Source organism: Crocuta crocuta, unplaced genomic scaffold, assembly GCF_008692635.1.
Source record: "Crocuta crocuta isolate KB4526 unplaced genomic scaffold, BGI_CrCroc_1.0 scaffold236, whole genome shotgun sequence".
In the NCBI taxonomy this organism is placed as follows: Eukaryota; Metazoa; Chordata; class Mammalia; order Carnivora; family Hyaenidae; genus Crocuta; species Crocuta crocuta.
Genome location: NW_027530998.1, coordinates 1,823,937 through 1,896,025, shown reverse-complemented (window position 1 = coordinate 1,896,025; position 72,089 = coordinate 1,823,937). Strand labels below are relative to the sequence as shown.

General features: G+C 37.8%; 1 protein-coding gene across 1 annotated transcript; it reads left to right on the top strand.

Annotated features, from left to right (window-relative positions):
* Window positions 1-39,316: 39,316 nt before the first annotated feature.
* LOC144236885 (transforming acidic coiled-coil-containing protein 3-like) lies at window positions 39,317-71,582 on the top strand. The gene is given in 7 exon segments (XM_077770542.1): window positions 39,317-39,412; window positions 40,379-40,481; window positions 40,573-40,712; window positions 69,851-70,271; window positions 70,274-70,522; window positions 70,525-70,818; window positions 70,821-71,582. Coding segments are annotated over 7 exon segments (2,046 nt in total). The 3' UTR covers window positions 71,564-71,582.
* The last annotated feature ends 507 nt before the right edge of the window (window positions 71,583-72,089 follow it).

Below are 72,089 nucleotides of genomic sequence, written 5' to 3'. Positions count from 1 at the left end.
CATGTTGATGTTCTAACCTGTAGTTCCTTGCAATAGAACTATATTTAGACAAAGGGTCTTTAAGGAGGTCATTAAGCTAAAATGAGAGTTGGCCTAATCCATACAACTGAGCCCTAATTCTTATAAATAGAAGAAAAGATTAGGACATGAGTACACATAGCAGGAAGACAATATGAAGACACAGGAAGAAGTTGGCCATCCACAAGCAAAGAGGAGACCTTAGAAGAAACTAGCACTGCCAATACCTTGATCTCCTGTAGCCTCCAGAATGGTAAGAAAATAAATTTGTGTTGTGTAACCTACTCAGTCTGTGGTCCTTTTTATGGCAGTTCTAGCAAGCCATGAGAGTTCTCTTTCTCTTTTGTTTTTTTAATTTTTTTAAACGTTTATTTGTTTTTGAGAGACAGAGAGATAGAGCATGAGCAGGGAAGGGCGGAGAGAGGGAGACACAGAATCCAAAGCAGGACCCAGGCTCAGCCAGAGCCTGATGCAGGGCTCCAACTCATGAACTGTGAGCTCATGACCTGAGCCAAAGTTGGACGCTTAACCAACTGAGCCACCCAGGTGCCCCTCTTTCTCTTTTAAAGGCAAATAAGGAAATGAAATAGAAAAGGTCAAAGTTAAGTCTACTTTCTTAACTTTTCTACTCTTTCTACTTTGCTTGGGCAAAATTCTGACACTTGATGTAAACATCCAGGTTTTCAATGATTACTTATGGAAATCAGTGTTCCCTTAATTGCTTAAACTTTGGTTTCTGAATATTCTATCACTTCATCTCTGTTAAGAGTGAAATGTCACACAACTAGTTGGAAAGGGGCTTGCCAGAGCTGCATAAAGAAAGCATGAAAGCAAGATCCCCATAGAAACATGTTTTTACAACCTCTGAAGACATAAACATATAAGTAGTCTACTAATTGATTTCAAAGTGGGTGTAAAGAAGAAATGTTTGTAACTGACTAGGGGGAAAATAATGGAAAATAGCTGTTTGAGGATTATAGAGTTAGACTACTTCAGATTATTTAAAAAAAATTTTTTAATGTTTTATTTATTTCTAGGAGAGAGAGAGAGAGAGAGAGAGACAGCGTGAGCAGGGGAGGGTCAGAGAGAGAGGGAGTCACAGACTGAAACGGGCTCCAGGCTCTGAGCTGGCAGTCAGCACAGAGCCCGACGCGGGGCTCGAGCCCACGAACCGCAAGATCATGACCTAAGCGAAAGTCGGACGCTTAACCGACTAAGCCACCCAGGCGCCCCAAGATTATTTTAATAGTACCTACAAAATAAGGAAAAGAAGCTGAGCTTGAGGTCCCTTATTAAAGATGACATTTTTTTTCTTCCCCAAACATTCTATTCCTTTAAGGGTCTTTATAATGAATAAATAAATGATAGGATCACATCTCCTTGCTTACTTGTTTGTATTAAAATCTTACCCATTTTTATGCTTCCTATCAGAGTAGGGTGTGAAATTAAGCCTGTGGGGACCACAGCATCACTCACATGAAACAAATGCTTTGGCATCCTACTCGGATGCACACCTTAGGGCAAAGGCCCTGTTCTCTTTATCCATGCTGGCTTTTCTGGAGCACATGAATGATTTTCAAATTATTTTAGGTACAAACTCCACTGAATCTAAATCTCGGAACACTCAAAATGAATGAATTTTCATGTGGCTGTAGCAATGCTAATTTTTTACTTTGGGAAATACCTGGAATGTAAACAAAATTTTTTTTAATTTTTAAAATGTTTTTATTTATTTCAGAGAGAGAGAGATACAGCGTGAGCAGGGTAGGGTCAGAGAGAGAGAGAGATGCAGAATCTGAAGCAGGCTCCTGGCTCTGAGCTAGCTGTCAGCACAGAGCCCAATGCGGGGCTCAAACCCACAAACCGTGAGATCATGACCTGAGCTGAAGTCGGGCGCTAAACCTACTGAGCCACCCAGGTGCCCCTAAACAGAATTTTTTTTAAATTTTTTTTAATGTTTTATTTATTTCTAGGAGAGAGAGAGACAGCGTGAGCAGGGGAGGGTCAGAGAGAGAGGGAGTGACAGACTCTGAAACAGGCTCCAGGCTCTGAGCTGGCTGTCAGCACAGAGCCCGACGCGGGGCTCGAACCCACGAACTGCGAGATCATGACCTAAGCGAAAGTCGGACGCTTAACCAACTAAGCCACCCAGGCGCCCCCTAAACAGATTTTTTAAAGAGCAGTTTGACAATAAAGGCCTTGTTTTCCAAGATTTCTTATCAAATCTTTAAGATCCAGGTAAAGCATTTTCCCAGTTATTAAGCACCATGTCATTTTACCATTTCACTTCATACATGCTGGGGAAGGGGAATCCTATTTGAAGATAAAGCCCACAACTAGTAGCGCAGACCTATCTGGTCATGTGTTAGATGTGATCCAGAGAAGACATGGGTCAATCCGTGTAGTATTCTCTGGATGAAGAACCAAAGAATATCCTGAGAAAGAAAGAATTCAGCCCATGAATGGCTACTATTCAGCAGGAAAGGCTACTGCTGCTGTGACAGAGAGATGAGATGCCACCAGCAATGGGGTGGCAGTTTCTTAGTGCAGCATGTGGGAGATGAAAGCTAGTGGGAGGAGAAAGAAAAGTAGGTTCTTTATTCCTGGTTCTATAATATGTCTGTTTCTTGCCTGGGCCTGGGTCTCAATACTTACACCATTTTTTAACAGTGCTTTTAATTTGCACTCATGCAGGTACAGCACACTCATTATATTACAGTGAGGGGCCCAGAATGGGTTCTCAACATCATTGGATTTACCTGAAGCCAGCTTTCCTCTGTCACTCCCTAGGTTTGGGTGTTGTGTGGAGTTCAAGTCTCTCACACACAAACCTTCTAGGGAGAATGAGCATATAAGAATTCCAAACTAGGATATTTTTTAGAATGAAATAGGATACTAAAAGTATTTAAAATTATATAATTTCTTCAAAATAAGTACGTTGACTTATAATTTGGTTTTATTATATTGGCTGTCCAAATGAAGTATTTCTATTCAGTAGTTCATTTTTAAAAATCTTGCTAAAATTACAAAAATAACATATCTGCATTCATTTAACAAAAATAAAAATGTCTTTATATGAGTTATGTGAACATTCAAAAATAAATAATATATCCTGCCATTTGCAACAACACGGGTGGCTTTGAGTCAAAGACAGACAAATACTGTATGATTTCATTTACATGTGGAATCTAAAAAATCTGAACTTATAGAAACAGAGAACATGTTGGTGGCTGCTAGAAATAAATGTTGGGGGAAACGGGTGAAGGTGACTAAAACACACACACACACACACACACACACACACACATACACACAACCAAGATAATTATTCTTGGTTCATATACACATTCTTGATTGTATCTGTCCCTAACCCTATGTCATTTGAATAATTTTCCTGAAGAATATATTTTTTCAATATTGTATTATTTTAAATTTTTAAGTAAAGTTGCCTGAAATTTTATTTAAAATTACATTTTCTGATTAATAAGATTAAAATTGACTGTCTCCTGTAGACTATGATATTTTTAGTAGAGAAATACTATCTATACGTACTGAGGTTATTGATAAGAACAGAGAAATTCTGCTAAGTAGACGATATTCTCAATTCTAATTGTATTGACATATGTAAATATTTTGGTCCAAGTATTTTGCCAGTTAAAAGACAAAAGAGGTTCTAGAATGGGAAAAAACAAATGGCAGTTGAAGAAATCGAAGAAAAAGTTTCCATGGAGGAGAAAATTATGACTAGATACATCAACAGGAGTTTTTAAAAATTAATAAAACAATCATATCTTAAAAACAAAAATATAATTAAGGTAGATATTAAAAAGCTTGGGGAAGACCTGGAGATTTCTTTCTTAATCTGAGTCATCTAGGTTCATTGGACACATTCTAACCATTGTGATTTGGGGGCCAAATGTTACGGAATCTGGTCTGGATCACCCGGTGGAAGAACCAACCAGCACTCGGAGATCTTGGGAGGCAAGAGGTTTATTTTACACCCGTGGGCTCAGAGGAGATCATTCTCCAGAGGTCTGAGCATAGAGCATTAGCAGAAGGAACAATTGATAGCCCATTACTTCCTCATTCCTCATTAATTAGAGACAGGTGTTTTCTTATAGGATCCTTAATTTGCTGGGGGTCATCTTAATTCCATAGCCTCCTGAAAACCCCTTCTCAAAGTTCTCAATCATAGTTTCAAAAACTGTGGGTTTGCTCTGTCCCAGCCTCATAATGTTCCTGTGAGGTGGTGTTTCAAAGACAGAGCAAAGATCCCATCTTGTTGCACAGGAGTAGTGACAGTACTTCTCAGAGAATAAAACATCAGTACCTTTGGGGAGACTGATATAAGATTGGACGGATGGGTGGAAAGACAGGTATTTCAGTATTCCTTTAGGAGCCAAATGCCAACTTTTACCTGAAATTCCTTTTATGCTATATCTTTCCTTACACAGTTACAGATGAACTAGCATAAAATGAAAATTGGGACGAGTATAAAATACTTATACTAAATGACTTAGAAGATACTACACTGAACAAAAAAGAAATCATAGATAATTAAGCATGCTGCTTAAATCTTTTATGAAAAATACATAAAGTCATTACTAGCAGACATCTGCACTACAATTTTAAGATATTCTACTCTGTGGTATCAATCTATATTAAAGTGCACATTTCAAAGCAAAATTCCTCTGATGCCCTTGTAGCCCACATAACACATTCGTACTCTCAACATATTCCATATGTTGTTTTGTAAAATTACATATGTAGTTCTACTAATACGAGGCCAAATAAACCAACTCAGTGGATTGAGAGGAAATTAATTCAGCCAATCTTTAATTTTTCTCTAGTTTTGCTACAGAAGCATCTTAGCATCTGCCATTAAAAAAAAAAAAAAATAGAGAGATTCCTTGAGACTGCCTCATTCCAGACACATTAATTGTAAGCCTCCTTTAGAATAACAGTGAGTTGTGGAATGAAGATTAGCTACTCTTTAAAAGGGAATCTTTGCCCTAAAAAGTTAGAATCAAATTCAAATATTCATTGTGGGCTATGATAGAATGGTTCCTAGAATCAACAGCGTTCTGCTTTGTTCCTTAGCTAGCTGGAGCCCTTGTGCCAGCTAGGCCCCAGATTGGAGTTCTTCTGCTTTTCCGCCAGTTCCCAGGCTTTATCACCACTCTGTGCAGAAATATTTTTAGCTTAATTAATTGTCCTTTTCAACACCTGGAGCAGAGGATCTAGAACTGGGCTCTATAACCAAGGAACTGAGCCAAGGTGACATCGCTTTTTATGGTCAACCTGCATTACAATTTCCCTGGGTTCTGCTAAACAGGAATTGACATAGTTAGCAATACTAAGCAATTAACAAATTTTTATCATGATCAAATGTGCAAGCCGATGCAAGTGCAATGGAGAATACAAAGTAAAATAGCACCAACCCTTAAGGAAGTTAAACTTAATTGAAATAAGGAAGGGAGCAAAATATTTAGTAGTATACTGGGGCATATGGTATTTTAGGAATTCAGACACAGGAAAGATCACTGTGCACAAGTCCATTCAAGGAAGTCTTCATAGTGGAAATGCAATGGAGATGGGCAGGTTCTAATAAGGGAGAGAGGAAAATGGAAAGAAATTCTTTCTTAAAAAGTTGGGAGGAGGGTATTCTAATCAAATTCTTTAGCCATCTTCCTTAAATTCATCCACAATAATAATAATGTCAGTTAACATTTACTGAATGCTTACTCTGTGCGAGGTATTCTACAAGGATTATTTCACTTGAACACAAAACACTCTTCTATTCTGGATGCCAAGATAATTTTATTGATGAGGATACTGATACATAGATCAGTTTATTAATTCATTTAAGGTGACAGAGCTAATAAATTGCCCTTCCCATTGCTAATTCTGTTTCATATCAGATTCACTTATGTACTTGCTTATCTTTCCCACTAGATTTCCAACTACTTGAGGACAGAAGCAATGACTTCTCTTCCTTTTTTCTTTAGTTTCTAGTGAAATTCCAAGTATATAGTAGACACTGAATAAACGTTTATTTGAGTTTTGCTGAGTCAGCATGTTGTGAGCACAGCGAGCAGCCTGTGTTGACTGGAGCAGGTGGAATATGGAGGGAATAAGGGACGGAAGTGGCAAGGTAGGTAGGCCAGATTGTAGGGGCACCTTGAATACCAACGTGAGAAGTCTGGATATTAACCCGAAATGCTCTTTGTGCTGAAACATGTTCTGAGGTATACAGCAAGGTATAAAAACAGATTTCACTGTATTGCTCCCACTACACCAATTCTTTCTTTCATCATACAAACAGGGCAAGCATTTTGCACAACACCTGAGGAAAATCACCTGCCTGCACATTTCAGGAGAAGCAGTTCTCAATGTCATTCCATGTCATTACACAACTTCTCAAATTGTTCTACTCTTTCAGTGTCTGAGAGCGCTTGCTCCTATGGGTATCAATGCCTCATTTAAGAAGGTACAACAGATTGCCATTAGTAGCGTAACTGGACATGTTAAAGCATGACATCTCCATCACCTGAAAATGCATGGGGAAACCAAGCTGAACCAAGCCACGGCTCGTTGGCAGTGGTAGCTGGTTCTGGGGCATTGACTTCAGACTTATTAGCACCTGTCACCTGCAGCCTCCATTGCTAATAACATTACACCTAGGATATCACAGAGTCACATCAAGAGGTTACAGTTACCCTCTCTTGAGGAAGCAGGATGCCCTGGTATCTACCATCCGACATGAGGATCTCTCCTGCCAGAGTCCTGGCTAGGGTCACAATCCTCAGAGTGATGGAACTGCTTCTGTTGAGATTCTTTACCCATAAAATAAGAAACAATGCCTATCGAAGATATCTGACATAGGTTTTTGTTTTGTTTTTGTTTTAGGGCAGAGGGAGTGACTACTGATATAATAGAATAAGTATAAACCAAGATTCAACATAAGGAAGTGATTTTTTATAACCAATCTTATAAAAACTATTGTTCAAGAGTTTGATTGAAGATTCAAACCATAGTTAACAATATTAAGGTCTTAATACTCCTACCACTCTTTTCAGTCTCTTTCTGCTGGACAAATCATTGCAGGGTCTATGAAAGCATAGCCTGATGCCATCTGGAAGCTTCTAAAGTCCTTTAACTTATTGTTATAACATTTTTTATCTTTCAAAAAGGTAGTGAGGCAAAATTATATAGTGAATAGGGCACAGGATTGAGCATAAGCCATCATGAGGATTAGGCATTGTGTTCGGGAACACTCATAACTTCCCCAGGTCTCAGGTGTTTATTGGCAAATAAGGCAGGTACTGAATTCACTGCAAAAGTCTCTTTCTGCTATGAGGTATAATGATTTTGTGATAGCAGATTTCTCAAAATAGACCTCAAGAAAGAAAATTGACAGATATTTGGTGATAGTCTCATTGTTGCACACGTGGATTTTGTTTCACTGACAGTTCTTAAAGAATAAGATAAAACTCCCTGCTCTCAAAAGGTTTATAACTGAGTAAGAAGGAAAAAGTAAAAGCATTTAATAGAAAGCAGGATGTCGCGGCACCTGGGTGGCTTAGTCGGTTAAGCGTCCGACTTTCGCTTAGGTCATGATCTCTCGGTTCATGGGTTCGAGCCCCGCGTCGGGCTCTGTGCTGACTGCCAGCTCAGAGCCTGGAGCCTGTTTCAGAGTCTGTCACTCCCTCTCTCTCTGACCCTCCGCTGCTCATGCTGTCTCTCTCTCTCCTAGAAATAAATAAAACATTAAAAAAAAATAGAAAGCAGGATGTAGTAAAGCACTATTAGAGGTTCAAAAGAGGGAAGAAATATAGTCAAGTGAAATCAATGGATAACATGTTACTAAAGTGTTAACATATGATTTGAAGATTGAAAAATCAATAGTCTTAATCATTGATAGAGATTAGATGGAAGGGAGGGGTGTGAAAATCTCAGAAGCACACAACAGCAAAGGAAAAGCACTCAGTAGTCTATGGACAAGAATGTGAAATCATAGGGCATTCGATGACAAGCCTGAGTGGTACAATGAGGCATAGTCAATGTGTGCACAGGGATGTGGTAGCTTAGAATTAAGAGAGGCTAGAGATGCCTGCGTGGCTCAGTCGATTAAAGGTCCATTTCAGCTCAGGTCATGATCCCACAGTTCACGGGTTCGAGCCCTGTGTTGAGCTCTGCACTGACAGAATGAAGCCTGCTTGGGATTCTCTCTCTCCTTCTTTCTCTGCCCCTCCTCCGCTCACTCTCTCCCCATTCCCTTCTGCCCTTTCCCTGCTCTCTCGCTCTCTCTGAAAACAAACAAACATTAAAAACAAAAAAGAATTAAGATAGGCTAGGACAAAGAAGAGAGAGCCTTGAATGTCAGACACAACAGCCCGGAAGTAATAAGGATCCAGGATAGATTTCTAAACAAGGGAATGAAATGAAAAGTTCAAAACTGAACTTTAAACTGGTATCAACTGAACAGTGAATAAGAGACATTAATGAGGAGCTCTTACCCAGATAAGAAGGGACGAGATATAGATCAGGCTCCAGAGATAACTGAAAAGAAATGAAGGAGGGACATTTTAGAGCTCAAAAGTGTTCAGTTTTATAAATGTGCCTACCAAGTACTAGGTACCTGTGACCAAGGTGTGGAATACAAAAATGAACAAGACATCCTCTGTCTCAAAGAATGGAGTGTGGCTTATTCATTAAAAGGATGGCCTCTGGAAGTTGAAGCCTCATTTCATAGCTTTTAAGCTGTGTGACCTATGCAGGTTGCTTAACTTCTCTGTGCCTTAGTATCCTCATCTGTAAAATGGGGATAGTTAGTAACATTACTCATAGCATTATTATGAAGATTAAATGAGATAATATAAAGCACCCAAAACATTGTCTGTCATGTAAGTAAGGATTCAATCTATAGCTATTTCTACTTCCACATAGAATTACACAGAATGAATTGATTTCAGAAGGAGGAATTTTGGTTAAGTGAAGGAAACAAATTTCAAATAGCAAAAAAGAAAAGGTTCTCCTTTAGAAGTGTTTTTTAAGAATCTATCTATAAATATTAGCTCAAGACTGAATACAAGCAACTAGAGGCTTTATCTAATTCAACAATTTAAAGACATGTTATCTCTCAGAGGAACAGACCTCTCAGGGCAGAAGAACAAATTATATATTTTATATTAAATCAATAAGCAGAGTTCAGAGTTATAATAATTCAGTCTATTCTGCATTACTTGATCAATGATGGAAATAGAAAATATAAGAATAATAATACTTCATCCATGACTATCTAGTTTTTGTAAGCTGTCTTTTCTCATTGAACAAGAAAGATCTTTCACAACTAAAGAATGAATATGCTATTCATTGAATATGTAACATTTCAAACATTTTCTCTCTTGCTCCCCACTCTACGCTGACTGGGCTGCCTCTTGCCAATCCTTGAAAATTTCAAATTTACCCAGAGAACCTGGAAAGTTGGGAGTAATGAAGTTTCACAGCATTTAACATTAGGGCTCTTATGATTTTAAACAATAAACTAGCTAAGAGTTTACACTTACTCTTCCTTTGTGTCTGAAAGTACTGATAGTCTGTCATGAGCATCATTATCAAAGCTGTTTCACTGTGTCACCATTTATTTTAGCTTCTGTTGTCAAAGATCATCCAATTCAATCTGAACATTCCTTAGTCACCAATCTCTTCTGGAAATCTACAGTGCTGAAACAGATTTCCTAAGCAGGATGGAGTTAAATAAAACACTCGTTTTCTAGTATTTGGAACATTTGTCCTAATTTCACACCTTATGCTGCAGCTCAGTTAGTGCTTGAAAGGCAAAGGACGCAGCCAGAAAGCAAATTCCAACATCACCTCTTCTTTTTCATTACTCCTTTTGAGCTCCTTCAACAAGGGAAGATGTACTGATACACCTGTTTGCTTTACAGTCAAGCACTGTTTGGAGACAGTTAAAACCAGAGACCTGAAAACAGATGCTTGATTTACATTCAAACCATTTCAAACCTTGTCTACTATAATCTCTATAAGCCCTTTTATTATTTAAAAAATAATCCCCCAAATAGCTTCAGTGATGGGAAGCAATTTATTCACACAATACATATTTAATAAGCATCTACTATACTCACACCACTGAAATTGATACAGAATGGGGTAAGGGCATGGGGAAGGGCAGGTTGAATAGATTATACAAAGATAGTCAATAAGAAGATTTTGTTTTGAGGAGTTCAGAATCTAGTTGAAAATACAAACAGGAGTATATGGACTGTGCACCCTTAGAGAATTATGGATAACAAATTTTCACATCAGATTCATTTCTATTTAAGCATTACAATGCAATGCTTAAATTTAAAATCATCTTTCATTACAGATAGAGAGTAATACTTGATTTCTTTATTAGAAACTGGGTAAAAAGACCATAGAGAGTACTTTGAATGAAGGTACCAAATACAAGCAAAATAAAGGGATCTTTCCTAGTACAGGCATAGCTTATTGTAGGTTTGGTGCCAGACCACTGCAATAGGGCAAATATTTCAATAAAGTAAGTCAAATGAAGGTTTTGGTTTTCCAGTGCATAGAAAAGTTATATTTACACTATACTATAGTCTATTAAGTATGCAATAGCATTGTATGGAAAACAATGTCCATGCCTTAATTTCAAAACATTTCATAGCTGGGGCACCTGGGTGGCTTGTTGGTTGAGCGTCCAACTTCAGCTCAAGTCATAATCTCACAGGTCACGGTTTCAAGCCCCACATTGGTCTCTAAGCTGTCAGCTAGCTTCAAATTCTGTGTCTCCTTCTCTGCCCCTCCCCTGCTCATGCTCTGTCTCTCTCTTTCAAAAATAAATAAACATTAAAACAAATTTTAAAAATACTTCATTGCTAAAAAAAAAAAAAGCTGCTGATCATCATCTGAGCTTTCATCAAGTAATGAATCTTTTTACTGGTGGAAGGTCTTGCCTTCATGTTGATGTCTGCTCACTGATCAGGGTGATGGTTCCTGAAGGATGGGTGGCCACAGCAATTTTTTTGTTTTTTGTTTTTAATTTTAATTCCAATGTAGTTAACAGTGTTATATTAGTTTCAGGTGTACAATATAGTGATTCAACAGTTCCGTATATTACTCAGTGCTCATCAATATAAGTGTACTTCCAATCCCCCTCACCTATTTCTCCCACGCACCCACCTCCCCTAGTTAAGAGTCTGTTTATGGCTTGCCTCTTTTTTTCCCTGTGTTTGTTTTGTTTCTTAAATTCCACATATGAGTGTAATCATCTAGTATTTGCCTTTCTCTGACTGGCCTATTTTGCTTAGTATTATACTATCTAAATTCATCCAGGTTGTTACAAAAAGATGGATTTCATTCTTTTCATGGCTGAATAATATTCCAGTGTGTGTGTATGTAAGAATGTATGCAGACATACACACACACACATACACACACACACACACACACACACACAACTTGTTTATCCATTCATCTATCAATGGATATTTATGCAGTTTCCATAATTTGGCAATTGTAAATAACACTGCGATAAAATAGAGGTACATATAGACCTTCAAATTAGTGTTTTTGTATTCTTTGGGTAATACCTAGTGGTGTGATCACTGGGTTCTAGGGTAGTTCTATTTGTAATTTTTTGAGGAAACTCCATACTGTTTTCCACAGTGGCTGAACCAGTTTGCATTTCCACCAACAGTGCATAAGGTTTCCTTTTTTCTTTACATCCTTGCCAACACTTGTTGTTTCTCAAGTTTTTTTATTTCAGCCATTCTGATAATTGCAAGCTGATAGCTCATTGTGGTTTTGATTTGCACTTCTCTGATGATGAGTGATTTTGAGCATCTTTTCACGTTGTCTTCTTTGGAGACATGAAGTCTGTTCATGTCTTCTGCCTATTTTAATTGGATTATTTGTTGTTTGTTGTTTGTTTGCTTGTCTTGATGTTAAGTTGTATAAGTTCTTTATATATTTTGGATGCTATTCCTTTATCAGATATGTCATTTGCAAATATCTTCCCACCTTCAGTAGGTTTCCTTTTAGTTTTACTGTTTCCTTTGCTGTGGAAAAGCTTTTCATTTTGATGTAGTCCCAAGAGTTTATTTTTACTTTTGTTTTCTTTTCCTCAAAAGACATACCAAGAAAGATATTGCTATAGCCAATGTCAGAGACATTACGGCTTGTGCTATTTTCTAGTATTTTTGTTTTCAGGTCTCACATGTAGGTACTTAATCTATTTTGAGTTTATTTTTACGTGTGGCATAAGAAACTGGTCCAGTTTCATTCTTTTGCATGTAGCTGTCCAGTTTCCCAAACACTATTTGTTGCAAAGAGCTGTGGAAATTTCTTAAAATGAAACAATGAAGTTTGTGCATTGATGGACTCTTCATTTCATGAACAATTTCTCTGGAGCATGTGGTACTGTCTGATAGCACTGTGCCCACAGTAGAACTTCTTTCAAAACTGGAGTCAATCCTCTCAAACCCTGCTGCTGTTTTATCAACCAAATTTATGCAATGTTATATATCTTTTGTTGTCATTTCAACAATCTTCACAGCATCTTCACCAGGAGTAGAATCCATCTCAAGGAACCATTTTCTTTGCTCATCCATAAGAAGCAACTCCTCATCTGTTAAAAATTTTAATGATGGGGTGCCTGGGTGGTTCAGTTGGTTAAATGTCTGACTCTTGGTCTTGGCTCAGGACATTATCTCAGGTCATAAGATAAAGGCCTGCCACTTGGTGTGGAGCCTACTTAAAAAAAAAAAAAAGAGTTTTATCATGAAATTGCCACAGTTCAGTAACATCTTCAGATTCCATTCCTAATTCTAGCTTTCTTGTTATTTCTACCACAACTGCAGTTATTTCTTCCACTGAAATCTTGAACCCCTCAAAGTCATCCATGAAGGTTGAAATCAACTTCTACCAGATCCTGTTCTTGTTGATACTTTGACCTCTCCCCATGAACCACAAATGTTCTTAATAACATCTAGAATGGTAAATCCTTTCCAGAAGGTTTTCAATTTACTTTTCCCAGATTCAACAGAGAATCTTTGTCATCTTTAGCCATACAAAATATATCTCTTCTTAAAAATGTTTTATTTATTTTTTGAGACAGAGTGCAAGTGAGGGAGGGGCAGAGAGAGGTGGGACAGAGGATCCTAAGAGGGCTCTGTGCTGCCAGGCTGATAGGGAGCCCGATGTGGGGCTTGAACTCAGGAACTGCGAGATCATGACCCGAGCTAAAGTCAGATGCTTGACTGACTGATCCACCCAGGCACCCCACAAAATGTATTTCTTAAGTAATAAGACTTGAAAGTCAAATTATTCCTTGATCCATGGGCTGTAGAATGAATGTTACATTAGCAGGCATGAAAACAACATTAATCTCACTGTACATCTCCATCAGAGCTCTTGGGTGACCAGGTGCATTGTCAATGAGGAGTAAGACAAAAAGGAATCTTTTTGTCTCAGCAATAGGTATCAACAATGAGCTTAAAATATTCAGTAAACCATGGCTTTGTTGTTCTATTTAGAACAAAGCACAGAGTAGATTTAGAAGAATTCTTAAGGGTCCTAGGATTTTAAAAATGGGACACAAGCATTTTGTTGAACTTAAAGGCGCCAGTTGCATTAGGCTCTAACAAGAGTCAGCCTGTCCTTAGAAGCTTTGAAGCCAGGCATTGACTTCTCCCTCCAGCTGTAAAAGTCCTAGATGGCATCTTCCTCTGATATAAGGCTGTTTTTTTTTCTACATTGAAAATGTGTTTAATGTAGCTTCATGAATTATCTTAGCTAGATCTTCTGGATGACTTTCTGCAGCTTCCCCATCAGCACTTGCTGTTGCACCTTGCACTTTTATACTGTGGAGATGGCATCTTTTCTTTTTTTTTAAATTTTTAAATGTTTTATTTATTTGCGTGTGTGTGTGTGTGCGTGTGTGTGTGTGTGAGAGAGAGAGAGAGAGAGAGAAAGAGAGAGAGAGAGAGAGAGAGCAGGGAAGGGTCAGAGAGAGAGGGAGACACAGAATCTGAAACAGGCTCCAGGCTCAGAGCTAGCTGTCAGCACAGAGCCCAAGGTGGGGCTCAAACCCACAAACCATGAGATCATGACCTGAGCTGAAGTCGGGTGCTTAACCAACTGAGCCACGCAGGTGCCCGTGATGGCATCTTTTCTGAAACCTCATGAACCAACCTCTGCTAGCTTCAAACTTTTCTTCTACAGCTTTCTCACCTCTTCCAGCATTCACAGAATTGAAGAGTTAGGCCTTGCTCTGAATTAGGCTTTGGGTTAAGGGAATGTTATAGCTGGTTTGCCTAACCAGACCACAAAACCTTTCTCCACGTCAGAAACAAGGCTGTTTTGTTTCTTACCATTTATGTGTTCACTGGAGTAGCACATTTAACTTTCAAGAACTTTTCCTTCACATTCACAACTTAGCTGTTTGGCACAAGGCACCTAGCTTTTAGCCTGTCTCAGCTTTTGATGTACTTTCTTCACTAAGCTTAATCATTTCTGCTTTTTTTTTTTAATTTAAAGTGAGAAACGTGCAACACCTCTTTTCACTCAATACTTAAACGCCATTGTAAGGTTTTTAAATGGCCTAATGTCATTGTATCTCAAGGAACAGTGAAGCCCATGGAAAGGGAGAGAAACTGAGGAATAGCAGGTCAGGGAGCAATCAAAACACACACATGTATTGACTAAGTTCGCTGCCTTACTCTGACTCAGTTCATAGTGCCCCCAATACAATTACAATAGTAACATCAATGATAACTAATTACTGATCATCATAACAAATATAATAATAATGGAGAAGTTTGAAGTATTGCAAGAATTAACAAAATGTGACACAGAGACATGAAGGAAGCAAACATTGTTGGAAAAAAATGGTACTAACAGGCTTGCTGGATGCAAGGTTGCCACAAACCTTCAATTTACAAAAAATTCAATATCTGCAGAGAACAATACAATGAGGCTAGCCTGTAAATATCAGAAATCTCAAAGATTAAATAAAATTTATTTGAATAAACAATGGTCATGTTACTTGCTAGTTTGCATTTAGACACGTTTGTACACATTCTTTTTTTCAACTTTCCAAAATTCAATTTGATGTGTATTGTCCCTATCTTTATTTAGTCTATCTATTATATATCTATCTATCTACACATCTATAAAAACTTCAATCCTTCCTCCATCACTGTCTTAGAAAAATCAATATCTGCCTTCCACAAACATTGATCAATTGTTTGAGTTGAGTTTTCACAGCTGAATTCTTCTTTACTCTGTATCTCTCTTCCTCAAGTGTAGAGTGAGACCAAAGGGAAACTACATGGAAATGAGCTCAAGGGCTGATGGGTCACAAGCTAAACCCTTAGTGACTTGGCACATGAGGTGTTTTTAAAATCTACAAATATGGAACACATATCTAAGATTTCTACATTAAAAAGGAGGAAACAAAAATGTACCAGTTGTTTATTCAATTTCTCATTTGTTCTTTACCATATACTCTTTGGACCAAGTTTAATTTATTTTATATATTTTTTGGGTAGACCGGAAACTAGCGCTATGACCATGCCAGCATAATTAGCATAGTGGTTGAAAGTGTGGGCTGGGGCTAGAGTTCCCAGGCGTAGACCCTGGTTCTGTCACTTGCCAGTCATACATGCTGGAACAATTTTCTTCACCTCTCTGTGTCTTAGTTTCCTTATCTGCATCAGGGAAATAATGGTATCACGCTCATGAGGCTGTTGTGAAGATTAACTGAGCTGATATATGTAAAGGATTTAGACCACCACCTATAACATTCTAAGCACCTTTAAGGTTTTGCTATTACAATATTATTTTTCCTTAAGATAATATCAGGAACCCCTACTGCATCTTCCTATTCCCATAAGCACTTTAGCAGAGCCAAAAAATTAAAAATAAAAGCACCACAGGAGAAAAGAGTAGAGAGTCTCCTGATTTTTAAGCAGTAAAGTAACTGTTTTTTTTTTAAATATCCAATTTCTATGACCTAACCAGTCACCAATATTTCTCTTTACTACGATTCAAATGAGGTCTGTTTCAGTATTGCAAAGTGTTAACACAGGGAATAGAAAGCTCCGTGCTAAGGAAACTTTCACTCTTATTTAAGTAATAGTTGATATTAAGTATCAATATTTTAAATTATCTGTAAAATTATGCTTCCCTTTTTCCTTTCCTCCATCACTATTTATAAATAACTAGAGAAATTTAGCACTCTTCCTCTAAAATCCAAACATAAAATCTTTTTAATAAAAAACAACAGGTTAATCCTGGCTTTGGAATCAGACAAATCATATTAAAATGCATACCCTGTGATTCATTCAAAACCTGAATATAGCAATATAAATCCTATAAAGCCACATGGATTTTAAATCAAGGCAAAAAAAGTAAATCAAACCTGAAATGACTGGATTAACAGAAACAAGAGCGCTACTGTAATATTCCTTTGTACTGAGTAATAGAGAAGCAGATTTTATCAAATCTTGCTTTCTAATTCCCATCTGGAAAAGCCTTGCTCTGGAAATGAACAGGTTTGAAGGAATGCCTTTAACATCTGTAAAGTTAAAAAGCACCAATAATTGGAATGGGCTTAATCCCCCATTCAACAGCAGGTACTTTACTTACAATCATAAGAAGTGATGAAAGTCAGACACAGATGTACAAATTGTTAGATTTAATCAGATTGGTCCTCAACCCCCAGTTTAGTCTACTCTGCTGTAGCTTCCATTTAACCTGGGCTAGCTGATGGCTGGATATGTAAAAAAAAAGGTCAAAAAAATGTCAAAAATCAGGTGTGAGGTGTCATTTGATAACTTATTTTAATTCCATGAACCACCAAGTACAGAAAGTTTTCACTGGTATCACTGTGCATAATTAGTCTATATTAAATCGAGTCTGTGAAATGGACATAGTGTTTGCCCCTTTGAGATTCTGAAAGAGGAAGAAGAAACTGTGTGTCAAAGAGGAATAATGGTGATAGGGTGGCCACACTAAAGAGAGGAAGTAGACAAGGGATTTAGTGGATTTAAAACACTGGTTATTTATGATGCCTAAAATGTGCATTGGAGTAGCACACACATTTAGTTGCTCTCAAACCCATTCTGTGTTCGCACCTCCAGCTGTTAACTGTTCGTGTCTTTTACCACATGGTTGTATGAAGATAGAGGAAGGAAGATGAAATTTGTAATTACATAATCAAATAGCAGTATTGGTTTCACTAGAAATTGGTTCTAAAAGTTATGCATAGCTATAAACTTATCCCCAGTATTTTGGGGGTGTTTTTACTCTATTTGCTATTATTCTATTCTATTATAATTCTAAAGAAAAACTTATAAATAGGCTGGAAAGTATCCCACCTGTACCACAAGCATATTATTACCTCCCACTAGATTCTTTATATAGTGCTGCGTATGCTCTTATAAAATAAACCAAACACTTGGGTTACTGATTATATTAGAACTGATACTACTAGTAATGGTACTATTTTCTTTTGTTTCTTCATTTATGTACTAAATTTTTTAACAGAGGACCATGAATGTGTTTTTAATCTCTAAACTACCACATATGCATATTGGTTGTCAGTATTAGTATCTTTCCACTATGGTAGAAATACCTTACAATTAAGGGCATCATAATCAAATAAAGATTTATATTCAGAGAATGTAGAAAACATCCTGTCCAGTTTTGTCTCATGTTCATGCAAATAAGAGATTTTTTTTTCCTTAATCTCCCGTCTTCATTGTTTTAGTTCCAATATAAAGAACAATTGCAAACTTCATATGCAGCAACCTCTCTCCTTTTTCTGACCTCAATCCCCACAACCATAAAACACACAAAACTTTAAAATTGAATTATTTCTTACCATATGGGATCTGAGAACGAGATCAAACCCAACCTAGACAAATGCCATGCAAGTTGACAACTGTTCCTGGAGTCCTGGGCAATGCCTGGGAGAGTGCCTGCCAGAGCCTACTGTTTTCAAACGAGTTTCATTTCTCTAACAATTTAAATCTGCCAAGAGGAAACCGAGACAATCAAGCTTCGTGCCAAAAAGCCCCAAGCTTAAGCTAGAGATATATCCTCTCTTTAGCCTGCTGATGAGAGAGGGAGCAGAGGGAGAGGAAAGGATAAAGATTCGTAATGAGTAGGACAGAGGCTCAAGTATGCATTTGGAATGCCACAACAGGGCAATTTCTGGACCTAATTACGTTACTTTGTTGAGCTCCATATCCAGAATAGAGAGTACTCTCTTCCTTTCCCTTTATGAATTCCCACTGTATCTGGGGTAGAATATTGTCTGGAACATATCTTCTTCCTGTCTCCTCATCCTAGCCCTCCGGAAACTGTGTCACCAGAGAGCCAGGCTCTCAGAAGGGCCACTCCCCGCTGGTCCAATTTCAGAAGTATGTTTTGGTGATGAGGATAGTTTCCCAAGGAAGACTCAAGATTTCCTCTGCTCCCAGCTTTCTGGCTTTTTCTTTATTTTTGTATCGTCTCAGATTCACCCACAGAAAGGAGGCTAACAAGAAAGTCACACTCCTGGGGTGCCTGCGTGCCCCCGTCAGTTGAGTGTGAGACTCTTGATTTCAGCTCAGGTCATGATCCCAGGGTCGTGGGATGGAGCCCCATATCAGGCTCTGTGCTGACAGCATGGAGTCTGCTTGGGATTCTTTCTCCCCCATCTCTCTCTGCCCCTCCCCTGCTCGTTCGCTCTCTCTCTCTCAAAAATACATAAACTTAAAAAAAAAAGTCACACTAGCATGAGAACTCCAGTGTGTGAGTGGAGGAGAGCTCATTGGAGGACTGGTGGTAGCTACCCACACCAGAGAGCCATGTGTACTAAGGAAAGATGAGAACTTCTGCCAGCCTCACGCCAGCCTTCCCAGCATGCCATGCTTGGGAAATGAGACCCACTGTTTCTTAGCGCACGTCCAGGTGGTAGAAATACGTCGTGGATCCAAGCACACACCTTCAATCACGATCTGCAAATGACAATAGATTGAGAAGAAAGGTTGTTGTTGTAAATATACAAATAAGCTACTACATGTGCTATTTGAAGGCACGGTATTTTCAGAATCGCAAGTTTAAGATCATTCCTGTTTTCTACAGTAGCTGAAATGCGATCCTTTGAATTAGGGTGCAGTGTATTCACATACCAGCTTCCCACCAACTAGCTGTGTGACCTTAGGCAAGTGTTTATAAATGGTCTGAATTTTGGCTTCCTCGTTTTAAAAGGAGCATAATAAACTTACCTCACAGGTAATTGTGAGGATAAGCTGAGGTAATGGATGTAAAGCATGCAGAGTTGTTGCCAGGTTACCACTCAGTAAATGACAGCTCTCAGTAGTTTTCAGTCTGGTATTAAAACTATGGTATTACAGGGGCGCCTGGGTGGCTCAGGCGGTTAAGTGTTCAACTTCGGCTCAGGTCATGATCTCACAGTTCGTGGGTTCGAGGCCCGCGTCTGGCTCTGTGCTGACAGCCAGCTCAGAGCCTGGAGCCTGTTTCAGATTCTGTATCTCCCTCTCTCTCTCTGACTCTCCCCTGCTCACGCTGCCTCTCTCTCTCTCTCTCAGAAATAAATAAAATATTTAAAATTTTTTTAAAAACCTATTATATGATAGGATCTTATTTCGGTCTTAATCGCTGGGAAATTTTGCTTCTAAAATTCTTTCAAGAGATGTTCTCTCAATCATCTTCAATTAATCGTGGAAAATGCATCACTTACTACATGACATCAGAGTAAAGAAGAGCTTTAAAATCACAATTGACAATGAATTCGAAACTGATGCCGTTCTGGGGACAAACTGAGATGACCTTTATGGAGAAAAATTTGGCGATACCTGTAAAGCAATCAGAACTCCATATCCAGAGATGCATCCAAAGTCTTGATTAGGATATAGCTGTAAGGATGCTCATGGCAATTTGTTAGGAATTAGAAACCATTGTGTGCCCATCCACAGAAGATTGCTTAAATCCATTATGTTATATCCAGTGAAGCCTTATGTAGCCACTAAAAACACTGTGGAAAAATACTGAATGACATAACGGAATAATCATACAATAAGTGAAAAAAAAACACTGAAAAACATGACAGTATTCCATTAAAAAGTATATATTTCCTAGAGAAAAAACATTGGCAGGATACACACCAAAATAGTAACATGTTTGTATCAGCACAGTAGGATTATGGCTGATTTGATTTTGGTGTTTTTATTTTTGCTTCTCTGAGGTTGTTAGTTTTTGCAAAACATGTATTGGTTAGTAATTTAAAAACAATATAAGTGAACGTCCTTGAATTTTAATTTTTTCTATTTCATTGGAAATTTGGAAATATAAATAATGATATCCTTAAGTCTGTACATACCCACACACACTTATTCAGATTTTCTCCAAATGCCAGTACACTGATTTACATTATGCTTGGATAAAGAGGCATACTTTCAGGAATAAATGAAAAACCCTTACTAATTTCTCATAGAAAAAAACAGGTATTTCTTCAAATATCCATTTAAAACCCAATTTTAAGACCTATTTAAGAAACAGTTTCAGAATATTTTTAATGCCTCTTCTTTGTAAAGTCTTGCAATGCTGCTGACCTTGCATAATAATTTTTCCCTTACAACATATTAATTATTGTTCTGGCACCTCTGGCCTACTCATGAAATCAATGAAGTGTGAAATGCCTCTGTGCAGAGTAATATTTCATATTTGGTACTTTATGTATTAATTACTTTTCTGTTTTTGCTAATCCAGTCAGAACAAAAAATAACCTACCTCATTTTGTAATGAACGGTCAATGAAAAAAACAAGAAGACAGCCGACAAGTCATATTTGCTGACTACTGAAAGCTGCTAAGAGAAGATAGACTTCCATCCCAGTACCCTTTTTATAGTCACACCATCTTCTCAGGTAAGCCTGGAGCTTTCTAAGTGAGGGTCCTTATAGCAGTGACTGGCTTTCTTGTGCTTAAAAAAAGAGATGTGAAGTCTGAGAAGCAAGTAATCTCAATCATACCTCCTTGCTTTGAGCCTGAAATAAAAAAATAAAGCCCAAAATACAAAATCCAACTCAAAGTCAACAGGAGGTACACAGAGTGTAATTCAAAACTTTAACCATTTGCCAAATTATAATCTGCAAAGAGAAAAAAAAACAGGGGAAGATACTAGTATATTAAAATTCTATTTAGTTGCCACTTAAGGTGCTCAGTGGTTAACATATAAATCAGTTTGACAGTCTGAAAGCAGTTTTAATCCTGAATTCTAAGAGCATATGCACTTTCTCTCTCTCCTTCTCTCCCCCCTCCCCCCGCCCAGCCACCCCTCTCTAATGCCAGTCATTCAGCCTGAACAAAAAAATTCAGGTGTGACATTTCTTGATTCAAGAGCTGTGTTAAGCAGTTATAAAGCTGCTGTAATTTACAGCAAAGAATAAAGCTAACCTAAGAGACCTCAGCCCCAATTTGCTAAAACTTATTACACCTCATTGGCCACTGAATAGCCAAAAGAAGAAAAAAGAAAAAAAAAATTATCTGAATAAGAAACTTTACTAGCATTAGCCTAATGAGAAATGATTGGCCTAAAATTGCTCTGGCTACATGGATAGGTTCAGTTTAACACTATTTACGATGTTATGATTTCCTATTTCCTGAGTTACATAAAAGCCAAAGCAGTTACTGAAACAATACTAATGAGTCGATAGATGTTTTCAGATGTGTGCTTGACTCCTGAGTCTAGTTAAATGTCTCAATATGATGTATGTAGTTCTCTACTGAATATCTTAGCTGTTGAATTAATATTTTAAGAAAATTATCTTAAGCTATAGTGACTTTGATACTATAGATATATCAATTGTGTTGACCTTATTCACCCATCACTTTATAAAGTATAGTGAACATGCTAAATAAATGAATGTGTGATCATTGATAACTAGCCTCTTGTTAATGACACCCCAAAGCTGTGTAAGGGAGAATGCACTGCCTGGGTTTTGCCCCATACCATCTTCAATCCATGTTTTTAATGAGAATTTTCCACTGCAATATGTATTCCCTTTTGCCAAAATAATTTGGACAATGCTAAAGGCATAGGATAAACTCATGGTCAAAATGTTACTAATTAAAAGAAAAGTAACAAGTAACTGGTTTGCTCTAAATTAGCGTTCTTGGCCCAAAATAATTCTAACATTCTCAGAAATTAATCCGTAATGGTAAGTTTGGTAGGTAAGGTGACTTATGTCCCCACAATTTTCTAAAAATTGCATTATGTATTAACAGGTATGTAACATACAGTCTTTGTAGTATAAAACCTCCACAGATACTGGTATTTAGAATTATGAAAGACAAAGTTCTAAGGAGTGATTAGGATGATTCACAACATTTTTAAACATATACCAATCCATTGCAATATTACATGACTTTTGAGATTCTCAGATCTGATAACTTTCTAAACTATAGATCAGATATCAAAACCCACATCCATGGCTATACAGGAAGGAAACATTTAAAGGACTTAAATACAGACAAATCTATAGCATATGTGTACTTTAGAACACCTATAAAAACTTTCCTTAAGAAACACATAAAACAAAGCAAGTCTGCCTTTATGTTATCACCAGCCCCCTCTCCTCACTCACGAGGCTGATGTGTGTTTGCTTTCTATTTTAGGTTGCTTACCCATTTTACAGCTCATATATGGTAAAGCTAATTCAATTATGGGGAAAACTCATGTATGTATATTAGGATGATATTAAATAAGCTGAAAAGCAATCATTTCTTGCCTTTTTTTTTGGTTTGTAGAGTAAAATTGACTTGATTTCAGAATCATTAAAGAAAATGAGCAACATATGTTCTGCTTAGAACACAGACAGTACAATTTCAGAGTAAAATCAGAAGACTGTTGAATAGAAGGAGGACAAAGGTTAATGTTGAGAAGCAGAAATCACTTATCATAAATCACTGGCTTACAAAAATAAAAGGCTTACCCTTTTCTTTTGTTCAGAGTGTAATTGTCCATCCCTGCTACTACCCATGGCAGTTAGATAATACACTGCTGGGAGAAAGACAAGAAAAAAAAAAAAAAAAAGGAATACTTTAATGTCCAAGGATGTATATAGTACATTCTACCAAAGCTTCCAACACTGAAGTGTTTGTATTATTAACATCCTGTAAAATTTACTATAGTGACTAATTTGCTATAGTCACTGGACAGAAATCATGTAGCATGATTTACACTACTACAAAATCTTTACTAACTTGGGCACCATAAATTTGATCATTTAATAATTTAGTGCTAAATCTCTTCTTTTAATGAAAGGAGAGTGATCATGATTATTATTAATGCTATTTTTAGTTAGTTTTAAATTATGCCATTATGATAAAACATTCTACTTAATTTAATATTTCAACTCAAAATTAATTTCCAAAGTCTTTAATTCTACTCAGTCTGCATAATTACAAGATATTATAATACTCTTGCAACTGAATCTCTAAAGTGCATTTCACAATAGAGAATGTTAAGTGGATATCTTATTTAGGTATTCCAGCTTGGAGTTGGTCTTGGTTTTCCAGAATTCCAACACAGAGCAATCTAATTAAGAAATTAAAAATCTCTTTCATTCTTGAAGAAAAGATAAACAATGCATAAGGCCATTTATATCACATTCTGATACAAGAATTGCATGATTTTAAGTGGTGTGTTATGATTTTCCTATGATTTTTTTAAAAACCTGTTATTTTTGAAAAATAACAGTTAACATGTCATCTCAGAATGCTCTCTTATGCGACTGTCTTCCAATTTACAGCATCCAATGAATGGAAAAGTGAATTTTGACATTTTGTGGAAAGCAGTAGTTATTTCACATGCTGACAGGTGTTACTGTAAATGCAACTTGTAACTTAAGACCACCATCTACTGGCTCTGCCCAACTCTGCAAAAGCTATCCATGTAATATCATACTGATTTTAAATGCACCCTACCAAAAAATCTACAAACACCCTTTTAAAGAATTTATTAAACTAGTCACCTACCTCTCAACCTATATGTTAATATTCAACTTGCACATCCTTAAAGGCATTCACCATTCTTCAAGAAAATACAATAACTAGAATCTATTGCTAGATGTTGTTACCAATGATGATTAACTGCAGGGGTTTTTTTTCCCACATAATAAACCTGATACTCTTGAACCAGACTTGATTGATAGGCAGGGATATCAGAATTTATGCCCTGCCACTGAAGATGCTCTATGACAATCAGGATTCTATTTAGGAACTAAACAGAAGGACACTTTGCTAACGATGCTTCATTATACTAATTCATATTTCCTTTCTTTCATTCCCCAAGACCCATGGTCTGGTTTGACTTTGGTGGGACACTGCTGTCAGAATGGGGGCTTAAAGTATAATCTAGGATCACATCTTTCTCTGGAGCCTTTTAAGTTACTCTAGTAATTTCTAGAACCAAATGAAAGTTGAGTTATATTTCCTAAGAGTTTCTACCTTAGCTCCCCTCCCTCTCAACTGAACTCTTTTATTTTCAAATTTAGAGATAAAGCATTACATTTATGAAAGTTTTGTTTCTTTTATGTACTATTGCACCTGTCCTGGTAAATATATAATTCCCTGCTTTCCAAGTTCTTCAAATGACTTCATTCATTCATTCATTCATTCATTAAACAAATATTTATTAGGACCCTGGGCTCTGTAGCAGTTACTGGGGTATACAGTGTTAAAAAGAAAACCATAGGCCTGAAATGGTGTCCTTCAGGTTAAGATCTCAAATCAGTCAGCCACATCTTAATACTTAACCTAACTCAGTTTTAACCATCCAATGATTGGTTAAGAGTACCAATCATTTTGGGAATTTTCTCATCAGCACCAATAAGGTAATCTGTCACATGAGCGCTCTTCATCCTGAAAGGGAAGATGAGGTAATCTACATACTAAAACCCAAATGAAGGTGACATCTAACACAATTCTTTTTTTTCTGTTTATGACTTCCTTGTCCTGCCTTTAAAAATGTTTCCCTTTCTGGAGCCCTCTGGAGTTCCCTTCTTCTTACTAGATGGGATGCTGTGATTTATGAATTGTTTGATGAAGCCAATGAGATCTTCAATTTTACTCCGCTGAATTTTTCTTAACAACAGGTAAGTAAAAAATACAATTCCAATGAACATAACTGAGATTTATATGAGATTTATATATTTTTTATGCTCCCTTATTTCCATAAAAGTATAAAATATATCACCAGGAGCGATTTTTGAGTATTGATATTAAAAATTCCCTTTAGGAATTTGCAAGATTATGCTTTCCCCTTCCCCAACCTCCACCATGTGAAAGATATGCATAGCCAGTGAGGGCACTTTTAACAGAGACAGATGAAGTGACTATCCACTTTTCAGTCCTCTGCTCATCTCTATATACCCTGTGAAGTCTCCATACACCATGGTGATTTTCTCTTTGTGAGCATGTGGTTTGTGCTATCATTTTCCAAGCTACCCCAACTTAAAATCTTACCTCAGCTTTTCTGATTAAAATAAAAGCTAAGAGACAGAAACTCTGTCATCTTCCCAGCAAGAAATCTATCAGTTTACCTGAAACTCTAACTGTAATTTCTGTCTTCCTGTCTGTTTTAATGGAAGACAGGCCCCTCCTCTCAAAAGTCATATCTTCACTGCACCCTACACACATTAGCTTCTGGATCCTTAAAAACTTTCTTCCTGCAACTAGGACTCTCTTTATACTGCCTTATCAACTTCCCCGTCTCCACTCACCATTCTCATTAACATATAAAGAACTTTCAGTTTTGTGCATCAAAAAAAAATTATAACTACCCCATTATATTACCCCCATTCACAGCAAAATTTCTTGAAAAAGTTGTCTATACCCTCTGTCTATCACCTCCTATTGTCTCTTCATTCCTTTTATCGGGCTTTCTGGGTCACCATCCACTGAGATTGCACATTAACATCACCAATGATTTGCCTGTTTTCACATTCAACAGTAACATTTTTGTTCTTTACAGACATCTGAACAGCATGGGACCATTCTGTTCTCCCAGAAAGCCTCTCTGTTTTTGGATTCAAGATACTTCACTGCTGGCTTTTCCTCTGTCCTTACTAGCCATTCCTTTGCATTCTCCTTAGTGTGGATCTGGGGCTCTTTCTCTTTTTTATCTATGCCTTCTCATTAAGTGATTTCTTTCAATCCCATGGTTCTAAAGAATATCCATATTTCCAGTGATTCTGAGTTTTATGTTTCTAGCCTTCAACTTTGCCCCAAATTGGCATTTAGATCCACTTGGCTTCTTGATATTTCTACTTGAACGTCTAATACATCTCATTAACATACCCCAAACAAAACTTCCAAGATCTGAAAAACCTTCTTTCCCCTTGTGTTTTAACTTGTCAATGCAAAGCACCACAATCAACCTGGTTGCTGAAGCAAATATCTGGAAATATTTGGAAATCCTTTCCTTTCCTCTCCTTCCTATGTCTAATCCATCAGTAAATGTTGTCAACTCTGCTTCCTCAGTATCTCCAGAATCCATGAACTCCATCTCTATCACAACAAAGTGGACCACTGCTATGGTCTCCTAACATGGTGCTTGGGTTCTCCTTTATTTTATATTACTATTCCTTTTTCACACATTAGCCAGTAACTTTCTTTAAAACAGAATTTGTATCACATAATTGCTCTATTTAAACCTTCCAAATTAAAACCCCTATTCCTGGCATCCAGCGACCTGTAGAAAGCAGACTCCGTTCACTGCTGTGTCTTCATCTCTTTACACTCTTGGCTCAGTATACCCAGACACATTTGCCTTACTAGGGTTCTTCTAGCATGCCCAGATGCCCAGATTATTCTTTCCTGGGGCTTTTGTGCTTGCTGGTCTCTCTGTCAGGACACTTGCCCCAGATCTTTAGATGGTTGGTTCCTTCCCATCACTCAGATCTCTGTGTACATGTCACTTCCTCAGAGAGACCTTTCCTTCTATCACTTCACTCTTTTATTTTCATCATATCATTTATTGGCACCTGATATTTTAATGTATTTGTTTATGGTCAGTTCCCTCTCAGTAGAATGTGTACTCTATGACAACAAAGAACTTCCCTGCTTTGCTCACCATGGCATCACAGTGCAGATAAAATAGTGCATGGCATCACAGTGCAGATAAAATAGTGCATGACCAATACCAATAGTATTGGTAGGTACTCAATAAATGTTTATAGAATTAATGAATAAATTACTAATTAATTTGGGCCCAGATTTTTCCCAAATATCCACCCACAGCCAGTGAGGCCAAGTCCTGACAACTTTTTATTCCTATAGCTACCACTCTAGCCCAGATTCTTATTACCTGGATTCTTTACTGCCTCTTGGAAAACTCTTCTCCCCATCTGCATAGCCATACTATGAAGGCAAAATGATGTAATGGTTAAGGCACAGACTCTTCAGTCAGACTGCCTACGTGCCAGTTCAACTTTACCATTTAGGAGATGTTTGACCTTGGGTTAATTATTTGGCCAGTCTGCGACTCTGTTTCTTCATCTGTACATTGGGTACCCATCTCATACACTGTTGTGAGGAATTGGTTAATTTTCATGGTAATTCATGGTAACCATTTGGGCCAGAGCCTAGAAAGCACTGATGAATGTTAGTTTCTTCCCTGCATGTCCAATTAATCTTTCTAAAACACTGCTTTACCTACATCATTGCCTTACCCATCATGCCCTGTAACTCTGGATAAAAATCATTCAAGGCCTCTCAATTCTCAAATAATTAAGAATTTGATTTGTCCTTCAGGCCTTCCTTGATATAGCACCTGTATCTTTCTTTATATTAACTTCCTTCATTCCAGCATATCAACACTTCCATTCAGTCCAGGTCATGTGCACATGTTTTATTTCAGCTAAAATTTACTAAGCACATGTAATGGACCCAGCATTGTTGCTGGATATATACATAAGTGAAAGATACCACCTTTTCCCTCAAAGCCTTCAGAGTCTCCTAAAGCCATTTAACAGTTAGGGTTCTCCAGTTATAAGAAATAGAGACTGACCCTGGAAAGCCTTAATAGAATAAATAAATTTATCAAAAGCACATGGAAATTTTTACGGAACCCAAAGAAAAGTTGGAAAGGAAAAAAAAAAAAGATGCAGAAAGGATAAGAATCAAAGTAGGTCTTACATTATAGAAACGAGAGCTAGTGTCTTCAGGGTCCTAACCACGAGGAGTCAGTGGCAATAACTTTCATCCTTTTGTCATTTTTCTTCTCAAAGGGCAAATCCAAGGAAAATAACAAAATTAAGATGACCTGGGCTGCATGTCCATCCCTTGGCTAGGGGAAGGCATGGTATCTAGAGGAGGATAAATAAAATTGATAGTTGAAATTTAAAAATAAATGGAGGCTCAAGTCCCAGATTCTTTCATCTTCAACTGAGTTGTCCATTTTTTCCTCCCAACTTTCCTTCCCTAACTGTCATTTCACTTGCTAAGCACTGGCCTCTGTTTAAGTACAAGTCAAGCCAACTGCCTCCCCAGAGCCTTTAAGAGCTGCCCCGGAATTTAACCATCACTTCTTTCTGGGAACTTCTATAGGAGTTATTTATACCTGACATCTGGAGCTTAGCATTGCCTTCTTGCATTGTACTTTGTATATTTTTCTTTAAATGTTCTCACATACACACCCCAAGAGAATACTCACTTGTAGATTCTATTATACCTTTTGAATTTCTCTTAGTTTATCCTAGATTGAAAAAGGCCCATGGATTGCTGGTACTGGTTGTCTGACAGAAAATGAACATATCTCCCAAAGCAATGTTTGCTATGTCTGTTCTCTTCTTCAACGGCACTTGTATCTCCAATACAATACCACCAGGGAGCTGGTTTAGGCTGGAAGGCCAGGGGTGTTTCCTTTTTTAAAAAAATATTTATTTTTGGGAGAGTGCAAGCAGAAGAGGGAAAGAGAGAGGGGAACAGAGGATCCAAAGCTTGTTCTGTGCTGACAGGCTGAGAGCCTACTGTGGGGCTTGAGCTAATGAACTGCAAGATCATGACCTGAGCCAAAGTTAGATGCTCAACTGACTGAGCCACCCAGGCACCCCAGGGGTGTTTATCAGATAAAATATCTGATAAATCCTAGGTTATCTCCTCTGAGACCTTGCTGGCTAACCCCTTAGGAGCAATGTGATTCTGAGATGATTAGATATGCAGGTTTACAACACATTTTCACATTTATTTACTCATTTGTTAATGTCATTTATCCAGAATTTATACATTTATTTTTTCTCAGGCATATAGAGAGGCTCAGAAGCTTAGGCCAACACTGGGTCCTCTGAGCCAAGACTGGGTGGGCATCATAGCAAAGTGATGACTCGGCGTTGAGATAATCACAAGTCACTTTCTAAACTACTACATAATTAATTTAGTTACAATGTTGCTTTTATTTTCTGAAACTCCCACTAAAATATATACTCCTCAAGATAAAAGATTTCTACTCTTTGTTCTCTGATGTGCCCCAAATTCCTACAACTGTGTCTAGTGGATAGCAAGTACTTGATGCAGATTTGTTGACAAGTGTATGGATAAGAAATACACAGGGGCACCTGGGTGGTTCAGTCGATTAAGTGCCTGACTGGCTCAGGCCATGATCTCACCACTTGAGTGTTTGAGCCCCGCGTCGGGCTCTGTGCTGATAGCTCAGAGCCTGGAGCCTGCTTTGGATTTTGTGTCTCCCTCTCTCTCTGCTCCTCCGCCACTCACACTCTATCTCTCTTTCAAAAATGAATAAATGTTTTAAAAAAAAAAAGAAATACACAAGAGATTCTTGGAAGTATGCTCAGCAACTTCCAGAAGAATCTATAGTATCAAGTCCAAATGAAAGGTAAAGTCAGGAGATGTTTTGTGAGATCTTGGAACTGAGAGGCAGAGAGCAGTTTACAGGGCCCTTCTGGCTTTGCTCATAGGTGCAAAAGGATTAGGGACATTGAGCTAACTGGGACAAAAACAACCATTGTGCTTACTCAGAGAAGGCATTATTGTTCTCCTTTCTAGGTGAGGAAACAAAATTGGAGGAGTCTTAATTCCCAGGTTACATAGCAAACAAATCGCAGGGCTAACTTGAGAACCCAGGATTTAGGCAAAATTTAGTTTAGTTCAAGTGAACACTTAAGAGACCCAGTTAGACCTACATTATAACCCTGGCCCCACCACTCAGCAACTGTGTGACCTAAAGCTAGTTATCTATTCCCTCTAAGTCTTGGTTTCTCAACATTAAAAAAATTTTTTTTAATGTTTTTTTTTTAAATTTATTTCTGAGAGAGAGAGAGAGACAAAGTGAGCAGGGGAGGGTCAGAGAGAGAGAGAGACACAGAATCTGAAACAGGCTCCACAGAATCCGATCTGGCTGTCAGCACAGAGCCCGATGTGGGGCTCGAACCCACGGACTGTGAGATCATCACCTGAGTGGAAGTCGGACGCTTACCTGACTGAGCCACCTGGGTACCCCAATTTCTCAACTGTTAAATGAGAATAAAAGTAGTACATATCTCTTAGATTTGCTAGGAGAATTAAGTGAGAAAATTCTTTCAAAGTATTTAGTTCAGTGCCTGGCACACAGTAAGTAACCAATAATACTATTATAATAATCAGCATTGGTATCTTAATCATTGAACAAGTATTTTCAGAGAATCCACTATAAGGGATGTTAACTGTGCAAATATCAGTAAGATGAATTTTTGAGCTTTCAAGTATCTCACAGTCTAGACCTCAAACAGATAAATCAAAAACAATGAGATATGAATGGTAGAGATAAACCCAAGAAACAGCACAGGGAATAAACCCAAGAACAGCAACTCTTATTCCCTGAGTGGTCCAGAGAACTTCTTGGCAGAGATAACTCTGGAGAGATATACTATGAGTATCTAGGAGTTTTTAAGTCAAAGAAATATGAACAGGGTATTGCCAACAAAAAGAATAGTATGAATAAATGCATACATGCAGGGTGATTATACACAGTTTCAAGAACAAATTTCAAAGTAGAGATGTGAGAGAGGGGATTGAAAAAGTAGAAACCAGGTAATTCAGGGCACTGTATGGCGCATTAGGAAATTTAAACCTTCTTCTTTTGGCAATGTGAACTAATAGAATGGGCTTAAGGAATAATAACAGCATGATCAAATGTTCATTGGCTAGATGACTGGCAACTGAGTGGAAAATGAATTTGAAGGAGATGAGAATAGGAACAGGGTTACTGTAAGAGTCCAAGCAGGAGACAAGAGGGGAGGAAAATAAGGCAGTGGAGAGGAGAGAAGAGGCAATGAAAAATGTGAAGCCCTAGAACTGGTTAATTGGATTACGTTGAGTTTGGTAGGGGAGATAGTAATGGGAGCCCAAGAAATGGAACCTAAAGAAAGGGAAGTTTCTACTGGCCAATTTTTTTTCTAAAGAAGTTTGCAAAGAAATCACTCCAGGATACCTCCTGAGCCAGAGTTAATGTTCAGCTGCACATAGGATGTCATATGCCTATCTTTCTTCGTGATGGTACAGATATGTTTTTGAGGACTCACCAGTCTCCATTGGCTTTTAATGTCTTTTCTAGTTGAGCTTTGCATTTTTTTCTTTCTTTTCTCTTTCTTTCTCTCTTCCTCCCTTCCTTTCCTTCCTTCCTTCCTTTTTGAGAGAAAGAGCACACACATGTGCATGCACACATGCAGGATAGGGGCAGAAGGAGAGGAAGAGAGAATCTTTATTTTTTAAGTTTATGTATTTTGAGAGAGAGAGAGAGAGCGAGCGAGAGCATGAGCAGGGAAGGGGCAGAGAGAGAATTCCAAGCAGGCCCCACAGTCTCAGCACAGTCTGTGGGGCTTGAACTCATGAATTGAAAGATCATGATCTGAGCCAAAATCCAGAGTCTGAAGCTCAACTAACTGAGCCATCCAGGTGCCCTGAGAGAGAGAGACTCTTAAGCAGGGTCCACGCCAGGGGGCTTAATCTCAACATGGTGAGATCATGACCTGAGCTGAAAACAAGTCAGATGCTGGATGCTTAACCAACTGAGCCACCCAAATGCCCCAATCTTTGGATTTTTAAATGCATTCTCCTTGAAAACAAGAACAAGATCATAGGAGCAAGGTTTCCAAGTAGGAATCAGATGACTGAAAGTCATTTTGTTTAAATTATTACAAAATGGATTAGATGCTCTAAGTCTTGGTTTTTATAGCTGATGAATGAGAATAGCAGAATCCACACCTTCCCTTTATGTGAACAATTGTGCAAGACATGTAAAGAATTTTAGCAACAGAAGGAAAAAGCATTAAAATATTCTAATCCTTTTAAAACGTCAAATGCATTGTCAAGGTGACTTAGCATTGGATTGATTAAGGTCTCCTTCTAAACTCTAAAATACTTGAACATAGTTAAATAAATAAGCATTTGTTAGTAGCCAACAGAATGCCAGACTCACTGTAAATTCAGCGTGTTGCTTATAGTATTTGCTGGTAAGTCCTAACTCACCTCACTTTGAGGATCTTCTCATTTTGAATAAGAAACACTTTCACTTCTCCTTTTCACTAGTTTTCAAGCATCTGACTTTTTTCCCTTGTCCATAGTACACTAAGATCCCGCTCTATTTTTCATAATTCTAGATTTTGATTGTACACTTATATTTCAGGATAATCTACTAGCTTCACACAAACATCAAATATAAGTTTGAAATCAATAGAATATACATAAAAATCAGTGTAAACTTGCAAGATCTATGTCCTATTCTTACTCATTTTCCTAATACATACATGTTACCATATATAATATATTTTCCATATATAATATATAAATTTCTATGTATAATATATATTTCCATACATATAATATTTCCATATATTATGTATATTCCCATATATTATACATATAATCCACATATGTAATATATATTTCCATATACATATTGTATATATTTCCATATATCATATATATATGAAAGGAGAAGAAGAGCTGATTATATATTGGTTGAATAAATGAGTGAAAATATTGTCTTACCCTAAGACAAAGTGTCTGTTAGCCTATCATTCCTAAAATGATACACAACTTGTAGGGGGGAAATGCCTCGATTTTTCCCTCTCTTATGACAGAATTCACTCAAATTCTTCATCACCTTTTCCTATGACAAATATCTTCCTCAGAAATCTCCGTCATGAAACTATATGCTGTGAGAATTGCATCCAGAGACAGAATTTGATCTCTATTTTTTCCAAATGGTGAGGCATTTATATAGTAGTTTATTTCAATTTGGCAATGCGTATGTACTATGTATTTAATGAGCATCAGTGCCAGAGTCCAGCTCTGGCCAGGTCTAGGGGTCCCTGAAGGATGGACGGTGTTGGTGACGGAGGGAGGGAGAGAGCCACAAGAATCTTTCTGGTCACCAGGCAGGCATCTCTGTCCTGTCAGTTTTGGTGTCTTTATTTATAGGCCAAACTTTAATATGGCATCAGAAAATGGAATTCTTATAATGGATAGTTCTCTGTGATAAGATGTTTTGGAAAATGTACAGAAACAGGTTTTACAGAAGTATTCTTGCAGAATTACCCCAATTATAGTGAGGTTGAGTAAAAGAAAATGACAGGGTGTTCTTACTGAAAAACAGGACAAAATACACATTTTAATAATGTTAAGATTAAGTTACAGGTTTGTAGATACTCTTAACCATCCTCATCACAGCTGCCAGCGTAAGGGAAGGTGTTTGTGGAATGCAGGCGTTAGGAAAGGGACTGCTATACATCATCAGTTAGCAAAGGTATATGTGGTAACTTATGTTCTGTCCTTATCTGTTCCTTCTCTCTAAGTTAGGCTCTTTGTCTCTGGGCAAGACTTGATTTTCCAGTTATATTTATGGCACCAGAGAGCCAACCATACCTTTAAAGAGTTTAGCTCATTTCCAATACATAGAATAGCCTCTTTGAGTGTATTCACCTTTGTGTCTAGTTTTATGATTTCTTGAATAGCTAGGGCATGAGAAACATTTTTGGTTAGTTGATTTACACTTTGAGCTGTATAAACATCTTGGACTAACGCAACAGTAGAAACAGAATTGTACACATAAAAGTCAATCTTTTATGAGTAAGGGTCATTAGCCTGTTCATAACTCAAAGGAAGTATTGAGGGAAACAGGACCTGCCAGAGACACGATGTCTCTTCCCATAATCAAAAGAAGAAGTTCCCTCGATAAGTTCCTTCACAAGGTGCAATCATCATACCAGGGCCAGAATAAGGGGACTAGTCACTCCCGATACTGATCAACAAGGTACCTTTCTGTTCAAGCAGAAATAATTGAGTGGGGGTGGATATTGGTCATCATCTGATTGGCAAGAGACCGTGCAAACCTGCTTTAACCTCACCAGGAGCGTTCTTGACTAGTGGGCTCAGAATGGCTCCCAACACATCAGAAAGAAAAAAATATATAGCAATCTCTGGAAGGAGAGAGTAAGTATTAGGATATAATTACTCAACAAATCTAACAACAAAATTCTTCTAATTACTGTCTGCCCTGAAAATATCCACTTACAGATTCATACGTCTTTCAGGCCATCAACAACTAGACCAGTAATAGTATTTAGGAACCATCGTACGTCCTAGTTTTTAGTCTTTGGGAAACTAACATTAAATCTTTCCCTGGAAAGCAAAAGAAAAGAGAAACTATGTTAAATGTCTTGTATGTACTTGGCTGTAGATTAGATGCTTTCATGAATGTTACACTAAGTCTGATCACCATGAGAGTAGCCACCTTGAATGTTTTCCTCAGGCTACATCCACAGCCTAGCAGGGCCAAATCCAATAGCTAAGATTGTCTGGGTATTTATTATTTGCCATGCATTGTTCTAAGTATGTTTCATATACAAATTAGTTTGATTCTCAGAGCCATGCTATGCAGTAGGTATTATATCCATTTTATAGATGAGGAAACTAAAGCTAAGAGAAGTTAAGCGACTTGCCCAAAGTCACACAAGTAGCAGAGCTGGGATGCAAACTTGGGCAGACCCAACTGCTATAGCCTGCGATTAATCACTAGGTTAGACTTGTCAATGAACAAATCAACATTCTCTTAGGAACTGGTAACTTTTTATACAGAGATAGCTCTGAGATCTATGCAAATGTACCTTTCCCAAAGCCATAGTGCTTGCTTTCTGTTGCACAGATAAAGCAGTGTCTCCCCTCTGCTTCATAAATCGCAGGTAAAGTCTCTTTCTCCCGCACTTCACCTCGTGTTCTTCACAGCTCAGTACTAATCATCAGCCCATAATGCAGTGTAGAATTGCCAACACCATCTCAATGATGTAGTTATTTCCAATTGGCACTTGGGAGCAGTGAGGATAGGAGGCATTACTCATAGCCAAGAGTACAGATGTTTCTAATTGCTTTCCATTACCAAGAATAACAGCTGTTTACATCTATCAGCAAATAATTCACAAGAGCTCCAGACTATTAAGATAACACACCCCACCTGGTCACCATCACAAGTTGTCAAGGCCAAGATAGAGGCTGCCAGAATTCCCTTCTGCATCTCTGTTCATCAACTGACAGCATGTGTCACCTTCAGATATCCTTATGCTACCCCACAAGCTCTGGCTTCTTGGTGGCCTGACACATCAAATGGACATATGGATTCTTCATGGCTTTGCAGTAAATGTTTTATGGTTATCTTGCAGCCAAGGGTAGCTGACGTGGAGGAGCAAGGGACTTGCAAATAGCCTGATAAAAGAATTCTTACACTTTTTTCTCACAGACGAGGAAGAAGAGTTGTGCTTAGAGGAGTTTCACAGCAGCAATGTACTTAACTTCCTTTAACACCCCAACAAACTGCATTGGGTGATCACTTACGCAATTCAATAGCATCCTGGGGACCTGCTCACATGCTTGGATATAATCCTCGAAATGGACAGACAATGTTAACAGTTCAGTGAACTTTATGACAGTTTTATTGGCCACAAAAGAATACATACATTGCAACACATCATAGATATTTGGAGTTAAAAAGACCAATAGTACCTCCTTGCCAACACGACATTGATCCCAACAGCATTTTTTTTTCAGTCTAGTTTAAAGTGAGTCAGGCAATTGGTCTCCGCTATTTTTTTTCCCCAGTGGAGATTATTCCAGAGTCCAATATAACTTACTGTGTTCCAGCTTCCTCTGAATTTACAACTGAAATGGACTTCTCATACATATTTTTTAACTCATCGACTTCAATCTATAAAAATAACAAGGCCTTATCTCCATGAGTTAAAACTACATGAGTATCTATAAAACTATAAAACTACATAAATGGAAATTTTGCCTTATGGCTTATGGTAGCCTGTGTCCACAGTGCCCACTATCAATTCCTTCCTTCCTTGCACTTGTAGGCCAGCCCCCCCATCGAAAGGTGCAATCTATGGAGTCTTTTGAATCTGGGCTGGCTACCGATCGCTTTGACCAAATGAACATGCCAGAAGTGATAGTTTGCCAGTCCTAGGCCTAATTTTTAAGAGAATTGCCGGTTTCTGTTTCCCTCATCTTGAAACTCTTGCTCTGAGGGAAGCCAAGTGCCAGGTAAGAACCCTCACTACTCTGGGACTTGTATGCTGTAACGAAGCCATGTGGAGGCATTGTATGGAGAAAAAGTGATAAGAGCCTTTCGCCAGCTGTTGCAGCCATCACAGTCCAGGTGCTGAATATGTGAGAGAATGAGCAACTGGGGCATTCCAGGATCCCAGCCATCCCAGCCATCTCTAGCTGTTCATGCCATCCTAGCTGAGGCTCTAAATGTAATGGAGACAGACTGTCCTTGAATTATCGACCTATAGAATTGTGAACTTAATAAGATGGGTTTTTTTTAATGTTATGCAGCAGTTGGTAGCTGGAGGAGCCCTCCCCATGCCACTTTCCATGAATCTGTAATTCTTTAGCATCTTCTGCAATACTGAGGTTACAGCCTACAAGAGAAAAACCTCCCTCTGAAATCATAATTCATATAAAAATATCATTGTTGTTTCTAGTTAGAAGAAACCAAAAGAAGAGAAGAAAGGTAAGTGCTCAGAATGCATTTTACTCCTCTTTTCTTCTAGTCCATGTCTCACTCCGTTGTCAGTGAGGGGTTCACTCTCCCACATTGCCCATAAAATAAGCGGTTAGATATTTTAGGTTTCTGCTATTGCACAGGATATCAATTAAAATCACTGTACTTAGCATTTCTTGTCTAAATATATATCCAACAGTCTGGTTTGAATTAGAATAAAATCATCACTTCCTTCCAGGAAATTTGGTTCTTTTAATAAAACTCCAACAAGTTTGGGAAGCTGTACAAATTCTCTTTTGACAACATCAATTATAAATATGTAGATGTTATTGGGAGAAGTACAAGCTTTGAAGCCTCAAGAAGTGCTTTTACTACTTACAAAGATACTGCTTTTATAATAGAGCCTTATTTGTGTTTATGGCATATATTATGTATATGTGTGCATAGATACACACACACACATATATATTAGTGAGAAATATATATTTTTTTTAGTGAGGAATATATATTTTAGTGAGGAATAGTTATACATTAATAAGTATATGACATTATTTCCATCACTTTACATTTGTTTAATGGTTAGGAAAAGACCACTGAGGTAGAACACAGATGCTCTGGATTCTAGCTCACCATTCCAGCCTCCCTACAACATCCTCTACCTAATTCTCAGAAGACTGGAAACAAAAACAAAACAAAACAAAAAAACCCTGAAAACACTGCGAACTCCCTTTTACTTGTAAAATTTATTATTCTAATATAGTCTCACTGTATTTCCTTACTTTACTTATTGCTTACACATCAGCCTATTATATCAGGCTTTATATGGCCTAATTCCTATTTTACAACACTTTTAGTAAGAAATCTAACATTTGAACGTTATTTAAATAAAAACTGCTCTTATTTTAGTTTGATTTTGTGGCAAAATTAAGAAACAGCTAGCCATTTCCCTCTTAGTAATAACTTTAAAATGTGAAGCACCAGTATTAACTCAATGAAAAGGAATACCTCCCCTATATATATTCAATTATTTAGTAATGATGTAAGTTTCCTTAAGCTGTCAAGAAATCACACCATTTAGTGTGCATTAAAAAAAAAAGCTTTATATTTTATGTTGCTTTTTACATAAAGATGTATGTTCCTTTTTACACGCAGTATCTTTAATTACTCATAAACATAGTTCTATTTGGAGAAATAAAAGATTCTGCATGCAACTAATTGACACTACATTGAGAGGTCTTCAAAGTAAAGATGTCCAAGATGCATAGTCACTTAAGTTTTTCTTTCAAAAATGCAGAACAGCCACAATTATTTGTTCTCTTGTAAAACACAGAGCCTTCACTAGCCAGCAGCCTAGTCCTAGGAGCACAATGAAGAACTGTCCCCAAGGATCACATGAGGCAGAGTTATAAAGCAGGAAAGATTGGCCTCCTTGATCTTCATCACTCATCTCCTCATATTTTCTCTCTGAATCATTCATTCATAATAAAGGGATCTGCAAAAGACTGGATGGAATCAGAGCTTAGTTTCTGACATGGACTTTGTAATGCAGATTTTATAAACACCTATACGGACACTATCTAAGTTACTGCTTACTCTATTGATATGGCAGGCCATCTTGAGCTTGTGTCACAGATTTTTTTTTAACTTTCTACTTTGAAATGATTTATAGACTCCCTAGAAGTTTCAACTACAGGACAAAGAGTCCCTTCAACCTTTCACTCAGATTCACCAATGTTCCACAGATTTTTTTTTTTTTTTACAAATAGTTTATTGTCAAGTTGGTTTCCATAATTCTCCACATATTTTTGAAATTTCTCTTTTCCACTGTCCATACTAAAACACAAGAAGATAAGTGTGTTCTTAATAAACATGACAAAGTTGCTCTCACATTTGTCTTCAAGGGCTGCAGGAAGACAGCTAATTATTAATTAGATTGCAAGTCGAATGATGCTAATGTCGTCCTGGTGAACATACTTGTTTCCAGGCTGGCATGATATGGCATGCAAGTTGGCATGCAGTGTTATATGAACATATGGCAGCCAGAAGCTGCTGTTTCCTCCTAGGAAACAGCAACGGGAACGTCAGCTCCCACAGTATTGAAGACACACCCCCCAAAACTCCTCAGTACTGCTGAGGGCTCAATGCACATGCCATTTCCCAGTCACCGGGAAGGGGAAATAAACTCTTCCTGGGGTGTCATGGCAGCAGCCACAGGTGAGGCAAGTCTGTTTCCCCCAGAAGAGAAGGACAAAGAACCAGAAGTTCTCCCTGAAGCTGTTGTGTCAGAGAACAGGGTGGGGCTTTCCATTTGCAATTATGAGATTTCATTATAAAGACACTTCTCCCTGGGAAGACCTCAGCCATTCAAATAGTGTAGCCCTTTGCCTCTGAGCAAAGATGTCCTTATAGACAGAAGGATCTGTAAGGATCTACCTCTTCATTTTACGAGTGAAAAAACAGACATTCTATGAGTTGCTCAAACGTTCAGAGTCTGGATGAATATTTGAAGTTATGAGCATTTCTAGAATTCCACTGCTAAGGTGGTTCCTCCTTCATTATTAGTCTCTCCCCAAGTGTAATAATCCTCCTTCTGAAAATTTATCTAAATCTCTTTTACCTAAATCTCCACCACTGAAATTCCTTTTCTTCATTCTGTGCTCCATGGAAATAAAGCACATTTAGTATGTAATATGCTTGCATCTTCTTGAAGACTATTATGAAATTTCTCTCAGCTTTCCTTTAGTTAAAACATATAAATGAAGCTGCTTCAGGAAGAAGGTTGCAATTTAGGTTTATGCTTTTGATTATTTATAGCTACTCAAAGCATTCCTGTTTGCTTAAATATATAAGCTGGGTAATATGTGACTTGAATTATCCCTGTTCTAGAAATTCTGCCATATAAAGATAATCTAATAAAACATGCTATTTGCTCTTTAATGTGCTTTTTATTTGAAAAAATAGTTTGAAATTCATCACTTGGTGGAATATGTTATTCCTAAAGACTCCACTGATTTAATACAATATTTTTCATTGAACGAGTGAAGTCCTAATTACACTCTTAGTAAATGTACACTTTCCTACCTCTTGGTCCTTGCTTTCTGTTCCCAAATGAGGTGGTAACTCAATGATGCTAACAGAAAAGAAGAGTTTTTTGTGGCGTGATTACATCCTGAAAATGAAATCTCTTTGCACTTGTTATTGGAAGAGTTTCCAAGGTGCTTTCAACAGAAAAAACCTTTTTAAAATTTCTTTCCCCACAGGAAAGGATCCTTGAGTTTGGGAGTATAAAACTGTCAGCTTCTATAAAAACCTGGCTTCTGGAGGAGCCAGAAAGCCAAACTGCAAGAGAGCAGAGGACGTCAGGTGCCTGACCTGGCCATGCCACCATGCTGAGGGGCGAAAACCTGAATTACACAGCCACTGAAAAGCTCGGTTTCTTATTGTCTCTCCTCAGGCAATCCTGTGAATATTTGTTTTTTATCGCTGTGGCTGTTGTCATTACTGGATGTTTCTATGCGCTTTGGTGCTCTTCCAGGGGGGCAGAGTCCCCATCAGGAAGCATGCCAGACAGAGCAGAATGCCATTAGGAGGAGAGTGCGTCGGCTGTGAGTGGGCTGCCTCCGACGCGGGGGATTTTGCTCTGCAAGTGCAGATCGTAATGGACTCCTTCACTAAATGACTTTGGGTGAGCAGGGCTTTGGCACAGGCCCTCCAAGTCCTATGCTCTGTTATAAAACTGAATGCCCGTGTAATGGACGCTCCAGGAGAAGTGGGGATGTAAGGGCAGGTGGGTGGGAGAGAGTCATTCGAAAAGGCATAGACAACAACCCTGGAGAGGGAGAGTAGAGGAATGTGAGCTTATGACCAAGTTTGCCCAACAGGCAAAAGGACCAAGCATGGACCCAACTAACTTGAAGGAATAAAGATACGTCTTACAAGGATTCCCATCATAATAATTTTAGAGGAAAGAAAGAAACAACAAACAATGCGTATAACATTTTAATAGGTGGGTGAAAAGTGCTTTACAGAAAAATAAAGGGTTAAATGAGTGGTGCAGAGGGGATTAGCATTATTTTATAAAACTTAGGAAATGCCTCTCTGATAAGGAGAAATGAGCTCAGACCTCATGAGATGAGGTAGTAAGCAAGGCCTGCATCTAACTGGAGGAAATAACTCAGACAAAAGGAACAGTAAATGGAAAGGCTGTCAAGTAGGAAAAAGCTGTATTCAAAGAGCAGCAGGACACGTTTGTGGGTGAAAGGAAGAAAGCTAGCGAGAGGGGATAAGAAAGTCTTATGGGGAACAGTGACCCAGCATAATAATTTGAGTAAGAAGGATACCAGTGGAGGGTACTGAACAGAGGACTGATTTGACCCATCCTAGGTTTTGAACAACAACAAAAACACTCTGTTGCCATGTGGTGAAGAGACTGCAGGGGAGCAAGAGTGGAAACAGGAACATCAGTGTGGAGGTAACTGAAGCAATCCAGAAAGGAAATGGGTTGGATTTCTTGATGGGTTGCACTGTGGTTAGCATAAATAAGTAAATGGTCAGATTTGAACTATAATTTGAAGGTAAAGCAACAGGGTTTGCCAATAATTGGATACAGGGTAATACAAAAAGGGGAAGAATGAAGATGACCCCCAAGATTTTAACCCATGCAAGTGGAAGGTTGGGAGTACATTTATCAAGATGTGGAAGACTAGGAGAGGAAGGAGTTGGGGGAGAAAATTAAGAAGTCTATTTCAGATATTTTTTACACTTTTTCAATGTTTATTTATTTTTGAGAGAGCTAGAGAGACAGAGTATGAGCAGGAGAGGGGCAGAGAGAGAGGGTGACACAGAATCTGAAGCAGTCTCCAGGCTCTGAGCTGAGCACAGAGCTGATGCGGGGCTCGAACCAATGAACCACAAGATCATGACCTGAGCTGAGGTCAGAGGCTTAAGTGACTGAGTCACCTAGGTGCCCCTATTCTAGATATTTTATGCATGAAGTGCCAACTAGATATTCAAACAGAGAAGGTCGAGTAGACAATTAGATACATGAATATGAAAGTTAGAATTCAGAAAGGCTATAGCAATGGAATCTACCAATGAGAAGGAAGTCATGACTGCTATCATCAAGCTAGAGATGGTCATCAAAGTCATGGAGCTCGATAAGATCACCTAGGAAGTGGGTGTAGATTAGAAAAAAATTAGCTGAGTCCCAAAACAACCAGGCATTTAAGGAAAGGTAAAAATTATCTATTATAGGAGACAAGGAGGTGGCCAGTGAAGTAAGAAAAATAAGAATGCTGCTGCACTAAACACAGAAAATATTTGAAAAAGGAGAAGTGAATAACTATGCTAAATTCTGATGATAAATTAAGAAACATCAGAAATAAGAATTAAACATTGGATTTGGCTAGTAAAGATCACTGGTGTATGTGACAAATCAGGTATTTTGTGCTGATGTGGATAACTCTTATCAGAATGGCACAAAGACGTGAGGGAAAGGGTATTATGAGGGATAGTGAGAAGAGACAACACTTTCAAATAGTTTTGCTGTAAAAGAACTAGAGAAATGGGATTGGAGCTGAAGGGGAATGATATGTTCAGGGAAATTTACTTTAAGGTGGGAACTCGTACAACTTCTTTGTATAATAATGGAAATGATATATTAAAAGAAAATTTTGATTTTCCAGGAGAGGGAACAATTGCAGGAAAGAAGTCCTCAAAGGGAGGAAAGCCAGGGTGGCTCAGTCCAAGTCTTGATATCGGTGCATGTCATGATCTCTGGTTCCTGGGATCAAGCCCCATGCCCAGCTCTGTGCTGAGTTGTGATTCTCTCTCCTTCTCTCTCTGCCCCTCCCCCACCTGTGCATGCGCCTGCTCTCTCTTTCTCCCTCTCAAAGTAAATAAACCTAAAAAAGAGAAATCCTCAAAGGGAATAGTATAAAATGCAGTATTTCTTAAACTATTTTGTGATGAAAAATCAGCCCCCATCCACAATTTGTCAAAGACCAATGCTTTTGTCAAATACAATACAAACTCAGTATTAGAATGAAAGAAAACACACTCACATTATATACAAGATCAATTTTTAAATTGTAAGATCCAACAAAGTCAACTGTTAAATTGTTATAAAAATTTCTACATATTCATTCTCTGTCTCTGTACTTGTCTCATCACAAACTGGTTAATAATCAGTCCATGATAGGGCTGGCTCAGTGCACAAGAGTAGTGTTGACTGAAATAAGAGAAGGAACAGTACATCCAGAATTAAAAGTTGGGAAGGTAGAGTTTACGGGCTTAAATGAATTTAGAACAGTAGACTTCTGGGAGGATGTGGAGGTTGTCTTCTGTTGGCTTTTATTTCCTCCATTAAGACAGAGTGAGTGAAGATGGGGTATGAGGTGTTGGGGGATTGAGGAGAGAGAAGTTTAAAAAGTAGTCTAGAAGAATGAGCGTATAAATGGACTAAGGAAGTCTAGTAGGATTGCCAAATAGTACTAAAGTCTTGCTTGAGATTTGAAGCCATGAATTTAAAATTAGTCCAGTTGGTTTTGTTGTATATATTTTTTTCAACCACATATGCTTTCTTAAGATGCAGGTTTTGAATAGGGGAAGAGTTATTTAAGCAGGCCTAGAGAGGGTAAGACAGGGAGAGAAGGCAAGGGAGGAAAAAGTGCTTTCCTGATAACATCCCTCAGGTAAATTCACTCTCCTGCAATTCTGCTGCCACCACTTTGTAAAAGCGCTCATTGTTAAATGTCTTATTTGTTATAATAATCTCTTAAATGACTTTCCTTTGCCAATGTATCTGCATATTATAACCACATTAATCTTGCTAAAACCCTCCATTCATGATTCCATTCAGTTAGCCCAAGAAATCATGGGCTTTCGTCTCTAAAAGCTAATTCTACCTGCCATTTAAGACCACCCAGAGTCACACGTCCCATCTTCTTGAGCACACACTGCGTCAATTCTTCAAGTCACTGTTTCACTCACTGTTAACTCACTCATATATATGTACACACATACACACATGCACCAACGTATGTATAGATCACAGAAGAATGCCTTTCCATTTTGCATGTCATCCATGCCTTACACTTTCTTCAAGATGTAGGAAATCATAGTTTAATTTAATAAACTTTGATTGAATGGCTACTATATACCAATCACTATTCTACATGAAAGAAATAAAAATACCATGATTTCCTTGTTCTCATTTTATCCGCACAACCCTGTTCTTTCCATGGCCTGAATCTTTGTAGGATTTATAGTTCATAACATGAAAAAATATATATATACATAGACTATTTATGCTTTAGTATTTTATGTGTTTAAATCTTGCCATTCTTGTCACTGTGTAAGTTTCTAAAAGGCAGAAACAGTCTTGTATTTCTTTTATACTCTTAGCATGGTGCTGGATATAGAATATTCATTTATTAAATACTTGGTGACATCATAACCTTAGCAGGATTTGGGAACTGCATATCTTTGAAATAGTAGAGTTCACAAAATATCTAATATTTACAATCTTTAGAACATGTTTATTTACGAATTAGGTTTTGCTTGGCTTCGATTAACAGAAACTCAGTCAACTGACAATGACTTTAAACAAATAGAGTTTCTTTTCTCTTAGAAAAGTACACAATTAAGCAGGACCTATAATTGATTGAGCTACTCAAGGACCTATATAGACTTCACCACCATTCTGTCTTTGGCTCCTCGCTTCATGGTAACAAGCCTCATTTAAAGAAAGGATGAAGAACTGGAGGGTATTAGAGAGAGACAGACATTTCTTCCTCTTGTGTACAGCAAGATGTTTTTCACAAGTTTTCCACCTTCCCCTTACATTGTACCAGTCATTACTCCATCACATTGCCATCCATAGTTGCCAGTGAGACTAGGAAAGTGTCTATTTAGATTTCTTCAACCTCCATAGCAAGAGTGGCAAAGGCAGAAGGAATTAATAATTGTATAACCAAATATTCACCTGTTAATAACATTCATCTAGCTCTTTTCTTCCAAGCAAACTCATTCATACTTTGCAGAGGTTTCTGAACACTGCAACATCACAGTGTGCTCTTTCCCACGTGTGGGAACTCCTTTTCTCCTCATGCCTAACAAGTCTTGTCCCTTACATAATTTCCAGCAGAGGTTCTAGTTCTTCCCTGTATCCACTAATATAATTGGAAATTGTACTTTTGGTCACATGATTATCCAGTTTCAGGCACTTGAGTATTAGTAGGATTGTTTACAGCCTGGAAATGAACCCTCTAGCCCCACGAACTTTAAGTCCATACCATTAGATTCAAAGATTTTAGGTTTGCCTCAGATATCTTCTTGTCTCCAATGTATTACAGCTTTTTGAAAGTAAAAAGAGAGGGAGTGATGTCACCTGGAAATACTAGATTATAGGTGCATAATTAGGCTTCTAAACTGTGGTCTTTTTCAGTACTTTTAATATATTAATATCCTGCCAACCCTCCAAAGGGGGTATATAACAAGCTATGCTTTTTAACATATTTAATATGATTTTTATGTTATTATTAATATTTTACATGATTTTTTTTTCAGAGAGCATTTTGTAGAGACAATTTTTGATGGGGAAATCTTTCATAATGCCAGTCTAGATATTTCTAGATGCTTAGATGCCTATTTCTGTTCAAGCCCTGAGGATTCTGGACCTTAAATGACTTAAAATTTAAAGACACAATTGTATCACCTGGGTTCATCCTCATGACCCTGTATTTTTCCCCAAAGCTATATTCTTCAAATTTGAACTTCTGAGTGATTATCTATTCCCCAGTTCATCCATATACAAAGTTTTACCTCTAGTCCAAGACACAGGCACACTGTATACCTATCCTATCCCTATCTCTTCTCCTACATCACTGATACAAACTAAAGTGAAAATCATGATCATCTGACCTTTTTGATTTCACTGATTCTTGGACTTCATTACATATAGAGAGAGTTTACTGGGAAAGTAGAGTGAATATAGTATAGTACAACTTTATAAAGATACACATTGCTTCCTAATGAAATAGTAGAATCATGGAAGGTGCTTCAAAGGTCATTTGGTCTCACACTTAGCCAAACAATACCTGAAGCATCCAAGGCAGATGGCTGTCTGGCCTAAGGGTATTCAGCCAGACTAAATATAAAAGCCAAAATTTACCAGTGTTGTCAACAAAGGGCTGCATTTTAAAATAAGTAACCTAAGCTGTTTATTAAAATCTTTGTTAGAGAATCTTCAAATGTTTCAAATGTGTCAATGGTGTCATCTTATTATTTTATCACTTTCAAAAGGTATTGACATATATATATGTGTGTGTGTGTGTGATACATATGTATCATACATATATCAATGTACTTGATATTGCAATTCTTAACCTCTCCTTTTAATCTTCACCTCAATGCCTACTGATACAGTACTAAAAAGTGGCACACAGCCCTAAGGTAAAGAGGATCCACCATTGGTTTTTATAACATCACAGTAGTAATATTTAGAAAAGATGTAATAAAAATCATCTAATTGAGTGATTTGCTAGTTCTAAAGGAACTCTATAAAATATTGCATTTTGCCCCCCCCCCCCAATATTCTGAGCCAAGTGAAGAAAGTGTTTTAGAAACAAACAAAAAAATCCAAGTTTCAATTAGTTTAAATGACTTCCCCAGTCAAATAGATAGTAGGTGCATCACGAAGATTTCAAGTCAGGTTTTCTGGATGAAGCTTGGGAATTCTTTTCAGGCCTTCTTTTCACATGGCTTCTCTTCATTAATCTCAATCACTGTTTATCAAAATGGAAATCAGCTTTCTATAATCCTGAATACGCTTTCTTAGTCTAGATGGTAGATAGGAAATGTTCACAAGGCAAAACTCTATGTATACTATATTTAATGTCCAAATTCACTCTACCATACCTTACAGAGGGTATAAGAATGGCCTAGTTAGATGTCAGTCAAATGTTCATTGTTGGAACTTAGATATTCAGGAAGCTTATATTTATTTATTTTGAAATGTTTTTTATTTATTTTAGAGAGAGACAGACAGAGTATGAGCAGGGGAGGGGCAGAGAAAGAGGGAGATATATTTTGTCCAATCCAATAGAGTGTGAAATTAATAGGCCTGCAGTAAGGCATTAAGTATCTGTTGCACTCTGGGCCCTATGAACTCTCAAAGTGAACCATTAGGGCTTCTTTCCAAGATAAGTCCCCATACTAATAAGAAACTTCTGGGAGTGGAATAAAAACTGAGTACAACAGGGATATCTGAAATGAACAAATGTAAAGGTTTGGATAGAAAACAAAGAGAGGAACAAAGCCAGGGTAACCTCCCTGTAGACAGTGAAACCATGCCACCAAAACATGCTCAAATATAAATCAAAATAGTAGCATACATCTCAAAATTAGTTAAAATGTATTAATAAGATGATACAAGATATTAAATAATAGCATAAATTAGAATTAGAAAAGCTCAGGAGTGAGGTGACAGACTTCAAAGAATTATAAATGAAGATCAAATTGGAAGTAACACAAAAGTATATAAACACAATAAAAATGGCTTAAGAGAAATAAAAATAAAAATAAAAATATGGAAATGTTTTATTTTTCAGTATTATGTTGGCTATTCGAGGTCTTTTGTGGTTTCATACAAATTTTAGGATAGTTTGTTCTAGCTTTGAGAAGTATGCTGGTGCAATTTTGATGGGAATTGCATTGAATGTGTAGACTGCTTTGGGTAGTAATGACATCTTAACTATATTTATTCTTCCAAGCCATGAGCATGGAATGTTTTTCCATTTCTTTGTGTCTTCTTCAATTTCCTTCATAAGTTTTCTATAGTTTTCGTCATACAGATCTCTTGTATCCTTGGTTAGGTTTATTCCTAGGTATTTTATGGTTTTTTGTGCAATTGTGAATGGGATCAGTTTCTTGATTTCTCTTTCTGTTCCTTTATCCATTTTGAGTTTATTTTTGTGTATGGTGTGAGAAATTGATCTAGTTTCATTCTTCTGCATGTTGCTGTCCAGTTCTCCGAGAACCATCTGTTAAAGAGGTTGTCTCTTTTCCATTGAATATTCTTTCCTACTTGGTCAAAGATTAGTTGGCTGTATACCTTTAGGTCCAGCTCTGAGTTCTCAATTCTATTCCATTGGTCTATGTGTCTATTTTTGTGCCAATACCATACTGTCATGATGATGACAGCTTTGTAGTTANAGGGAAATGGTGGGGAAAAGGGATAGAGGCAAACCATGAGAGACTCTTGAATGCTGAGAACAAACTGAGGACTGATGGGTGTGGGGGCAGAGGGGGAAGATGGACATGGAGGAGGGCACTTGTCAGGGTGAGCACTGGGTATTATATGGAAACCAATTTGACAATAAACTATTTGTAAAAAAAAAATAGGGAAATGTTAGAATCAAAAATAAGTGAAGAAAGAGATTAAAAAAAAGGTCTTGAAAGTGGCACATATTGAAGATAGTCAAACAAGATCCAATTTCTAGGTAATAAGAGACTTAAAAAAGAAAATCAAAGCAAGGGAACTAAATATTAACCTAAATAAAAACTAAGAGCAAAATTCAAGAAAACTTTTCTAAAATAATTTTTAAAATTTGAAACTATACATTGAAACATCACACTGTATATACAAAAATATGGACACAGAATGATCTATACCAAGGTTATATATATTTATATATAACATAAATATTATACATATATGAAAAAACATCCTTTGTACATCTAGAAAAAATGGCAAGTGACATATAGAGAACAAAAGTTAACTATTATCATATTTTCTTGCAGCAACACTGTATGCCAAAAATAAAAGAGAGGAGTAACAAAGATTCTCAAGGAAAAAAAATGTAAACTAAGAATTTCACTTCCAGAAAATCTTACTTTCAAAGACAAAAGACATAGGATATTTCTCAGAAACATTCAAGTACTCATAAAATATTATTCCCAGGACCTGTACCTGAGTAATCTTCTAGAAAACAAGCTTCATTTAGACAACTAAAATGACTAGAGAAATATCATGACAAATACTTAAGAGCATGAAATGTAGGTACTGATGGAACTAAGATTAAATGAGAAGAGTATAGAAGGTAATGAATATATATTCTGTTATGTAGAAATAGTATAACTCTAAAACATGGGGCAAAAATGGAATTGAATATGCAAAATAAATTTTAACTCTTTTAAATACTTATAGTGGGATAATAGTATTGTTTTCTGAAACTGCCATGTATACATAGTTGAATAAAGCAGATCCATAATTTTTGGATATTCTACCTCTATATTCCCCTGTGGATTTGAAAATTATGATTGGAAAGAATAATCTCCTTATAAAGTTATTCCAGCTAGTTTTTTAAATATAAAAGAGTTATTTAATATGATAGTTAATAGTTACATTTATGTAAAGTGCATGAAATTTGGCTAGTCCAAATTAAAAGTTGATATAGATATAAAATATACAAAAGATTTCCAAGATTTAGTACAAAAAAGAAAATGCAAAATATCTCAATGATTTTTATATTGAATACATGTTGAAATGATAATTTTATATATTGTTAATTATATATATAATATTAATATTAGTTTTATAAGTTCCTTGTAACTTTTTGGCATGGCTATAAGAAAGAATATGTATAATTACGTATGTCATTCATTTTTGTGGGTCACATTATTTCTATTGGACAGCACCAAATTAGAATATCACCATTTTAGAGTTCTCAGACTTAATGGGCCTAGTCATAAACATCATTAGCTGCCAATGTCAAGACAGAGTGAAGTACAGACATTATCGTCTCCTGATGAAAGAATGTGTCACCATTTCTTGTCTTGCCAAAGAGATGCAACCAGAGTCTGATTAAATCCCTAAATCTAGATACCTCTTTGCAGGAAATTCTTAGAATGAATATGCTGAACTGAACTATGAGTGATATGGTGCTTAGGGTCATAAATGCAACACTGAGAGGTATGAGGAACATTTCTACCCTTCAACTCATTTTCCAGACAAGAGAAATTACTATAGTTCTCAAAATACACAAATGGTAAAAGAAATTACAATTAAAAAGAAGGGAAATGAATTATAAAAATATTTGATTATTCCAAGATAAGATAAGTAGAATAAAAAAACACAAAGAACAGTTGGGATAAATTAAAAATAAATAGCAAGATGATAGAAATAAACCAACTATGAATAACACATTAAATATAAATGAACTATTGTGGTGCATATTCCTTATTAAAAGACAATGTTAGTCTTTTATTTGAGGTGTTTAGTGCGTGTGTGTGTGTATTTTTATATAGAGGAAATAGACTTTAATTGCATCTGGAAGAATAAGATGCTCATCCCCACAAGTGCCCTCCCTAATGCCCATCACATATATAGTCCATCCACGCACCCCACCCCCTCCGGCAATCCTCAGTTGTTCTCTGTTTAAGAGTCTCTTATGGTTTGTCTCCCTCTCTGTTTTTATCTTCTTTTTCCTTCCCTTCCCCTATGTTCATCTGTTTTGTTTCTTAAATTCCACATATGAGTAAAGTCATATTGTAGTTGTTTCTTTGATGTATTTTACTTAGCATAATACACTCTAGCTCCACCCATGTTGTCGCAAATGAGAAGATTTCATTCTTTTTCATCACTGAGTAGTATTCCATTGTATATATATATACCATATTTTCTTTATCCATTCATTAGTTGATGGGCATTTGGGCTCTTTCCATAATTTGGCTATTGTTGATAGCAATGCTATAATACCCAAAAATAAATAATCCAGTGAAGAAATGGGCAGAAGACATGAATAGACACTTTTCCAAAGAAGACGTCCAGATGGCTAACAGACACATGAAAAGATGCTTAACATCACTCATCATCAGGGAAATAAAAATCAAAACCACAATGAGATACCACAGCACACATGTCAGAACGGCTAAAATGAACAACTGAGGAAACAACAGATGTTGATGAGGATGCTGATAAAGGGGAACCCTTTTGCACTGTTGGTGGGAATGCAAACTGGTGCAGCTGCTCTGAAAAATAGAATTAGCCTATGATCCAACAATTGCACTACTACATATTTATCCAAAGGATACCAAAATTCTGATTAAGAAGGGCTCAATTAAATGCAGTTTACAAGAGACAGTCTTTTTTAAAACTTTTTTTCAGTTTTATTGAGAAACACAGTTAAGCCTTGAACAATATGAGTTCAAACTGTGTAGGTCCACTTACATGTGGATTTAAAAAATACAGTACAGTACTGTAAATGTATTTTATCTTATGATTTTAATAACCTTTTCTTTTCTCTAGCTTACTTTGTTGTAAGAACACAGTATAGAATACATATGATATACAAAATATGTGTTAACTGACCTATTAGTAAGGCTTCCAGTCTACAGTAGGCTATCAGTTAAGGTTTCTTTAAATATTTTTTTTATATTTGAGAGAGAGAGCACAAGCTAGAGAGAGGGGCAAAAAGGGAGAGAGAGAGAATCCTAAGCAGGGCCCATGCTCAGCACAGAGCCTGACATAGGGCTTGATCCCACGACCCTGGGATCATGACCTAAGCAGAAATCAAGAGTCAGACGCTCAACCAACTGAGCCACCCACATGCCGCAGTAGTTAAGTTTTGAGTGAGTCAAGAGTTATATGTGGATTTTCAACTGCATGGAGGCTGGAGCCCCAACCCCTGTGTCATTCAGGGGTTAAGTATAACTGACATACATCAGTATGGTATATAAATTTAAGGTATACAGCATGATGGTTTGATTTTCATATATAGTATTGTGAAATGATTACCACAGTAAGTAGGTTTAGTTAACATCCATCATCTCACACAGATACAAAAATGTCTCCTTGTAATCAGAAGTCTTCAAGTCTACTCTCTTAACTTTTCTATATATCATACAGCACCTTATAGTCATCATGTTGCACATTACATCTCTAGTATACTTATCTTATAACTAGTAGTTTGTATCTTTTAACCATATTCTTCCAATTTCCTCTTCCTGCACCTTACATTTCTGATAACCATAAATTATATCACTTTTTCTGTTAGTTTTGTTGTGTTCTTTTTTTTATTTTTTAACATTTATTTATTTCTGATAGAGAGGGACAAGAACATGAACAGGGGAGGGGCAGAGAGAGAGGGAGACACAGAATCTGAAGCAGGCTTTAGACTCCAAGCTCTCAGCACAGAGCCCAACACAGGGCTCAAACTCACAAACTGTGAGATCATGACCTGAGCCAAAGTCAGATGCTTAACTGACATCCAGGGGCCCCTGATCATAGCTTGTCCCTGATCAACAGTAATTGATTCTGAAAAATAACATACTGTACATTAAATCAATTGCCAAACCATTATGGTTTAGCAAACCATGTGGTTAGAGTTTTGAAGATAGTCTGTTTGGGGTTGAATATCAGTGCTGCCCTTTATTAGCTATGTAACCTTCCCTAATTTCTCCAAGCCTCAGTTTCTTTATGTGTAAATGGTGATAGTAATACTTACTTAAGAAATTATCTGTATTAATATTTTTAAAGCAACTATTATAGTGCCTGCTGTATAATAATTATATAGAAATGTTCCACAAAAATAAATAGTATATATGTCACTTCAAAATACATTTTATTCATCAATTTGTTATTCTAAGGAAAAAGTCAAAGCCTTTTAAATATTTCTTTAAAGTACCATTAACTCTAAAATAGTATTGTGTGTCTCACTCATAAATTAAATCACTTAACAAGCATTTATTGAATATTTAATATATCCCAGGCCTAGGTATCTATCTCTCAAGAAAACTAAGACATGTCGACAAATATTTATAATATGATAATTGCTGTGTTTTACAAACTAGATTAAGCCACTATATACCTTGCTCTTTAGACCTTTCGATTTTAATTTTCACTCTTAAATGGCATCAGGGATAACTTATGAGTTTAACAGCTACAAAAGAAAACCAAAATATTTTTATCAGCCCTGAGAATATAAAAGTAACCGAGGAAATAGTTGAAAGGTTCCTCGGTAGGTATAAAAATATTTTGTTCCTCTTTATAGACAATGACAAGCTGCAAGGGACCTCTTTGTGATGGACAGAAGATAGATATACAGAAATACTTCCCTCTTGAAAGATGTCTGTACAATCCAAAACAATTAATCTTGCCGGAGTCAGTCAGCTCTAATGGTGCTGCCTGGCATGGGCCATTCATCAAAACCCACCAATCCATCACACAGGACCAAACCCACTGCTTGGCAGGTCTGCCACACCTGCCACATGCCTAGATGCCTGGGAATCTGTGTAGAGCAGAGCAAGCCCTGAGAAGTTATTTATGTTTGTCTTAAAAGAGCAAATCTGAAGCTATTCATATACAACGCTATTGATTCTAATGAAGATGTCAACAAAAACTACCTCCTCTCTCAACACAAAACTCATCTGTTTTGACAAATAAGTCTGACAATGTGTCCTCCTTGCAAACTCAAAAGTTGAGACATGACAGATCATTTTTGTCAGCGTATGCACATTTTCTAATATCTCTCATTAAAAAAAATAAATTCCTTATTAAAGCTGACATCCCTTATAGCTACCTTTCCATTTCTTTGATCCCTATTTTTAAAAATATTTCTTCATTTCTTATTCTTCTTGAACATTTTCTAGGCAGACTTTGATTACTCTATTGAAATTACTTATGTCAGTGTCAACAACAACATACTTCTTGCCATGCCCAATAACTAAATTTAGTTCTCCTTCCTCTCTCTTTCAGACTTTTTCTCACTTCACTTCTAGAAATCCACTGGTTTTCTTCCTACTTCGCTGAATACTCCTCCAAATCTCTTTTGCTGGTTTCTCTTCATTTTAAGCGCTGGACATTATGTCCTCCAGAACTTAGTCTGTGGCCTCTTTTCTTGTCTATACCTCCTCCCTAGATGATCTCATTCTGTCCGATGGCTTTTAAATGCCATTAACATGCAACAGATTCCACAATTCGATAACTCCATCCTGTACATCTCCTGAATTCCATGATTTTATATTCACTTCTTGTCTGATGGTTCTGCTTGAATGTCTAAGAAGTATTCAAGGTTAAAAATCTAAACTATTGGTTCCCCCCCCCCAAAAAAAACACTGATTATCTCCTAGCCTTTCCCACTTTAGTAAATGTGATGTACATTGCCACTCGCATTCAGAACCTTGCAGTCAGGGGCACCTGGTTAGCCCAGTCAGTTAAGCTTCCCAGTCTTCATCTCGGCTCAGGTCATGATCTCACAGTTCCTGAGTTCAAGCTCCACATCAGTCTCTGCACCATTAGTCCAGAGCCTGCTTAGAATTCTGTCTCTCCTTCTCTCTGACCTTCCCCTGCTTGTTCTCTCTCTCTCTCTCTCTCTCTCAAAATAAATAAATAAGTAAACTTCAAAAAATTAAAAACAAAAACAAAACAAAACCTTGCAGTCATGTCTGACCCCTCTCTTATCCTCACTATAGTTGCTATAGAATCAACCAAAAATGCCTTTGACTTTAACTTCAAAAAATATAACATAAGTCTGACTAATTCTCACCACATCTACTGTTACTGGCTTCATCCCAGCTATCGTCATGTGTCACTTTGACAACCTCAAGAGCTCCTGACTGGTTTCCTTGCATTCTCCTTGCCCCTCTTCAATTTATTCTTCATTCATATCTAAAAAATTAAAAAAGTATACATCATGCCTTTCCCTTGCGTAACACATTTTAATGGTTCCCTACTGCACTAGAATTATTCCAAATTCTTCACCGTGGCTTTCAAGGCCCTGTGTGACCTGTCCAGTCTGTCTCTTTAACATCATCTCTTTCCATTTTTCCTACTCCTTTTCAGCTTCACTGGCCACCTTCTCAATCAGTAAATGTTTTTCTGCCCTAGAATGTTGTTTTTTGTCAACTTTTCCTTAGACAGCTTTTTCTCGGAGCTGCAATGTGAATCTTTTCTCCCAATTTTATTTAACTATCTGATCAAATTTCACTTTTTAGAACACCTGAATCACTTTCCTTCCTTCTATCATTCTCTATGTCATTACCATGCTCTATTTTTCTTTCTAGTTTTTACCTACAGTTTATATTACACTTCTATATGTATTTAATTGTTTATTATCTATATCCCTAATAAAATGTAGGTTCCATGAAGGCAAGTATTCAATCTCTTTTATTCACCTTTATTTCCCCAGTTCTAAAACAGTGCCCAGTGCATTTTAGATGCTCAATAAATACTGAATAACTGGATTTTAAAAATTAAAGCAGTGGGATAAATAATCCAATAATAAGGTATCTTCTCTGAAGTGGGAAATGAAGGCAGAAGAAGATGTAGATAAAATTAAATTTCTTGGTAACCTGCAGCCCATTGACAGATACTTGAGACTGCCAGAGTCTGACATTCTTCCAGGAACTTCCAATTGTCTTAATGTTAATACTTTGCTGGAGGGAAAAACAATCTTAGCTTGAGAATAGCTAGGCCTCTAGGATCCTGTGAGTCTTCTTTAGCATATGAAAGTCCTTTTGGAATTTCCCCAGGTTTTTACCACCCCCAACTGCCTAGTATAGGATCAGTCACTCTTCACAATCCCAGTGCAGTTCTTTCTGCCCAGCGGTCCTGGCCCTGTGTTTTAATAAATTCATCCTTTTTGCACCAGGGTGTTTGGAGAATTCTTTCTTGGCTATAGGCTCCAAACCCCAACACCTCAAACCATGTCATTTTATTTCTCAGATCCTTTGGTTCCAGTCATTAAGCATTGTCTCTTAAAAGAACTACTATTAGTCTTTAATTTCTTATGAAGGGGATGTTTGGGAGAATATGGGTAAATGAAGAAAGAATTGGGATGAATAGATTTTGAGGAAGCCACTCTAGGGAAAACGGATGCAAGATGATGAGAGAGGCATGTAATTCTCTGAAATTCACTGGTGACAAAACCCATCTAGAAAAAAAATAATGTGCTTCCAAGCGAACCATCAAATGTTTATGATTCAGGACTAGTAATAATCCTCCCTATATCTAGCTTTCTAAACCAGATAAACACACTAGTCTCCCCCAGATCAATGAAGACGAGCTAACAAAATTTCTGAGGATAGTTGCAATAATCACACCAAACCTGTCCAGTCCTGAGCTTTTTCAAAGTCTATTTTTCATTGCTTTCAAAACCATACCCACCTCTGAACTTATGGTTTTAGAACCAGAGCCTCAAATTTTACTTTTGCAGAATCACAACTGGTGTTTGAATTCCCCCAAGCCCATACCCCTGACTTGACTTCTTACTCTAGACTTCTCTGTGGGTGTTATCTTGCCTTGTCTGCTTCAAGAAACCAAAACTGGGCCCTAGTCACTCAGGTGGCACTCAGTGGGCGAGTCCTGATTGTCTTGAGAGAGAGAAATTCCATCAGATTAGAGAGGGAAATAAGACAAATTTCTACATCAAAGAAATTTGAACTCAAGGGAATCTCTACAGTGAATTTATAAACCAATGATTAGTAGATTTAGGCACATTCAAGGTTTTTTTTTTTTTTGCATTCTTTACACAAGTATACTAATTAATTAAATGAAATAATGCATGTCAAGTAGTTAGTTCAGTATTTAGCACACGCTGTGATGATTGGTACACTTTAGTAAACTGCCTTAGGAACCAAAGTAAGCAAGTTCATTTGATGAATTTAATCATATTTTTTGAAGTGTGTTAAGTAAGTCTGTGTTAAAGATTTAATTGATGGGGTGCGTGGGTGGCTCAGTTGGTTAAGCTTCTGACTTCGGTTCAGGTCATGATCTCACAGTTAGTGGGTTCGAGCCCTGTGTCAGGCTCTGTGCTGACAGCCAGCTCAGAGCCTGGAGCCTGTTTCAGATGCTGTGTCTCTCTTTCTCTTTCTGACCCTCCCCTGCTCACTCTGTCTCTCTCTCTCTCTCATAAATAAATAAAACATTAAAAAAAGATTTAATTGCTACTTACTTTTCATAAATGGACTACTCACTCCTTTTTTACTTCTTGAAGATATCACCAAGTTTTTCCTTTTAAATGTCTATTTAGCTTAAATCTTAACTGTATTATTTTTGAAGATCTAAGTAGTTTTAGTAAATGATTTATGAATTGAGCAGCATCCAATTGAGCAAGTAGAGGGGAGCTCCTAGGGGTTGTACAAAATGAAAGGTTTTTATAGAAAAGAAGATGGGACAAGAAAGTTGTTAGTAAAAGAAAAGACTGTACCAGGCCAGTTGCTTTCCTTTAGGTGGAAGGGCACAGGCTCTTATTAGGTAGATTACCTCATCTTCCTTTGGGGGACAGGGATGACAGATTACCTCATTGGTATTGATCACTTAATTATATTTTAAAAGATTCTTCTAAATTAATATTTAGAGGCTTTCTATTTAAAAAATCTACTTAAGTTCTCTTTCAAGAGAAAGAATGTTTAAATAGTCATAAAATTATTAACTTTTAAATTTTGTCTTGGAAATATATCCTACTAATGGAGACATTAATATTATCCTAATTTCAGTACACCAAATATTGTTTTTACTAAAAAATAGGTAATAGATAAATACCAAAATAAAAACAGACAATGTGATTAATGAAAAGTTAGGCAATATATCTGTCATTCATTCTATAGGCATATACTGATATCTAATGGTTTAGTACTACCACAGGTAGCCTTATGAATCAGGACTGATGGAATATCAGTGAACTTGTCTCACAGAGAACACAATAAGAATAAAAGCAATAAAGTGGTAAACAAGACAGAAAAGATATTTGCTCTCATGGAGCCTACAGTTTAGTGCTGGAGGGAAGGACAGAGAACATGCAATTTAAAAGAATAAATAAACAAAAAAAATGAACAAGATAATTCGAAAGATTACTCCCCAATTACTTATCTTTCAAACTTTATTGGTGTACGTGTTTTTGTGAGGGGAGAGGATTTGAATCTCATATTATCTTAGTTTCCTCTTTGCTAAAACTGACCATTTTGGCAAGATCTTTTTCAGACAAAGAGTAAAAGGAGCATCATCTCCATGATTTCTTCACCTTCTTTGAAGCTTCCTTAGGTATGAATAACTATCAGGGCTACCCTTTTCCAACTAAGACCATGTTATAAAGGTCAAGGAGAGGTCTTGAGGTCTTTAGAACCTGAGAACATCTTGGTGAGTTGTGCTCCATGGTTTTATCTCAGCTACTTAAACATCAGAAAGAGTCCTGCAGTAATCTCAGATGGCTAGCCAGTGATTTCCAACTTGATCCACTCCCATAAAATAACTTGGGTAACCTAAAAAAAAAAACAAAAAACTTTTGACCCTTGGGGTTGGCTTGTGACTAGAGGGATCCCTTCACGGAGTAGGTCCACTAAGCAGTCAGATTATGTAAACTAGAGAAAGCCTAATTTTTATCTATTAATTAGAACTGGTTTAAGGGAACTCTCATCTTTTCTCCTTACTGAAAAACATCACAAGGGTCAGTGTTAACCTATCCTAGTGCTCTTATGATATGAATGCTCTAATTACCATTCAGTCAATAGGTCTACTACACCCCTGACATATGTTTCATATTCCAGAGTAAGAACTGAACTCCAGGGGCGCCTGGGTGGCTTAGTCGGTTAAGCGTCCGACTTTCACTTAGGTCATGATCTCGCGGTTCGTGGGTTCGAGCCCCGCGTCGGGCCCTGTGCTGACTGCCAGCTCAGAGCCTGGAGCCTATTTTGGAGTCTGTGTCTCCCTCTCTCTCTGGCCCTCCCCTGCTCACGCTGTCTCGATCTCTCTCTCTCCTAGAAATAAATAAAAATTAAAAAAAATTAAAAAAAAAAGAACTGAACTCCAAAGTGGAAGACATCCACTAAGATATTTGAAATAAAATCTATGCATAAAAAGTTTCTTTCAAAGAGAAAGAAATCTCATACAAGATTTCTTACAGATCTCAGAGATAGGTAGTATATCAGTCACTTTTGACTGAGACAGAAAACACTATTACTAGATTTCAAAGTAATTTAAAGAGGGAAAATGTTTTTTTTTAATTTAGGTTTATTATTTATTTATTTATTTAGAGAGATCACGAGCAGGGGAGGGGCAGAGAGAGAGAGAGGGAGAGAGAGAGAGAATCCCAAGCAGCCTCTGCACTGTCAGTAGAGAGCCCAGCTCAGTGCTCAGTCCCACAAACTGCAAGATCATAACCTGAGCCAAGGCCCAGAGTTAGATGCCTACCTAAGTGAGCCACTCAGGCACCCCATAAAAAGGGAAAGTTTAATATAAAGATTTAAAACATTATTTACTATAATGGGATAAAAAAGAATGTCAAAGAATACTCTAGGGCTGCGGAAGTATATCCAATGAAGGAATTTTTTTGGAAGAGGATCCTCTAACTCTGGGGTTTGGAACTCGTTGGAGAATGTATTGTTAGAAACCACTAACTGGCAGAGAAGTTCACTGAGTTTCCCCAGGCCAGATGAATCCATAATTGCAGGGTAATCAGGAAATACTCCTTTAGAGTACAAGTGAGCTGAAGTTGGTAAACAAGGAATTGTGGCCAGAACTGTCAAGACAGAAACACCTTCCAGGTGCAGGTAAGTTGAGGCTAGCAGGCAGGAAACCATAGCTGGAGCTAACAAGCAGTGGTACCTCCAAGTCACAGGTAGATCACTGCTGTGACCTGACTGCTGGAGGGCTTACAAAATTCACTGGGAATCCACTCAGGGGGTGCCTAGAAAACTTGATCGGAAGCCATCCACAAGACTGCCAATGACACTTAATGGGAATGAGTACCACTAGATGCCTCCCACATGTACCACTGGTATCCAGGCACGAGGACCAAAAAGTATTTGGGAACACACTGAAACCAGGGAGGGAATCCCTTTCTTATTACAAAGTTCCTCCAGTGTACTCTACTGAGAAAGTTTAACATCACATTTAATGCAAAAGAGAAATGCTTTTAGGGTCCATCTACATTATTGCAAAGCAGGCAATGAATGGTAGATTTGGAAGTGGGAAGCAATTAACTGGTAACTGGTACAGAGCATCAAACCATGTCTTTGGCTACTTGGTTTCCATATGTACCTTTCTAACACATTTGAACATCCCTACAACAACAACAACTCTGTATTTCCACCTAGCAAAATTGAGCCATCCTATTTACAAATGATGAAATTCTTATCTTTTCCCCAAAATGAGGAGAGACATAATCCTAGCAGTCACTGTACTCATTGCTGACTGTATCAATAACTTCTCAAGTTCTGTCACAATTCAGACTGAATATGCCATTACCTAAAGACCAGATTGTAAAGTTAACTTCCACCAACTAGTATATAAAATTTAATAATAATAATAATAACATGGTTAGTATATGTAAATTTTACAAGGAAAGAGAATATATATAAAACTACTGTGGTCTTTGTTTCTGCATTTGGCAATGAGGCCACAGTTGGTATCTATGACTTCCTTCACTATCCATTATTTGTCTTTCCTTCAGCCAACCTTAGCTGGTGAGTGTTCTTTAGCTGATAGAGTAATCTAAAATTATTCCCAAGGGGTCTGAGTCCTCAAAAATTCTTCCCCTGTGTGATTGTTATAGTTTTCCCATGAATTTTATGCCATTGAGCATGAAAGTACTAAGAGGCACCCCCAGAAAATCCACTGGATTTCAGACTTTATCCTCCTTATCCAAACTGTGTAGCAGCAACCCAGCTTCCCCTTGGTAATTAGAATTAAGCACCTCAACCAGAAAAGCATCCCCTTTTCTTTTGACCTATTTTTTTTCTGGAATAAGAAGCCCAAAATGACCAGGTGGCAGTCTTGTCTTCCAATTCAATGGAATCATTACTACACCTCCAAATGGAAGCATTCTCCACTTCTGACTCCTCATCTCCCACCCTCTTGGGGACTAAGGACTACAAAGGAGCATAGCTCAAAATTTCAGGAACAGAAAGCAAAACTTCTGGGAGTAGGTTGTTATGTGCTATTTCGAGGGGAGCACTGTAAATCTATCCCTTGGCTCCTGTATCCATTTATTGTAGCAATAGAAGAGTCACCTTCATATAATGGTCTCTGATTCAATATATATACTGCATCCTATAAAAGTGAACCCCATTCTTTCAGGGAAGAGTCTTCCAACTTACACCATAACTGACTGGTCTAGTAAGCCAGTTCACCTTTTATTGGGGCCAGACACTTCTGGGTAATGGAGGATGTGGTATAATTCCATCAACATGAGCCCATTGCTACATTTCTTTTGTTTTCAAATGAGTCCCTTGACCAGACATAACCTTAATATAACGTCATGAAGAGGTTAAGTCATTCAGTTAGTCCAGTGTTGGCAGAAGCATAAGAGGCAGAAAGGGCCAATTTATATCCAAAATATGTCTATTCCAAGAGACAAATCTATTCTGCCTTCATGATGAAAGGCATCCAGTGTAATTAATCTGCTACTAAGGGTCTAGCTGGAATCCATTTGAACTGGTAGCATATTAAGGGCCCAATATTAGTCTCTGATGTCAGAGAGTATGCACTTAGCAGTATTATCATTCAGGTTAGCCCTGGTAAGTGTACACCATGATGTTAAGTCCATGCATAGCTTCCATCACGTGATACCCTGTTTATGAACCCATTAAGCAAGCAGTAGGGTAGCTGGGAAAAGTTGACTGACCCCTAGAGGACATATCATCTTGTATACCTGGATATTAAGATGGATACCCTTTGGTGGATATTAACATTGGAAACAAATGTCTTCACAATTAGTTGAACAAAACAAATGTCTTCCCATTCTAAGAAGTCAATTAGACTTCCTTGTTACCAATCATCCTTTCCCATTCCTTGAAAGTCCTGATCATCTAGCCAAACAATGAATGACTGCGCATGAATCAATGTATCTGTAATTCAAGCTGTCACTCAAAACATAGTAGACAACCAAAATAGATCCATGAAATGTTAATGATGCATACAAACTGAATTTCTAAAAAGTAACATACCATACTGAATACAGCAATGAGGCTTCCTAGATTCACTTAGTACTGCCTGACTCCCTGTCCTTGTATACTCAATCAATGGAATCCTGGTAGCTGCCACTGTCACTTTTCACCTAACACCTAAACACCTAGAGTGTTTAGAAACACTCTAAGTCTTTCTAAAAGTGAGCTCTGAGCTTAGGCACACCTCTATGGCTCCTGTCAGGGGAGAGAGAGCACAGCAAATTTACTTCCTCCTGTCCAATTCAACAAGATCACACTGTATGAATGATCTAGATTTCTCCAGCAGATGCCCAAATGGCCAGGTGACACAACTAAAGAATTTTGACCAAGAGGGATACAAGAACAAGTAAGAGCTCACAAACAAACCTATTCCTTTCCTCTTGCTGATTGTTATTCTAAGGCACAGGAATTCTAGACATCATCTCAAGAGACATTCTTCATGACTGAACAGCTGGTCATGTTTTTTTGTAAATCTGTAATCAAGTAGTTAACAAATTATTTTTATTTGCTTGCTTTCCTCTCCATCTCATTTCCCATTTTACTTCACTCTTATTACCTGGGGTTGTACTCCCAAGTAAGGCATTAGCACATCAGCTTTATCACTAGCTCTGTTTTCTAGGTAAACTGGGTTAATATACATCATAATACTGTAAGGGAGTTTTTAAAGGGAAATTACAATGAGTGTTTTGTAACATTCTTAATGTAGCTTTGCCATTTTCTGTTTGCTGTATTGAAGTTGCATTATTTTATTTACTGTATGATCATTCAAGTTACTTTGGAATCTCACTGCCTAATTTATTTCAAGTTTTAATTTTTAAATTATAGTATACCTTCCTATCAGAGATTTAGTGGGATATAAGAAGAGGATGGAATTCAGAAAATCTCAGTTAAGTAACATGGATTATCATACCTTTTTTTTCACCCAGACAACTAATTTTAACAGCCAAAATAATAGCCTTTATGACATTTAACAAACAACTGCTCTTCATCAGTATTCCCAATGGCCTTACCCACTGGCATTTATTGGATGGCTACAGACAATGCTAAAATTATGCTTCTTTTGTCCAACAAATGGAAAACCCAGATGCCAAGGTGAACAAAGATTTGTTTTTTGGTAGAAGCTATAGCAGCTGTCTATTTGGCATATTCCTTAGGAAGCTTTGAAGTTGCCTGGGATACAGACTTCATAAACAGGGATTCTGCAAGGTCTTTAAAAATACGTATTTTTTAAAGTACAACATCCATATAGACAGTAAATTGGCAATATAGCTTCTAGCCAACGTATATATGATGAATTGATTTGCTGATCTGTGGAAACAGGGCATATAATGAATAATATAGATTATAGCACTGAATGAACTGTATTGAACATATTTTGTTATGATAAGGAAAATTAGACCTATACATGAAGCTTACAAGAAAAGATGAGGATCACATTTTTTTTTTTTTTTTTACTTTGAGAGAGAGAGAGCGCGTGAGCAGGAGAGAGGAGTAGGGGGAGAGAATCTTAAGCAGGCTCCACACTCACTCCATAGCCTCATATGGGGCTAAATCCCAAAAACCTGGGATCATGATGTGAGCTAAAATCAGGAGTTGGATGTTCAACCTACTGAGCCACCCAGGAGCCTCAAGGATCACATTCTGAAACCAACTTTTACACAATGCTTAGACCTAAGTTTTTGTTTTCACTAATCTTCAATCATTATAAAAGCTTCTTCAGTAATCGCTAGTAGTTTAACAAGCAAACAGAAATAAAAGTAACACACTCCTAGTTAAAATATATTATCAAAAATTCTCAAAATGAAGAAGATTATCTAAAGTAAAAAGTGATAGGTGACAGTGTTTTAATCATTGAATCCTATACTCAAAATAGTATATGCTATATAGTATCTGGTATATAAATTATGCCTCAATACAGCTGTTTTTTTAAAGAAGGAGAAAAAAAATTACAGGTAATTGTCAAGAGTACCCTCTCATGAAGCCCTGAATTCCACATCTGTTCCCTAATCATTTAAAACTGACTGTCTCTAGAAATCTAACTACATTTGCATAGTTGGATGAGCAGCTGGATGTTGACTGCGTTCAGCTTACTTACTGCTTACCTTACCATCCTTGTAACTTGGAAGTGATCACTAGAAGCATCATGCCATTAACCTCCATTGTTGATCAGATGTCCCTCTGGTATCTGATAAATTTTCTCTATAAGCAAAAGGCATGTTTACATTACCCAGTTTTGACACCTAAGTCTCATCATTTTAGATCAGTGGAATATACAAACAGCCATTCCTTTCATAAAGAATGTTGCATGTACCCTAAGAAAACAGAAATACTGAGGCAGGCAGATTGATGGTATTTTATACAGAAGAAACAGACCTTTGAATGTTTGCCAGGCTTTGAGGAAGGGTCAGCCAGAGCCCCCCAAAAGGAGGCAGTTTGCCCATCTTCCTGTCAATAACACTTAGCACGCTGAGCTGGCTTATCAGACAGATGGCGGACCATACACCATTATGACCAATATAGTGTTGTCACTCGTGCAGAAGGGTCCCATGGCTGTTAAGCTCCTCTACTACCTCAGACATGGCTCTGTTTGTGCGGCCCTTTACAACTTTGCTGCAAAAATTTTATGTTCCCAATGGCAGGAAGGGAACATCGTAGGGAAATTTCAACAGGGAAATCCATTTTGAATACTTCGATTCAGATTTAACAAAAGAACTCTGACTTACCAAAGGTCTCCTAGTGTTACTGCCAGCAATGATACAATTAAAGTGTTCACTAAATCATAAAATGTTCTTCAAATTTAAATATTTCAAACATATATTAACCTTTAGATGATGTATAATTTCTTTAGAATTTAAAAATCAGCTTTAAATTGAAATTTAGATTGTCTGAGCCTGAGGGTGGGGGGTGAAGGGGAATGCATTTTGTCAGTGATTAAAATTGGTAGAGAACCTTTTATTTATCTATTCTTTTAAAAAATATTTTACTTTAATCTCTACACACAATGTGGGACTCAGACTTACAACCTTGAGATCCCAAGAGTCACATGCTCTACCAACAGAGCCAGCCAGGCATCCTCTCTCCTTTTTTTTTTTTTTTTTTTGAGAGCCTTTTAAATTTAGGTGGAGATTTATGATTTTTATCTGAAGTATATTTACATTCATAGATTACTTAAAATAAGTACATATATTTACATACATGTATATATGTATATTTATATACATAGACACTTAAAAACGCAATAACATGTGAAATGGTGGTCAGTAAAATGCAGTATATATATCTGAACTTCTTTGTAAAGCTGAGAAACAAATAGAGAGTAAGAAAAAGTTAATGGGGTGTCTGTGTGGCTCAGTTAAGCATCCAACTCTTGATTTCAGCTCAGGTCATGATCTCACAGTTTGTGGATTGAGCTGACAGTGGAGAGAGCCTGCTTCAGATTCTTTTTCTCCTTCTCCTTCTGCCCCTCCCCCACTCTCTTGCACACTCAATTTCTCTCTCAAAATAAATTAAAAAATCTTTAAAAGTTAAAATACCAAAAGAATTTTGTTAATACTTCCTCTTGCATTGGATAAAAAAAATACAAAGTGTTAACCAAAGAAATTTTTATTGGATTTGTATACTTATGATAAATAGGTTGTGAAATTAATCTATAAAAAGACTAAAACTAAGTACTAGAAGTATCCTCTTTCCCTAAGTGTTAGTATTTCTAAAAACAGGAAAAATTTAAATAGTCAGAAGTGTTAGATAGGGATCAACCTGGCGACTTCTTACTTGAGATAAGCACTTTAATCATTTCAGGCCTCTTCTTGAATGATCTATCTGATCTAGTTACACATTTATTTCTTTACCTTCAGGTAAGCCAGGAGTATGGGGATATGCCTAAGGTTTTCTAAACAATGTGTGGTGAAATTGTTAGCCTATGGTGGTTTGCCCCCGGATTTAATAACTATCCTATCACCACCAATAACAAAAGGGAATTCTTCACCCTACATTATGTTCACATTTAGAAGAGGAAAATACCATTCTTTGTCAACCTAATATAATCTATTAAAAAGTATTAACAAAACAGTGGACAGGTAAATATCCTTTACGTGGAGTCAGGGAGGTAGCCACTGGACCAATTCCTTTACATAATTGGTTTGATATGGGTATTGGCTTACATAGATTGGATTCAGAATATTTTTTCTTTTCAGGCTGAAGCTGTTTTCATTCACACTTGGAGTCCTCCATCTGTCGATAAAGCCTGTTAGCTCACCACCTCACTGGCTCTGAGGTGCTAGTTTTCCATCTGGTAAAGCCCTAAAGAGAACCCCAGAGTCAGAGAAGCGTGAATCCTATGGGTGCTCTCAACTCTAGGGCTCAGGTCCCCAAAGAGATGGGGTCTCTTTGAGAATTGGAAAATGTTTAGAAGTAATACAATCTGAACACATTCATGGCTTCCCCTACACCAGAAAATACACCTAGTAGTTCAGGAAAAACACTGAGTTAAATTGATTATAAGAAGTCAGCCTATGGTGCCTTCCCATTTTTCCTTTTCTTGTACCTTTCTCCTTTCATGGCTATCATTTCACTATTCACTGATGTAATGTAGATATTTACATATAGTTTCACAGTGCTATGTGATAATTTCAAATTAGTTAGAAAATTGGTATAAAAGAAAAAAATGGTTGGGAAAAAACAATGACTGAAATGTATTTTTTAAAAATATTTGTCATAATATCCTAAACTTTCACTAGTGTCAGTCATAAACTGAACACTGAGTAGTAGTTTGCTCATAGAGAAAAAGTTGATTAATGGTATTTGTAAGATTTTTTTAAAAAACCACTCAATTGATTTGAAAAAATTAGACATTCCTAGCACTGAGATTTGAAAATTTTTTTTCTCATGGACTCTCATTAAAAGGACAATGCCTGATGGAGAGAATAAATCCTTAATGATAGCCATCCAGTAACTGCAACAAATTCCATAGGGCTACTTCTAATAATGACCTTCAGTAAACTAATATAGCAAGTCTTTGAGATGTAGTTCAACAAAATTAAAATACTGAACTGAATTCACAGTTTTCTACCGTCTACATTAACCCCCAAATAAAAGTGTCAGTGAGGTTGAATTAGACTGCCTGAAAAGTATATGGTCTATTCCTTTTTTTCGTAGACAACTGTAGACCCATATGCCTTTATAATAGTCTATCTTGGGAGCAATCAGGGTTGATATCATTTTAGAAAATATGACAACAGGACACGAGCTTAAACAGAAAACTACTGACTTTCTTGGGAATGGACCATGGGGCAAGGAAATAGCCCCTTATGTATAGGACCAAAACTTTTCTAAAGTAATTAAAATTCTGGGTCTAATCCTGGCGTGCATGTGCGCGCGCACACACACACACACACACACACAATTTGCAACCAAAGCCCCAACTTTCTACAGCAAAAGATAAACCTGAAATCATTTTATCCTGGAAAGGTTTTTAAAAAAAAAACATCACTTCACACAAACATTAATTTATTAGCTTTGCAGTCTTATCTTTTCTGGAAAAGTTTTCCTGAAACAAACTAGGTCTTGTTGACACAACAAGTCTCAATCCTCTCTATCTAGTTCTCTGCTCTGTGGTCTTCTGTGCTGGCTTTACCTTCAGATGAACTTCTCCCTTTCTAGTGACAAGATGCTCACCAGTAACCCCAGGTATATATTTTCTAAATTCAAAGAGAGTTCATCTGTCTTAATACTAATAGCAAAAACCCTAGACTTAAATCCTATTGGTCCAGCTTCAATCAAATGCCTATCACTATAGTCAAATGGATAAAATCAACCATGTGCCTATACTTGAAACAGAAAGGGAGGGAGAGGGCACTTTCATCTGAATGCCATACACCAGGGTTAGCAAACTACGGCCCACAAGTTTTCCAGTAAAGTTTTCCTGGAACATAGTCATGCTTATTTGTTCATGTATTGACCATAACTGCTTTCATGCTATAATAGCAGAATTCAGTAATTACAACAGAGATCATATAGTCTGTAAAATGTATTTACTATCTGACCCTTTAAGAAAAAGTTTGCTGAGCCCTCGCATGGACCAGAAATGGTAAGGAGTAGCTCTCAAAAGAAAAACTCGGGAGATAGATGTACATATATAATATATATAATGGTGGCCAGGAAAAACCAATACTACTACTACAAGATAAACTGGTTACAAAACTGGTTATTTCCCACAAAACTAAGTAACTAAGTAGTTGAATTGATCAGGTACATTTTGGAAGACATTTAAAAAATAATACAGTAAAACTGTTTTGCAAGCATAATTCAATCCAGAAACACACTTGGAATCCAAAGCATTTGTATATCAAAGCAAATTTCCCCATAAGAAATAATGGAAACTGAGATGATTCATTACATAACCTAAAAATGTTCATATAAAAATGGTCATAATACTGTAATATAATACAAAAGATTAAAGAAAATACAAAATATAAAGAAAAGTAAACAAATTAACCTGCACTTACCTTTGAAAACTTTCCTGGCTGGTATGAGGGAGACAAGAAAGAAGGGTTATTGTGTAAAATGACTTTAATTATCACTAATGGAACCACTGCTATCTATTGACTCAATGGAATTTTTTTTCTTTTTTGCAAGGTTAACAAGAAACCTATCCAATGACAGTCGCTTTTGTCTCCTTTTGAGGATTTCATGGAAATGTGACATTGCATTGTCATTAAACAGATTCATCGCTTGCATTGTTACAGCATTATTGCGTGGTGCTTTGCTACAAAATTTTGCACTGTTTCCCACATTTCACACCTCCCTAATCTCATTTGAGGTGAGGGATTCCTCTGCCTTTTGCTCCTCCTCCTCTGCAGATAAGATGAAAACTTAGACCTGTTAGAAAATCTTGCAATTTCAGCCACTCACATACCGCTTGTATTTCTCAGTTTTCCTTCTTAACTTCCACGGTAATCATCTCCTTCTTCTTAACACCTTTCTTTTCAACCATTTTTGCATGAGGAACGTTGTCAACATCACATGGATGTTGACTACAGTACAGTATTAATAAACTCTTGTCATATGCTGTATTTAATTTAACTGGCAATAAGGCAGCAGAGGAAAGGTTTTAAACCTGCAGGCAGCCTGACTTCGACTGAAGCAAAGCATTCCTAAGCTTACTCTTGTATGGAAAAGCAAAGGACTGTCCACAGGTACTTCGAAGTGATGAAAAATACACCAGTGCTAGTTGTGAAACTTTCTTACATTCTGAAAAATCACTGATTTCTGACAAACACCACAGCCTGAGACCAGCATTCAAGCATGGGAGATGATCACCCACCATCCCACAGTGAGAGAGACAGAGAGGGAGACAGAGAGACAGAGACAGAGAGAGAGAGAGAGAAGAACGATTGGCTCAGTTGTGATCATGTGATGTTTGGCATTACCTACTTCTTGTATTGCAAGACATCGTTTGTTTATCAAGTTAAAATGTATTAGAAAAGTTTGCTCGTCTTGTGGAATACTCACAGACTAAGGTTTTACTCTATTTAATTTTTTGAAATTATTGTCTAAAGTGAACTTAATTAGTGACACAATAACCATATATACATGGAAGGATGCTTAACTTTCTTTTTTTTTTTTTTCAAGGTAGGCTATAGAGATAGAGAAACACTTGAATTCAATTCCTTCAAAGTGGTATTAAAGCATACAAGTTAACAAACCCAAGGAAAGAAGGAAAGAAATTTCGTGGCTGATAATGGCCAAGAGGAGGTCGGCTAAGACACTACAAAGTGACAATACCTTTCCAGGACAGGACGGAAGGTCAACACGGGGCTGCCGGAGAGAGCTCTAGCTGGGTCCCTGCTTCCTCGGCCAGGACCACTTTGCCCCCTTCTCCTCCCCTCAAAGGAGCATGTGGAGAAGGGCCCCTCGAAGTCCTGCCTGCGGAGGCCCCTGCCGGCCCTGAGGCCACTTCTCGTCCTGGGAACACCATCTTGGGCAGCCCCCTGAGCACTAGAGGGACCACATCCCCAAATTCTCAGAAGGAAGAAGCCGATGGCCACGAGGCTGCCTCTTGGAGGAGTGGGCCCACGGGGCTAGAATTTGATTTGTTTGACAATGCCACCAGCGGAAGGGAACCGGAGAAGGGACCCGGCCTTAAACCTCCCTTTAGGATACCAGAGTCTGAGGAGGAAAAGGCACATGAGGAGGCAGGGGAGGGGCCCGTTCCCCTCCCCGGGGGTCTTACAACCTGGATTGGAGCAAGCTGGATGACCCAAATTGTAACCCGTTAGAAAGTGGAGGCGGGACCCAGCCCCCAGCGTGCCCCCAGAGCAGGCCCGCAGCGCCCGTGGCCAAGCGGCCGCCTGCTGGTCTGGAGGCCACAGGGCGCTGCCCCCCAAGCCAGCAGGTGCCTTTGGCCTCGGGGAGTGACGTACTTGTGGCACAGACTGCGGCAGGGACCCCGGGCACAGCGGGCAAGGAGGGAGCTACGGCCACGCCGCTGTGCCAGCGCCGCCCCCTCCTGCGCCCGGGCCGGAGCCCCCCTCACAACTGGATGAGGAGCACTTCCAACACCCAGCTGAGGTTCTAGGCACAGGGGCTGACGTGGATTATCTGGAGCAGTTCGGGAGTTCTTCCGTTAAGGAGTCAGCCCTGAGGAAACAGTCCTTGTACCCCACGTTTGACCCACTCCTGAAGGACAGCCCTCAGAGACCCGGGCCCATGGCCCCGGACACCGGCAGCGCACAGGACGTGGCCACGCCGTCCTCAGGAAGCCCTCGGAGGCGAAGCTGCTGGAGCTGGACTTCCAGGGAGGCCCGGGCGCTCCCGTGCTGGACGCCACTCCATGTGTCTTCCGGCCTGGGAGTCCCCTGCTTCCCATGGGGCCCATCGTGGACTCCATCGTGGAGGTGCCTCAGTATAGCCAGAAGGCCCTGGATGCCGCGGTGGGAGCAGCACGACAGGAGAACGTGTTGCTGAAGGGCAGGTGCGAGACGCTCCACGCAAAGAACCCGGAGATGGGGAAGATAGTGGACGGGTTCAAGGGGATCGTGTTCCGGGCGATGGAGGAGGCCCAGAAACAGAAAGAGCTCGCAAAAGCCGAAATCCAGACGATTCTGAAGGAAAAAGACCAGCTGACTGCAGACCTGAGATCGGCAGAAAAGTCTTTCTCTGACCTGTTCAAGCGATTCGAGAAACGGAAGGAGGTGATCGAGGGGTACCGCACGAATGAAGAGTCGCTGAAGTGTGTGGAGGATTATATCGCGAGAACTGAAAAGGAAGGCCAGAGGTACCAGGCCTTGAAGGCCCACGCGGAGGAGAAACTCCAGCTGGCCAACGACGAGATCGCCCAGGTGCGCAGCAAGGCCCAAGCAGAGGCCCTGGCCTTCCAGGCCAGCCTGAGGAAGGAGCAGATGCGCATCCAGTCCCTGGAGGAGACCGTTGAGCAAAAGACTAAGGAAAACGAGGAACTGACCCGAATCTGTGAGGACCTCATCTCCAAGATGGAGAAGATCTGACGAGGAGGCCCCTCTCCAACACCCCACCCCGTCTGTTTGTCTGTCTGTCTGTCGTCTGTCTGATTGTGTGTGAAAGGTTTCATGTTCTTTCTTTTTTCTTAACCTTAGCTCGGTTTTAAACTAGATCGCTTTAACAAGAAGACTAAATAAAGTTTTCTTTCAGTTCGAAAAAAAAAGTGGCTTAGACATATGATAGACACTGTTGTAGGTACTTTATGTAATTTTTCACTCACTTAGTCCTGAGCATCAACTCTGTGAGGTGCATACTATTATCACCATTTTATAGATGAAGCTTAAAGAGGCCAAGGAGCTTGCCTTGGCTATAAAAGTTACAGTGGTAGAACTAGCACGTGAATCCATGCTCCCTCTCAGTGACATAGGTGACTCTGTCTTCTCTGGAAAAAACAAAAACTTAACTCATGGTGAGGTTAACAGAGCATGAATCAATCCAGTGTTGATTATTCTGCTGGTATGCTCTGTTATCAATCCATGGATGTGGTCAAGCATCCAAAGAATCTTGAGCTGT